The sequence below is a fragment of the Mercenaria mercenaria genome, unplaced genomic scaffold, assembly GCF_021730395.1.
Source record: "Mercenaria mercenaria strain notata unplaced genomic scaffold, MADL_Memer_1 contig_4818, whole genome shotgun sequence".
Classification (NCBI taxonomy): domain Eukaryota; kingdom Metazoa; phylum Mollusca; class Bivalvia; order Venerida; family Veneridae; genus Mercenaria; species Mercenaria mercenaria.
The window spans coordinates 501-72,589 of NW_026463076.1; the positions used below are offsets into that span (position 1 = coordinate 501).

The following is a 72,089-nucleotide window of genomic DNA, read 5'->3' on the forward strand; positions in this document are numbered from 1 at the left end:
CCAAGGACTTTCACAAAGTTAATTTTTTATGATTTTGGTTTATTTTTAAAACCCTAGCTGAGTATACGTTCGGGGTTTCATAATATAACACAAAATTTAAAATTTTTTTTTTTTAAAGTTGGAACATTTTTTTTTAACACACTATTTCCAAAATTAAATTTTTTTCTTTAATTTTTTTTACTGAATTAAAACCATTCATCTGGTATTTTTTAAATTTTTTTTCAGGGGCTAAAGGGTAACAATTTTGAAAGAATGTAATTCTTCTGGATATTCCAATCACACTCAAAAAAAAAATTACTTTTACCCCCTTTCATTAATTTCTCAAATTTTTTTTTTCGGTTGTCCATTTAAAGTTACCTGTGGGTAAAGACGGGGACATGGCCCAACCATATAAATTATTACATCGAGATACTAAATATTTTTTTTCACTTGGGATTATAATTTTTTTTTTAATTTATTATTAGCTTTGCTATGCGATTGGGGTATAAACAATACCCCCTCTAAAACCTTTTTAAAGAATAGATACATATCAAACGTTATCAAACTAATTTATTTTGTCATTTTTAAAAATAGCATCCCAGGCTAATCCAGACACAAAATAAGACCGGGGGTCATTTTGAAATTTGGGGGGGAATTTTCCTAAAAAATTTTAAAAAAATGCAAAATTTGACCATTTTTAAAAATATAAATCCTGGTATTCGCCAAGATTTTTAATTTTATTTTTTTTCCAAAAAACCCAGCGTGTTTATTCTCGGTTGAAATAGTGTTTCATTAATTAGAATAAATTTTTTTCTTGGAAGTAATTTTGATTATTAAATTTATCGAATGAACCAATAATCCAAAGGGAAAAAACCCTTTGTTTTTTAAAAAATTAATTTACTTTTGGGAAATTCTTGGATAAATATTTAAAATTAGGATATTTTTTTCTAAATTATCCAATATTGCGACATAAATGAAACGAATCAATAAATACTAAATCGCTAATCAAAAAAACCAATATTTTTCCATATTATTAGGAAAACATTTTCTTCTTTTTAAATTCCCTATTTTTTGCATAATAAAAGGGGTCTTACCCTTAAATTAAAAAACCAACAGGGAATTTTTTCGTTAGTCTAAAAAAATATTACACTCTGAGGAGCGCTTCCCCGAATTTCCATTATATGACAAGGGCCCACTTTTATTGAATCTTTTTATTTCTTTCTCACAGATATACAAAACTTTTGTTTTTTAAAATTTTTTTTTCGTCTTTTATAAATTCTTAATCTTTATTTAAAAATTTTTTTTAATATTTCTTTACAACGCTTTTTTTTTTTCAAGCTTTTTTTTTTATAAATTTATATACAGCATCATTTCCCCTAAAACCTGGTTTGGTTTTTGGGAATTTATCGCATAGCAAAAGACGACTTTTTACCCAAACCACAACTGTATGTTTTTGGTATTCTTCTGTAAAGGGAAAAATCTGGGTTTGGCTGACTCTAGATCCTTTTTAGTTTAAACTTTTTAAAAAAACATATACCAAAAGGTCCCCTAGCTGTTTTTTAAAATTCCAAAAATTGTATTTTGCTACCAACAGGGGGATCTTAAAGCCTGTGTCCCGTTGATAACAAGAAATTTTCTTTTTGGTTTTTTAAAATTCTTTCATTTTTTAAAAAATTTTCAAGCAAATTTTTCAAAATGTTTTTTTCCATGAATTTTATTTTTTTAAACATTTGTCGTCAAAGTCTTTGATCCGACATAATGGTAACTGGTAAATTACAATCAAATTTGGCTTTCAGAAATTAATTTTAAATCACGTGACTTCAAAACCACTCTTTTATATATAAAATGGGTAGACACCAGAAGTTTTTCATAACCAAAAAACATAAATGAAATTTATTTTGATCTCAAATTTTAGGTATTTTATTTAATGTAACAAAATTTTTTCCCCGTTAATCAACTTTTTCAAAATGTTTCCTTTTAATTAGAAACTCTTCGAATGTTTTTAACAGGAAATTACATGCCAAAATGGGACCACCTGAAAAATCTTATCATTTTTTTTAGTTAAATTTAACCTTTCTTTTGGGTTTTGTAGTGATTTTGGTAACTCAGAAAACTAGAAGCTGCTAAAGGGTCATATTTTTTATCATTTAAATAATAGCTCGACTGACTCTATTCGGCCAGCCCTTCCTTCAAACCATTACCAATTCATTTATTATTTTGTCAAGGGTGTACGCAAATTTTTTTTTTTTTTTGTTTAAATATTTAAAAATTTTCCCAAAACCTTTGTTGGAATAGGCTGTTTATATATTTCTTCATTTTTATCCATTTTTTTTTTTTCAAAAGTTTTTTTAAAACAACGTTTTTTTTTTATACCTTTTAAATTTTTAATTCAATTTAAATATTTCATAAGATCGTTTAAAATTAAAAATAATTGATTCTTGGACTTTTTTATATTCAAATTTTTTTTTCAAAATTTTTATAATTTGTTTTTTTTGATCCTCAATTTCCATCTAAATTATATTTAGAAAAAAATTCTCTAAGAAAAAACGCACAAAAAAAATTAAAAAAAATAAAATTTAAGAAGAAATAAAATTTAAAAAAAAATAAAAATTTAAACTTATATCTTTTTCCATTATTTTTGATATTCCACATTTTTACTCCGTTTTTTCCTTTGCAGCACATTGTTATTAAAACCCCGAATTAATACCAAGGTCTTTAGACGCTGCATAATTGCTTTTATAGTTTTTTCTTCATTAGTATCACAATCGTTTCAAAACTTTTTTAGGATTGTTTCGAAATTATTTTGGGCTGGACAAAACACATAAATTTTTAAAACTAAGGTTTTTACCCAGGGACAGTATTTCTTTTTCAGTTAATAGACAACCACATCCCCTTTAAAAAAATTTTTTTTTAAAAAAATAAGGACTATAACATTTTTTAATTTATCAAAGACAGATTTTTATATTCTCCTAACTATTTGATTAAATTTTTTATTTTAAAAACATTCTTCTTTTTAAGAACTTTCTTTTAAAATTTTTATCGGATTCATTATTTTCTCCTAAAGTGCTAAATAATTTTTGGGATAATCATTTGCTACTTTTCATTAACCATCATTAAATATACTTAAGAAAAAAATCTTTTAAAAAAACACACGTAAAAATTTAAACACCTTCTTTTTTTTTACTTTTATATCCTTAAGTTTTTAAATTCTTTCATATATCTTTCAAAGGGGATTAAATAATTTTTTTCTTTCTATTTCTAACATATTTAAAAAATATCTTGAAAACTTTTTTCTCTTCTTCTTTCTGGATCATTTGGGTTATGAAAAAGCTAAAGCCGCAATCCGTGCTTTTGTTATTAGTTGTTTTTTTTTGTGGTGAGTAATTTTAAAATAGCTTTCTTGTCGTTAAGTTTTTGCTATTAATAAATATGGTAATTTCTGAGAACAACCCAAAGCGCTACAAAATAGGAAACTGGGAAAAAGTGCTAATGCAGCTGAACAACTGAAAGATTTTTGTAAAATATAACCCTACTTACCCCCCCACAAAAAATTTTTAACTTTTTCTGTAAGCACCGCATTTTGTTAGGTGAATAATTAATTGATCTTTTTTCTATTCCAGCGGGAGCGCGGGGGCTACCGATTTCCCCCTTATAGAAAAAAAAATTTTTATTACTCATTTTTATAATAAATTTTCAATTTAAATTTCTTTTCCCAAACCAAAAGGAACCCAGCTATTTTAAATTTTTCATTTTAAACCTTTTCCATTTTACAAAAACTTTTTTTCTTATAGTCTCGTCTGATAACTTTTCTATTCTAAAACTTCTTGTGTATAGTAAAAGTTCTTTTTCTAAAAAAACCTTGAACAATTTCATTATTTTAAAACTTTAATAGAGTATGTTCTTGGATTTTTATTATTTAAATTTTTTAAATTATAAAAATTTCCTCTGTCCAGTTTGTGTATATCCTTTTTCAAAATGTCTTTTTTAATTTGTTAAACGAACTCGATCACCAAATTTTTAAATTTTGCTTTTCTCTTTGGGACCTTTAAATTACCCTATAAGTTAAAGAAACGTACCTTTATTTAAGTTTTTTCTGGCTTTGGTTGTGTCATTTTTAACTAGAATGTTTTGTTTTTATATTTATCAACCATTTCCTCAAAATTATCTAAATAAATTTAAATTTATTTGCTGTAAAATATTTCCCCTTATTTCTTTTAAACTTCTATTAAAATTTTTGATACAAAAGCCTTTCCTTCATTAAATGAGATACATATTAATCTTTTTTTTTTCAAAAATGATTCAAACTTTTTTTTTTATAAAAAATTTTTTTCCTTCATCTACCCAAAATTTACTGGGAAAACGTCCTTCTAAAATTATTTTTTCAAATGCTCAGTAACAGATTCTCCATTTTATTTTTTTAATGGAAAACCCAAGCATATTTACGAATAATCAAACGGTTAAAAATTTTCTTTACAAACCTTTTTTATATTTTGAAAAAGCTTTCATTCAACTAAATCGGCAGACCAAATACATCAATTCATTGACAAACCTCTTCTTTCCTAATTTTCTTTTAATTGGTTTGTGAATTTTTTCTGCTAATTCATCACTCCAAATTTTTTTCGGGGGCAGAGTATACCCCCCTTTTCCCGTTTTTTGACTTTCGTTTTTGTCCAAGACCAAGTTTATATTTCATATTAATTGCTGGTTTCACAACTAAATGTTTTGCAATCTTTTCTCCAAATGTTTTTGATTTAGTGTTATTTAAGTTGGAAAGCATTTGTTTGTCACATATACCCTTTTTTACACCGCTGTCATAGCAAAAGTCGTGGGTCTTACATACTGCGTCCAGTTCGTTGACAGGAGGTCCATTATCTAAAGAATTTCCTGGTCCACAATAGTTATATCCTGGAAGTGTTAACCCTTTCTTAGGTAGTAAAGGTAACATTGCTTTATGTATATCTAAATTACCTGCTTTGATGGTACTTTTAACAAATTTTGCTTTCATTTTCCCACAAGACGAACAAGTAGCTTTTATCATTTTTCTCCCGTTTTTTGTTATAACATAATGGGGGTTTATATTACCAGTAAATCTTCTTTCTTTCAAACAATATATTTTATTTTGTAAACTCATCTATATTATATGTATTTTAATTTAAACCATACAATATCAAGACAAATCAAGTGCGCTCTGTGGTTACTATTGTTTATTTTTCATAAAGATGTTACAAAACAAAGTATCGCTGTACGACATATTGTATAAGGTTTTAAATATTAAGAATGTAAATCAAAACGAACAAACAATTACGAACTATTTTAATAAATAATATGAAAATGTACCTAAAACGACTCCTATACTACTTTCAAAATGTGTGGAAGTAGCGTAGTAACTAAATCTAAAAATAAACGTGAACATCGTACATGGAAGTGGTAATAATACATGGGAATTCTATTAATTCTAAAAATAGACGTGAACATTGTACACGGAAGTGATGTAGTAACTAAATCTAAAAATAAACGTGAACATTGTACACGGAAGTGACGTAATAATACATGGGAATTCTATTAATTCTAAAAATAGACGTGAACATTGTACACGGAAGTGATGTAGTAACTAAATCTAAAAATAAACGTGAACATTGTACACGGAAGTGACGTAATAATACATGGGAATTCTATTAATTCTAAAAATAGACGTGAACATTGTACACGGAAGTGTGTAGTAACTAAATCTAAAAATAAACGTGAACATTGTACACGGAAGTGGTAATATCTAAAAATAAACGTGAACATTGTACACGGAAGTGGTAATAATACATGGGAATTCTATTAATTCTAAAAATAGACGTGAACATTGTACATGGAAGTGCGTAGTAACTAAATCTAAAAATAAACGTGAACATTGTACACGGAAGTGATGTAGTAACTAAATCTAAAAATAAACGTGAACATTGTACACGGAAGTGACGTAATACATAGAAATTTAAATTAAAAAGTTGTTTTTTAAAAAAATATAATTTATAAAAATTGTTGATTTTAAATTAAAAAGTTGTTTTTAAAAAAAATATAATTTTTAAAAATTGTTGATTTTAAATTAAAAAGTTGTTTTTTTTAAAAAATATAATTTATAAAAATTGTTGATTTTAAATTAAAAAGTTGTTTTTAAAAAAATATACGTTTTAATTAAATAATTTATAAAATTTTTTATAAATTATTTTTTTTAATTAAATTTAAAAAGTGGCCCAGACAGCCTATTTACTATACTACTGATCGAGCCTTCTCATAAGACACCAGTGCTGGTTTTTCCAGAAAGCGGACTCGAGAGCGGTTCAAATAAGCTTTCAGCTTTCATCTCAATCGGGCTAAATTACGTTTTAGTGTAAACTAAAATATCAATGTGCTTGTGAACGTGTTTGCAGACTGAAAACTACTGAAGGGGCACCTGGGGTCTTCCTCCACCATTTAAGCTGGAAAGTCGCCATATGCCCTATCATGTGTCGGTGCGACGTTAAATCCAACTTAAAAGAGAAAGAAAACTACTGAAAAGCGCACTCTCAGCAGCAACTACTCTTTCGGTACCTAACAAAGTGTTTGAACGTGAAATTCGAATCAGTTTTGTATGAAAAAGGTCTACTTTCATTCACTTTGTTGGAATGTGTGCACATGCACTTGTTTGGCCATTTGTTGTCACTCTATTGATATCTCTGATTATGCAATCAACTTCAGGGCACATCATCACCATTAAAAAGTAAAGAGTGTGTCTGTGTTTACAGATTTCCTGATATGTCTTCCGTATAGTGGCAGTGTCGGCAGTATCATACTCTGCATAAGGTGTCGACCAAATATCTGCATCTAATGTATGTGTAAATTAATGCGTGGCCACAATAAAAGGGTCATTTGTTTAAAGGATGTTCAGTAAATTTTATATTTATACATTTTCATTACAACTCCGTTACTTCAATAATTTGTAATTTCAGGTATTCTTATATACAAAAACACTTTATGTCAGACACAATGACAAAAAAAGAGAAAAAAATCCAAATGATATTTTAGCACGATGAATTACATTCTTAACATTGAAAAACACATACATACCATAATATTGTTTTAAGAAGCAAACAGAAAATATGGTTAGGACTACGTGTAATGGCGAATTCGCAGTCTTAATGAATATCTCCGAATGCCCTAACACCAGACCCGCGCCCACACCGCCCCCCACCCTCCATAAATGTTATATTGAGATATGGATGTCGAGACATGTATTAACCCCCTATCCCCTAGCTTCCATAGATCTGTGACTATGTCTGATGACTTAGTTGCAAAAACAGATGGCGGCCAAAATATTTCGATCATTTAACATCATCTTATTAATTGAAACTGTCATCTGATACAGATTGGATTTTCCGTTGGGATATCTTAAATATATGATTTTTCTATTTTCTTTGCTCAGCTATGAATTATAGCGTATGTTAAATTCAATATAAATACACTTTGTCTTACAAATTATATGAACTGTATTATAATACGAATAGTTTGCGTTGACAATTATGAAATTAGCGGAAATTCATTAGCAATGAAAGTTTATAAAATAATCGTTACACCATTTTGCCCACAACGATCGTGTAACCAAGATTGATTGGAAATCAATCAATTCTGAAGCTACAGGCAAATTAAAAACTTAATGTAATATCCAAAATGTATCAAACGGGAATGTGAAACTAGAAGTTATAATTATAGAAATCAAAAGAAATACTCGTTTTATAAATACGTTATATTAAAGGTTATAATTACAATATTTTATTTAAAAAACACTGAAATAAAATATACATTCCTAATAGTATGCTAACTCTTTGTAATTTGCCATCTTGCTCGGAATCCTTGGATATTCCTTAACAGAATATACGAAATGTGAAGTGATAAGGGTCATAAAATGACGCTGAAAATAGACTGACCTTTAAGCTAAACTCATTTGTTCGCATTATTGTACAGAGTCAACGTCAAACCATTACACCTATATCTTATTTTTTTATAATTTGCTTGATGGTTCTGTATAATCTAACGGCACTTCCCTTTTTTTCTGAAAATCATACATATTGAATAATACCTCCGAACTGCGTCAAATTAAAAAAGACGAACTTAGTTCTCTTATTTCCAGCACAACTCTAAGACATTCCATATTTGTCATCTACTAAACATTTCTGTAATAATGTAGAGTTTCAAGTCTTAACTTTCGTCTTTTTAAAAAATCGAAAATACAGTTTCAGTCAAGAGCGAGGGCTGTAGGGCCATCGAATATTGTTCTTATTTTAATCAAAGTCATTTGTTTTTAAGATACTAGAAAATGACAATATTACATATTACAAAATGTAGCGGATCAATAACTATACCAGTTACGGATCGACGGGTCGGGAGTTCGATCCATGGGTGAGCCGTATGATTCCAAGACAACTGAGTAAAAACATTGTATGGGAAGTCATTCGTTCTCAACCTTTGATTAATAAGGAGACGCTTGCAGTTACAGAGTCCAGGAATACAGGAGAGGTTAACCAAAAAACATATTGTTGTAATAAGGGGCGACCATTTTGGCAATTCACTAAAACAAGAAAATTATTACAAGTTCCTATGATCTTGTCTGTTTAGCTACTGGCTGCACCAACAATAGAATACCTAGTGGTATGAAATCATTGTGTGAAGTTTGAATGCCTTATGTATGATACTTTCTTGCTTAGCCTTCAAAATGAGACAAGACATATAACAATAAAGCCGGGAATCCATGACCTTGAACTTACAAATACTATATCCAAAATCTATGGAGATGTTTTTCAAGAAGTGTGAAGTGATTTTGTGGAGTCTGAAAGTTGTAAGTAAAATACTTTCTGACTTAAATTCAGGAAACAGAAACAAACTGAAGTCGGAGATCAGTACACCTGACCTTTAAACCACAGACCCAAAGCAGCTATCAAGTGTAATGAAGTATTTATATGAAGTTAGCTAAACCTTACGCGAAATAAGATATTTCCTGAGACTGGAAACGAAACAATATATATAAGTTAAGTCAGACCCATGTGACTTTGGTCTTGTCCCTCTGTTTAAGATTTCGAAACATACACCTCCTGATTCTAGGAATATGATGTAAAATATCTTGAGGTGTAACTCTTTACCTTCATATTCACTAATTCTCAACGAAAGCATTGTAATTTCAAAATTACACGCAAATGTATCTACATCAATCTGACTAAAGTACCTGATCTTCTAAACGAAGATCTGAGAACGACCCATTCACATTCGTCTTCTGTAAATTTTGGATTTCCAGTATTACTATTCTTATTTTCGCAAATCTATTTTTGTTTGAACCAATCAGACAACTTGTTCGAATGTCAAAGAGTAAGAAAAATTTGCAGTTAATCTAGGGCTCGAGCCCGAGACCTCTCGCTTACAGAGTAAGTGCCCTACCGACTGAGCTAACCGGCTATCTGACATCTTTCGACATAAAAATTGTTAATATCAAAAACCAAGGCTTTTTAAAGCTTGCAGAATGTTGTAAGTTATTTTTTGAATGGCTAGCGGAAGGGTTGTCAGAACGAGGCCATCAATAGCTCGTTGTCAGATCCTATGCGTAGCGTAATAGGAGATGTACTTTAGTCAGATTGTATCTACATGTACTCGCACTTCTTTCGCGTGATTTTTTTCAAATTTTATACATGCATTATTAAACCTAGAAAACAGAAATCATTGTTATTTAAAGCTACATATTCTGATTAAAAACTTTAAAGTATCTACAAAATAACATTTAGAGCAATTAAATGAATATAATATAAAGCACGAAGCGTATGCAACAGCACACACATACATTTCAAACGATATAACGTAGATTCGGAAAGTCGTAGTAGTCTCATCGAGTCTTCCATGAATCAATTAAATACGGTAACTCGTCTAGGACGGTCATTCTGCTGTAAGCTGGAATAATTGAACTGTATATTTTCATAAAGATAAACAAAAGAAAATAATAACTATCCATGGAAATTGGTTATAGTCCCTCTTCTTCAATCATTTGCTGTTAATATAATAGCAGCTAGTCATGCTACTAGATAAGTTAGTTAAAAGTCTACTTTTGCATTCATTTCTTTGACATTCTATCGATTTGATATATTTTCAATTCCTATGCTTTCGATTCCAGCAAACTGACCTGCAATGTCCCGTAACTGTAACTGTCCAAACTTACTTGTTACAGTTTTTGTGTTGCTACAGAATGTCTTCATTTTGACTCTACTTGTGCAACTGTAGTGCATTGTTATTTCAATTTTATATGGTGAAGCATTCTTTGTCAATGTCAAAGGCTCTTTTAAGTCAATTCTTCTATATGGAACATCTGAAGACTGAAAATCTTGTTCAAAGATCAGTTCATCCTCCTCTTCACTAGAAACTGCACCACGTGTATTTTTGTCTTCTTTTTGTTCAATATCTTCTTCTTCTTTGTTTTCTTCTTCAGAGACTTGATCCTGTTTTCCATCAGTTAGAGCTGTGTCTTCTTCCTTTAGTTTAAGCCCTCTGTTACTCTCACCCATTGGGAATATTTGAGTTTTTTTACATTTAATTTTTAAATTACCCGACACAGCAATGTTAAGCATGTTAAGCCTATCTGAAAGATCTTCTCCATTAGTAGCTTTAAGCGTCTGTGCTTTTCTCTCTGTATAGCTCACATATGTTGTATAATATGATCCATTACGTCTGTGTCTCTTTACTCTATGACTGTCTGTGGTATATGTTAGTTTCAAAACGTTTTTATTGTTCTGTCTCAAAAAATCATCTAGGTCAGATTGACTGATACTCTCAGCTGGGCAGTTTTTGTCTGTATAATGCTCACTATCGTATTGTAAATGATGCTGTATTTCTGGAACGGTTAAATTTGTCAGTTTAACATCTCTTGATACAGATATTTGAAAGAATGTACTAATACCGTCACATATATTTGGTTCTCCATCTGAATTATTTATAATCAGTATTTCTTCTTTTGGAAGTCTTGCTTCACACGAATTGCACGTCATTGAATGAAAGGAAGCATCAGCAGTATGTCCGTTAGCAAAATCAACAATGTCTTCATATTCCTCAACGGAATAGTAACCTTTCTTGCGAATACACTTCATCAGTGTCTGGGGTGTCATTGTTGGAAGTCTCAGATAATAAAACGATGGACCTAGTGTTTTTCGTATATTTGGGCCAGTCTTTTCAAGACCAACTTCTCCAATCTTTCTCCTTGCCCAGTCTTCAGCTTTAATGAATATGTTATTTTCATCTGCGTAGAACGTGTCACCTTTCAATATATATGTGAGGCAATCATCTGGCAATTCTAAGAAACCTTCGGAGTTCAAAATTTCGTCTGCATTTCTGTCAATAAAGGTGCAACATGCATCACGGAGAGTTGTTACTTTATAAAACATAGCCAGTGTTAAAATTCCACAAGCATTTTCTGGTGTTATAATTGTAGCGAGATAATCAGCGCAGAACTGTACTAGGTTTGTAACTTGGTAGTAATGAGCCATTTCCAGCACAGCAGAAGCATTCTCCTTGGTCAGGGTGACAGTGTCGCTGTAGATATATCTGCAAAAAGTAAAACATAGTTCTACTCATTTCTTTATTTCGTAATTTAGATATATTTGGTCCAGGATTCCGAGGTCCAGCTGCTAAGTATGCTGGATTCGAAAAAATTAATTATTAAGGGCATTTGTTACATCGGTAGGTACCGAAATTATGATTACATTTGTGATTGCAGACCACTAGTTAGTTTTAGTTGACATTTACATTAATAATAGCTGGTTTGGTTTCAATTATGTATTGAATACTGTTATAGTTAATTAGTTATTACAATACCGCAGAACTATATCAAGGGTGGCCCCGACTGCATTAGTCAGATCTACTTCGTCTTTTCCATCGGCACACGGACCGAAAAACATCGCCTGAAATACGGGACTTCTTGCAGCTAGAACTACTTTGTGCGCACTAATTCTTTCGCCTTCGTCATGATCTTTGCACCTGAATTTGACATCTGTCCAAAGCCTATTTTTGTACAGCTCTATCATGCAGTTACCTAGATCTTTATTGTGTTGCCAGTGTAACAATGGTTCTTGATCCGAACCTTCCATTTTGCGATAACTATCAACCTGAAGAACATAAATCATTAAGTTCATGGAAGATTTTGAAGACAAATAAATAGAATTGGTCGCTTGTTTTTAAACAAAGGCGGATATTTCGAAGGCATAAACGTCTAACCTATCCATAATGTATAATTGAAACACTTTGGGTTCAATGATTTTGTTTTAATTATCTCTGTATAAGAAGAGAATAAATGATTTTATGAAGCTTGCCTATCTACGTATCTGTTGATGCAAAATGCTAGTATATGATACAGAACATGTATGCACTAAATAATTATCACATACAAGATAAGCGAGACCAAGTTGTTTATATAAGACCCAAACATTTGTGTTAAAAAGCAGTTTTATTTATTTATTTATTTATCTATTATTTTATTTATTTATTTATTTGCAGAAAGAAAATTAGAGGTTCTTAGACAAAATAGCCGATTTATCATTTTTGCTTCCTTTCACCTAATACCTAAAGACATAGAAAAAAGACATAAAGGCCACGTGTTACTCAATAAAGTATAATACTACTGGTGATCTTTTTTCAGATACCTTTGGTATAGATGTACAAACACGCTAAAGTCTTTACATATATGTTAAAAGCAAATTCGATAAAGTGATCATTTGGGCAACCGTTTTTCCCATACATGTAGGCGCAGTTTTACTGATGATATCGATGAACATCAGCCAAGAGCCAACAAAGAGTAAGTGTGTCGACACTTATGCTACACCGTCCCAGAAGCGGGTCCGCAGGATGATAAGCATACACTTGTTGTAGCCAGTTTCATACGCATTCGGATGTCTGGCACATTCCACACATGTCTCTCTTTCTTTCCCTGCCTTTGACTCACAGGTTCCAGACCCATTTCCGTAGGAATGGGCAAAATCCTTTGTTGTAATCTCCATCGTCAACATCCGCAATTCTCGCTGGTGGCACAGTTTTAGATTTTCAGTTCACTCGGCATTTTGGGCTCAAAAGCTTTCTCACACCTAGTTTTATAAGACATGGTACGATCTCTTCTAGGCAAGTTCCAACAAGACGTTGCGACACTTCCATCTGTAACACCCTTTTGTCAGTGAATCTTGCAAGACGACAGAATATGCTCCATCTTGCCCCTTTTATTACATGGATCGTCCAGTAATCTCCATTGGTAACGATTGACTGGCGATGGCAGGAGATCCTGAGCTAACCGCAACAGAAAACTTAGTTTCATTGATTCGTACTACCAAATATGTCCGCAAATGAAACGTTCTTTTTTTGCACATCATGCCTATGCACCCCGTAGCGCCAATTCGACTGCTCTAGCTTTCGGCCATTCTGAATACACCCTGGAGCAACTCTGTCTTCCCCTACTGCCTGTAGTTGTTCGTCTGCGTATTTCTGTTATCTCCAAACCTTGACGACCAACATTTGTGCTAGTGTGTCCTTACGTCTAAGTCTACGCTCAAGTTGTCTGACCGGTACGTGTCTCAATGCCTATCGACATTCTGACCATAACACCATCGTAACCAGGCTGGTATTGGAGATTTTCAACTTCTCCATAACAGACAAAATTGGGAGCTGTACTTGTTTGGTTCTACCGTATAGTCCAATACTCGCGGAATCCGTAATTATCAACGCTAGTACCTGTTGACCTTCCAATTAATGAAGATAGCGGTGGATTTCGTGTTAATAAATTGCAATTATAAGTTTAAAAAATCATTGTCTTTTGTGACATATAATATTAGATATCTGTCTCAGTTATCTGATAGATTAAAATATTTTTTGAATTTGGGAATTCGAGGGCATGATGTGTTACAAACCTTACATCGTAATATATTTTCATATTGTACCTAAATGTGTGCATGATACGATGATGAATAAAAAACGAACGCTGAAATATGCTTTATTATTTATTTTCAAACATGACATAGATACGGAAAAAAACACATATAAAACACTGATATGATTATAAGAATTTAGTGAAGACAACATCAAATGAAAAGCAAACCTTTATGAATCATAGTCCAGTATAAATATTATCAAATAATTATATTGCTTTCAAGTAGCCGACTTAGATATGCCCCCGTTTCCGGGTCCTTTTCTAAGTTGTTCAGCCATGCTAAAGCAGTATGAAAGTTGACATCGGATCTCCCGTTCTTATGCAGAAAAAATAAAGACAGTCATTGCTCAATTATTTTAAATAATTCTATTCGTATAAATCAAAGCCCATTGAAGAATTGCAGTGAACGAAAGTCACTTTATTTAATTTGTTTGTCGTATACCGACGCTAATTACATAAGCGTGTGAAAATTACGCACGCACCGGTTAAAGGGGAAGCTTGGCGAATGTCAGGCAGAGGTGTGAACAACTTTGTAAACACAGCCATTCCGGCGACAAATTGTCTGTTCGACTGAGTAGGTGTAATTATCACTGTAATTAAGCCGAGGGGACCACCAAATGAGTTCGAGAGTTCGAATTTTCGAAGTTCGAGCGATCCGAGGTAGAACTATATAGAATAAAGAAGGAATAAATTCGGGACCGGGAGAAGAGTTCGAGCGATCCCAGGTGTTCGAAAGATCCGAGTTCGAGCCGTTGAAGTTCAACTGTATTAGTATGTCTGTCCATTAAGACCTTAAACTCATTTCATACAGTTCGAAAACACAACATTCATACATATACATAATGTATACTAGCCGTGAAAACTGGCCAAGCGCGTAGCTGCATTTAGACAGATACGCTGCTGCGTAATGAAAATCTGGTAAGCATACACAATTAAACTGGCTAATTTATTTGGTTGCACCAAGAAATCTATATCATGCAACGAAGATTGCTTAATACGCAATCATTGCTTACTTCATATTTTGTTTGAAGTACAGTAAACTGAAGTAATAGCAAACTGGTTTATATAATTAATTCATTTAACGTGCATTTAAAATAACCAATAATTGTCTTTGTAGTTTTATAACAATTTAGGTACAGTCATAGTCCTACTATTTGATTGCTTATTTTATAATCATCCTGACCATGTAAAATATTACATTCATACGCCGTCTATACGAGTCAAATTTCTATAATAAAGTTATAATGCAATGTCAAAATTTAAACTGTTGGTTGAGAAATCAGCAAAGAGACATTTCCAAAGCTAGGACAATTTGTAGATGTAATTTGTCACGCATAATAATTATTACGTTATTTTCAGATATCATAGATATATTTTATAATTGTACTTATCTGTTTGAAATTATCAATTATTCCATGGTCAAAGTGTTGTAGAAAATAAAATATTATAGAAATCAAATAATTACACCTAGTTAAATCCTACGCGTATTGCTAAAGTTTGACACCGGTACAAGTCATACAATATTACAGTATCTGACAACCAATTCACAGTGAAATAGATATGTTCTTTCTTTATAATCGCGGTGATTTCAGTTTTCTCAATGGCCTTATAGGTAACTGAATTATATGTATTATATTTCAGAAGACCTTAAACATTCTAAAAAAATATCCAATCAAGATTTCAGTGTAATACTTGGTTTTAGATGTCATTGAGGTATATCAACAATCACGCTATGTTTTTAACATTTTTATGATTCAATATTGTTGGTTAAATTTCTACTGAATGCTAATGTAAAAGCCTGAACTTTTCGTTTCTTCGCACTTCGCAATTTTAATATCGCGCTTCTCCATCATGAGCTGGAGATAATCAAAGCGCAGGATCGTGATTGCAAAGCACGAGATTACGATGACGAAGCATGAAATCGAGAATATTCACATGCGCGAAATCACGATGGCAAAGCGCGAAAATGTTAAAGTTTCGCAATCTCCCATTCGCCATCGTTATCGAGCGCTTCGCATATCGTTAGAGAAAGCGATGCATAAAGCGCGAAGCACGAGATCACGATGGCGAAACCGCGAAATAATTAAAAAGGTGTAAGAAACATTTTGCACAATATTGTTTTAGTTTAAAAAAGAGATACTAGTAAGGGAAGCCATTATTATACTGAGTTGGTAAATTGGTTGTTTTCTATAAACCTAACGAAGTTAACATAATAAAGACGCCGCTATACCGGAATGTACGGTGTTCCGTTTGGACAATCGTGACTTTTTATTTAATACTAAACCGCGATGCGCGATGGTACGATGACGAAAACGCGATGGCACGATGATGAAACAACGATGGTACGATGATAAAAACGCGATGGCACGATGACGAAATCGCGATGGTGCGATGGTACGATGGTGAAATGTCGATGTAATATCGCGTTTTCATCATCGTACCATCGCGTTTTCACCATCATATCATCGTACCATCGCGTTTTCATCATCGTGTTATCGCGTTTTCATCATCGTGCCATCGCGTTATCACCATCGTGCCATTGCGTTATCACCATCATACCATCGCGTTTTCACCATCGTACCATCGCGTTTTCACCATCGCACCATTGCCTTCCGGTGGTCATGCGCAGCGGTACAGTATATGTCTCAGTATAATAATGGCTTGATACAATCTCATTTTTACCTTCTACATCCTAACAAGAATAAGCTAAGTTTGAATAATACCATGTGACTATTACACCCAGCTTCTTATTTACTTTCATGCATACATAAAATACAAAGGACGTGGCCTTGAAGATTTTACAGTTTTAATGAACTAAGCACTGAACATTTTGTAAAACATTTTGCGAAAGAGCATAATCTAAATGGTAAATTTCTTTTCACAGTACACATTGAGATACATTCATCTATTCATCTAAAATACAAGTGTACGGAACTACGCATTTCTAATCGGAAGGCGATGGTACGATGATGAAAACGCGATGGCACGATGGTGAAACTACGATGGTACGATGACGATAACGCGATGGCACGATGGTGAAAACGCGATGGTACGATGGTGAAAACGCGATGGTACGATGGTGAAACCACGATGGTACGATGATGATAATGCGATGGTACGATGGTGAAAACGCGACGGTACGACGGTGAAAACGCGATGACACGATGGTACGATGATGAAAACGCGATGGTGCGACGGTGAAAACGTGATGGTACGATGATGAAAACGCGATATTACATCGACATTTCACCATCGTACCATCGCGATTTTATCATCGTGTCATCGCGTTTTCACCATCGTACCATCGTTGTTTCATCATCGTGCCATCATGCCATCGCGTTTTCGTCATCGTACCATCGTGCATCGCGGTCTAGTATTAAATAAAAAGTCACGATTGTTCAAACGGAACACCGTAGGAATGCTATCCCTATGCAAGGTATCAGTTTCAGATTTGGTACATTTGTATCATGAAACTTAGCATGTCTTTGTTGACTAGTCTAGTATTCCCGCTTAGCTCTATAGGGAGAGCGTTGGTCTACGGATCGCGGGGTCGTGAGTTCGATTCCCGGGAGGGGCGTATGTTCTCCGTGACGATTTGATGAAAGACATTGTGTCTGACATTCATAAATTACAAAATAAAGTATTGATTAAACTTCGATCCTTTTCTGGTTAGTTTTATACCTATAACAGAAGGACTGATTTTATATATACATAATAAATATGGCTACAAATAAGAAGTAGGCAATTATTTTCTGATTTTACAGACCAATGGTCAATATGTTGATCAATAAAATCATCGTTTATAAGCTACCATGTTCATATGTAGTTGTAATATATTATAATTTTTTGAAGCTTTCAAAATTATTCTAAAATTATTTCAAACCTTATTAACATATCATTTAAATATTTATTGTGTTCAACAAACAGAAAAAAACTCACAATACCTTCCTCTTGAGAGATAAATAATCTATAAAATTACCTTCTTTCGTTACTTAAATATTCCCTTTGAATGCCTTTCTATTGAATTTTTATACCTCAATACCTATGCATTCATTTATGATGGTTTGAACATATTGTATACCCCTTACAAATAAACCTACGTACTAAATATTACCTTGATAATGTTCTCTGCTAATTGGTTGTTTTCTATAAACCTTGTCACGTATTTTCTGAAAACGGTTTTCTTCTTTCATATCTGTATGTATTAAAGCGTAAATTTATGCAATACCCAACGATGAAGCGTGTTATTTATAAAGATATATGTTTGTATACTGTGTTCATATACCCGCACAAATTTCCCAATCTTTAACCCGCGAACCCTCATCGGTAATTAGCAAGTGATTAAAAATCAGGGACCTTAACCACTCGGCTACGGAGGTCCATACAAATATATACGGTACCTAAAGAATTTAATTTTAAAAAATACGGACATCAACTGTAAACGCTTATAACTCTGATCATGATATTAAAACATTCCTGGAACGTCCTATCTAATTTCTACGTAGTTTACCATACAAACAGTCCATCTATCAAGCCATTTCAGTATATGTAATCACCCACTATAATTTAGTTATTGCTGGAATTGACGTTTAAGGTACGTTTCAAATATATGTATAATATATAACGCAAGGGAAAAAAGTCTATCTAAAAAAACTCCACCATTTAAGCTGACATTTAGATGTAAAATATTACACATTATGTAAAGAAACGTAAAAAGTGATAGTGCATTCTCATTTGATTCAAACAGAATAATGATAAAATTTACAAATGCAAGCAAAGTATTTCAAATGAACACATTTAAACAGAAATCTGCTTAGATAAAAACTACTTTTACTTTTTAAAACGAACATTCAAATACAAGATGCTTAAATGTGTTGTACAAAAAATATAGATACAAATAACCAATTTAAACAATTTGGCATATATCGTACAAAACTGTCAGATTTATTCTGTGCATTTTTAAAGGTATATCATTTCTAAAATAATATAGTTATAAGTTTATAAAGTTTTCAAAAATTTTGCTTTCAACACGCTCAGTGATTCTAGCTATGCCGAAAAACGCTCCTACAAGCAGTCTGGACAGCAAAATCGCAGGGGGAAATTGTCACCAAGCATGTCCACCCTGTTTATATATTCTGGTCTAGCTATACCCGCTTATATTTATTAGCATTTATTTAAACCCTTTCGCTGCCTACGAGACGGCTTATTTGCCTACAAGACGGGTATACCCGTCTTGGGATTTCCCAACATTCCAGTCTATAAACAATGCAAATGACGTCACATGAATTTGTCCCAGAGCAAGCAATCATATCAAAAGAATGTTTCCCATCGTTGTTTGCTGCAGTATTTTTAGAATACTGTACATAGAAAAGCCCATAATGACCTTAGTGACTTGTAAATTTTCACATTTTCAAAATGGCGGACAGCGATTCAACTGCTGGGTAAAGTAGAGAAAACAGCTCCAATATTTCCTCTGAAGGTCGAGGATTCGATAAGGAAATTCGGTACTTCATATTGCTTTGTTTTCTAAATATTGGTTTACAAACTAAGCAGATTTTTCAATTTTTTTAGCTGTTTACAGTGATTCTTCCCCATCTAGCCCCTTCGCTGTCTACATGTAGGACGGGTATATCCGTCCCACATTTACGTCAGCATATTTCAAAGTAAAACAAGACTTTTTGTAGATTTTTTTTCATTTGTATGCATTTATTATTTTTCTTTCTAAAAATTATAGGTTTTGTATACATTTGTGAACAATAAAGCCTCTTAACTATTCTTTCAAAACCAAGGTGATTTCCAGGAAAGTGCCTTGGCAAATAAGTGTACATAACGTTATTGGTTCCTTGATGAGGTGATCGTTTGACCCAAGTTTGATGAAAATCCTTCAAGGGGTTTAGAAGATATAGAGCGGACACGAAATGGAAGGCTCAAACCTTTGACCTTCAGTTGTGACCTTGACCTTGAGCCGGCATTACTGACTCATGGGTTCTGCACATCGTCTTGATAAGGTGATCATTTGACCCAAGTTTTATAAAATTCCTTCAAGGGGTTTAAGAGATATAGAGCGGACACAAAATGGAAGGCTCAAACCTTTGACCTTGAGTTGTGACCTTGACCTTGAGCCGGCATGGCTGACTTATGAGTTCTGCATATCGTCTTGATGAGGTGATCATTTGACCCAAGTTTTATAAAATTCCTTCAAGGAGTTTAGGAGATATAAAGCGGACACAAAATGGCAGACTCAAACCTTTGACCTTGAGTTGTGACCTTGACCTTGAACCGACAAGGCTGACTCATGGGTTCTGCACATTGTCTTGATGAGGTGATTATTTGACCCAAGTTTCATGAAAATCCTTCAAGGGGTTTAGGAGATATGGACCGGACACGATTTTGTTACGGACGGAAGGACGGACGCAGACCATTCCTATAATTAAGTGACATAGAGGTAAAATAAAGCAGTGCTTACTTTATTTAGAAACTTCTCCCTTTTTCACAAAAAAAAACCTTCTTCTTCCTTACATTCCACAAACAACTATTAAATATCTTCATTTATATCATCATGAAAAACATAATCATTAAAATATAATATTACCTTCTTACCTTGCTTAAATATTCTCTTTGTCTGCATTATTATTAAATATTCAATACATTTTTGCAAGCAGTCATGCCGTTAGAAAGCAAACAATAGCTTAAATTTTAAACACACCCGTTGCTATTTGTTACTTGACCGTATTTGCCCGGTAATTTTCGAAAAATCGTATTTAGTTTTAAATATCTTATTGAAATTTTAGCACAGGTTATTTGAATAATTGATTTGACTTTCATTGCTGCAAGGAGCTTCGTCAAAACAGCGATCATACACCTGAAAAGCTTGCGCAGTTGTAAATACTATACGGCTGGTCTATTTTTTCTCACTTGTTAGGAAGTTGAATCTCATTTGCGAAGTTGTTTGCCATATATCATAACTACATGCTAGAAAGTTAATGTTTTCTGACACATGTTTGGAAGTTGTGTCTGAATTATGTGAGGAAGTTGTACCTCATACATTTTAGGAAGTTCTATTTTCTCAAACATTAGTGAAAGTGTATTATTTCAAGCAAGCGAGGAAGCTGAATCACATGTGAGGAAGTTGTATTAAGTACTGGTAATGGTACAGAATGGAGACAAATGGCAGCCAATACATCTGTAAAATACTGTATTTACTGATCAAATACACAGTCAAATGTTTTACAATATTTATTTACATACGCTTTCAGTTTTCATGGTTCCCCACATATAAATTTAATGGAGGTAGAATTTTGTGACAAACAGTTACAAACATGTTATATACATTTCTAATAAATTAAACTAAATGGATAATTATATTTGTAAAATAAATATGCTGTTATTTACTGAAACCTTATAACTCAACAATGCAAATTCTGATAATAAAAACAATTATATATCTCTCTCTATTCTACTGTCCTTTTAGAAAAACTATTTAAACCTTTCTCATAAAACTTTAGACCTGAATACATGTTAATCCAAAAATAGAAAATATATTTTTAAAAAAATGTGAAATACATTCTTATGGAATGATATTTAGGTAAATATTACACAATGCCTGCTGACTGTTACAATTTACTTACTGACACTCCCATTGTGCTTACTGGTATAGTAATCATGCATGCTGGCACCTTTATCACGCTTGTTGACAATGATACCACACTTGTTGACAATGATACCATGCTTGCTGACAATGATACCATGCGTGCTGGAAGTTACAACTTCTTTGCTGCTTAGACCCTAATGTCTATATCATAATTTTATTTGGCAAAATGACAGTGCCGTGTACCGTATTGGAATATTTCAACATGCCGGGACTGTATATAAGCAACATTGCACAGTTACAATGCTCACAGAAGAAAATACACGATGTGACCACACAATTTGAAAGATGCAATCAGCCACTAAGCAAGTTGAAAGTAAGCATAATGCAAAGTGCAACATTGCACGTCACATTTTGATACCAGGGGGCGCAAGTTTGTAGTTTTCACGAAAGGTAACGGGAATATCCGGCCTATAACGGATTTTAATTAGCTCTTGGCTAAGTGTCAAAACAGTCGTCACTGACTCAAGTTCATATTCTACATGTTCAAAATGACAGTTTGACACATTATTAGCAATCTGCAAAATTCTGTCCTTAACAGCCAGTTTAATTTGTGAAATCTCAGGAATTTCAAACTGTAAGTCTTCCATTTATATAACACGTCACTTGTAAATAAACGCAACATTAAAAATACACAAGCAAATTCGATGAATTGGTATCCCCCGCCGAAAGGGCTTGAGGTGAGGAATGGCAAAAAAATATTTCTGGCAAAAAGTTAAGGATGTTACTAAGAAGCAAATAATTTCGTCAAAATCATTTTAACAGAAAAATGAAGGGTTTTTTTTTTTGGGGGGGGGGGTGGGAGGGGCTGCGGGGGTGACCGGGTGAGGGTGCAAAATTTCACCTGTTGATTATAAATATTGATGGAAAATTAAAAATGAAAAAAAACAAAAAACAAAAAACTGGGTAGGGGATGGGGACGTATGATCGGGGTGGTGGGCAAGACCGAGTGGAGAGTGAGGTTGGGGAATGGTACAACTCTGCATGCTAATAAATATTCATGGATGGTTCGAAAAAAAATAAAATAAAAAGGAACGATTTTTGGGGGGGGGGGGGGGGGGGTGAGGGGGAGGGTGTGTGACCAAGACAAGGTGGTGACCAGGTGTGGGTACACAACTTCACATGTATATACTAAATGTTCATGGAAAAGAATGAAAGAAGTTTAATGAAATACTACCAATGGGTTGGTTTGTTATGTACAAATCTGTAGATTTTTAAACATTTAAAGGGCAATAACTCTAAGTAAAATTAGGAAAATTGACCAATTGAAAAAAAAATGAACGGCATCATCGAAGTATGTTGGTTCATATTTATTTCAAGTTTCATGAAATTCTACCAGCTTGTTACTGAGAAATGGCTGCAGATGTAGATTTTTCATTAAATCAAGGGCAATAACTCTAAGGAAAATTGACCAATCCGATAAAAAATTTGACGGGCATCATCGCAGTATGCTGGTGTATGTTTATGTCAAGTTTTATGAAATTCTACCTGATAGTTACTGAGAAATGGCTGCGGACGGACATTTTTGGGCATTTTTCATTAAACCAAGGGCAATAACTCTAAGGGAAATTGACCAATCTAAAAAAAAACTTGACGGGCATCATCGCAGTATGTTTGTTCATGTTTATTTCAAGTTTCATGAAATTCTACCCTCTAGTTACTGAGAAATGGCTGCGGACGGACGGACGGACGCACGGACGCACGGACGGACAGACAGATTTCATCGGCGGGGGATAATAAAGTTAAGACAAATGGCGATTTGCAAAAAGGGGAAGTAACTATTGTTAGATCTCTATATATATTCGGATATCCTCGATAATCTTTCCGGCAAATAATTATTCAAAGTACGGAAAAACACGACCACTTGAACATAGCGCCCCCTGTTATCAAAATGTGACATATACTTTTGAAATGACATTATGCTTACTCCTATTTTGCCTAGTGCCTGATTACATTTTCCTTACTGGTTGATCACTTCGTGAATTTTGTTCTTGGATGCATTACAGATTAATCAGTATAACCATAACATGTTGAAATATTCGAATACGGTACACGGGACTGTCATTTTGCCAAATGAAATTATGATATAGACATCAGGGTCTAAGCAGCAAAGAAGTTGTAACTTCAAGCACGCATGGTATCATTGTCAGCAAGCATGGTATCATTGTCAACAAGTGTGGTATCATTGTCAACAAGCGTGTTAAAGGTACCAGCATGCATGATTACTATACCAGTAAGCACAATGGGAGTGTCAGTGAGTAAATTGTAACAGTCAGCAGGCATTGTGTAATATTTACCTAAATATCATTCCATACATTCTCCTACCACTAAATTCCTAAACCTAAAAAAATGTCTGATATCTCAGAACTTTTGATATTTGGACATAAAATTTTACGTAGCCTATGCATACAAGTATACAGTTACTCCGATGATCAAACATTTATGTAGAGGGATTTCAGCCATATGTTTATCCATAATCAACAATGCTTTAAAATGCAAAAATGATACTAAAATATAGTGCAGTAGTCATCCATTTATCAAACAATTGTTTCCCAGACATGTTTTTACAACAACACATTTTGTTATTCAGATAAATAGCAGAGATAATTCACTCAAGAGATAGAGTTCTCTTTGCCTTCTTGCATGCTGCACAATGCCATTTTTCTTTCGGTGTCCTTTTTACTCTAACACAACTTTTGTGGTACCATCCCACATCACAAGACTCACTGTCACACCCTATTGCACGTTCATCGTTTTTCTTACCGTTACACATACACGTAACTTCATCTTCCTGCACGGAGAGTATTTGTTTTCTTGAAGACTCCACACGCCTTGTCAGTACTTCTGGGCCTATAACATGCTTATAAGCAAGCAGTAGCTTCACAAGAAGTTGTTCAATAAACAAGGTGTCTTTTTCACGTCTTGTATGAACATCACTTTAGGTGTCCACACTATAAAAACACACTCTTCAGTTCCGTACACGTGCATTTGAAGTTGAATTTGATCATAATATCTATGTTCCTTTTGTATCTGTAGATTTTCATCTAAGAATTCACAATAGTGAAGTTCTTCCTGTGAGTCTATGTCTCTTAATTTATAGGGACATTTCACTTCAACAGTTCTCATGTCGTGACATTCACAAGTCACTAATCCATCTGCTGACGCCCCAATAAAATGGTGATTTTTTGACAGTCTCAATCCTGGCGTTAAAACACTAAATCCTTCATGATTGTCTTTTACAAGTTCAGTAAATTCCTGTAGAGCAATGCTCTCGTGGTCATTTCCCCACTTAACTGAAGGGACATTGGAAATGTCTTTCCCTGCAGTTGTTACTTTTAGAATGGTTGATGCAGCCGGTTTGTCAAGGGACAGATTTCCTACTTCTTTAGCTATACTCGCAGTTATTCTGCCTTGCCTCAATTGCTTCCAGTTCACTGATGCGGACTGGGCTCTCGTACTCTTCTCAATAAGGTTAATTGTTTCTGCACTGTATTTTATGTTCATTAGACTTGTGACTTCACTTTCTACATCAGTTATATCCTGTTTATAAAAATTCCTTAACGAATTGGGAAGCATCACTTTTTCCGGAACTACAGCCTTATAATGAAACTTATCATGATATTTGTTGAACAGACTAAGACCTATTGGCACCTTTTCACACGTTGTTAACATGTCTAATAAACTCGCCTGCTCTGCATCTGTGGCTGGCTCCCATGACAATGGTGGTCGACGTTGTTTCTTCTGTGCATTTTCCTTTGTTTTTTCCTTGTAGAAAGGGATTTCAGAAATGGGACTTGGTGTCACCTTTTTCACAAAGTCATTGTTCCACCGGCAAGGTTCATCTGTGCATGCTCTATCGCATAAGCCTAGTCTAACAGCAGCTTCTACTTTGAAGAGCAGAGCAGCTACATGAGAACAGGATTCTCCTAATCTGAAATTGTGGAAAGAAAAAATTTATAGGTTTAAGTTTCATAGTTTCAGGTCAAATATTTCCTAAGTTATGAAACAGAAATTTGAGCCGTGCCATGAGAAAACCAACATAGTGGGGTTGCGACCAGCACGGATCCAGACCAGCCTGCGCATCCACGCAGTCTGGTCTGGATCCTTGCTGGTCGCAAACCCACTACGTTGATTTTCTCATGGCACGGCTCATTTAAATATTTATGTAGTAACCTATAGTTACAATTAAAACTAGGACTAAGACCATTACTTAGTTAATCGTATCCAATTCGATTACTCGGTGTCAAAAGCAGAAACTGCTCATTGCTCTTAAAGTTAAATTATTAATATCATGATTCGTACTTTAACTTTTGTATATTTCTAAATGTTACATACTATGAACTATATTCAAGCAAAATACAAAGGAAACTTGGTAGATGTCTCATAGTCAAACACATTTTGTTAAAGTTTGGTGAAGATCGAATGAGAAATGTTCGACTTAAAAGAGTGCGGACAAGAGTAAAAAGGCAGATTTTTGATAATTCAAGGGCCATAACTCCAATACACCTGCACCGATTTGGCTAGTTATTGAACCTGGCTGAGGTATTATGGACAAACATATTTTGTCTAAGTTTGGTGAAAATTGGATGAGAAATGTTCGACTTACAGTGCGTACAAGCTTTGTGACAGACAGACAGACGCACAGAGACTGGGGTAAATAAATATGTCTCCCACACCACTGTGTGGTGGTAGACATAATTATGGTTCATTATTATCTATACTTGTAGCAGTAAATCGCATGTTTTTAGCACTGATTTTTTGTCAGTCGATCCTGATGACAATTTTTGCAAATTGACTACCATATATTTAACTGAAAATGTTCAGGAATAAATCTTTACCCTGCCATGCAGTCACAGTGTGCTGTACAAACAAGAGCATCTGGAGTCAATGCAACCCATGGGTTGTGTGCATTGTCATTGGTCCTCTGTGACGGCATCACCTCTGCGCGAAGGATCACACACTTTGATGTAGCATGAAATAATACTGTTCGAACCCATCCGGACTGAAACTGATTTGTCGCCTCGAGAGCTTTACGGTTACGCATGGCTTCTTTTGTGTGAACACCTGAAAATATAAATATCAAAAATTTGTTAAGAGGTTGAAAATCTCTAAAAATTACACCTTTTCCTGCTTTTTCTTGAAAGTTCACTTTAACCTCGCTAATGTTTGAAAAATGTTACTGTCTGATTTCTATCAATATACATGTAAAGAATTGAGTCCATTCCTCATTCAATAAAAAAAAATATATATAATTGAGCCGTGCCATGAGAAAACCAACATAGTGGGTTTGCGACCAGCATGGTCCAGACCAACCTGCGAAGTCTAGTCAGGATCCATCCTGTTCGCTTACAGTTTCTCTAATTCCAATAGGCTTTAAAAGCGAACAGCATGGATCCTGACCAGACTGCCCGGATGCGCAGACTGGTCTGGATCCATGCTGGTAGCAAACCCACTATGTTGGCTTTCTCATGGCACGGCTCATATATAATTTTCAAGTTGTGCTTTGGACAATTTTTTTTTTTTAAACATAATGGGAGGTGATTCCAAAATGTAGTCAGCAAGAGTTATGGTTTTTTGACTCTGCAACTTTTATAACTGACTTCTATCAATGTGTGAAATATCAAGTCAATCCATTTCATACTTTAGGACTTATCGATGCTCCGAAAATTTTTTTTTAAACCTTTAGCCAGCTACATTTCTAAAATAGACTGGTCCATCATTTAATTTGAGCAGTACCACTTATTATTCAAAGGGGTGTTCACTGAAATAACTGACTTGATAGCAAACAGTGCAGACCATGATCAGACTGCATGGATCATCTATGGGACCATCTAGTCTTGATTCCAGGACCTGGAACTTCCTTATCACTGCAATTCCTCTCACGGAGGTATACTAATGTGTGAACTGATAACTTAGTACATTCAACAGATATGCTCCGCACAGGAAGTGTAAGGAACAGATGGACATACAGAAATGTGTTGACAATATGCACCCCCCCCCCCCCTCCCCCCATCATGTACTTTAAAAATGTAAAACTTTTCTACTTAACATAAGAGCAGAAAATGAAATAGAAAATTCTTTCTGAAAAATGAAATAGAAAATTTTTTCTGAAACGGGGAACAGACATTACCTATACATAAAAAAAAAATTCATTAGCATTTGAAACTGTTTTAAAACAAAATTTAATGTACTTATTTTATTATAAGTATAAGCAATTTTCTTAACAAAGATTTGAGCCATTTCAATATGTAGCTTATACTAAGTCAATGATAGAAATCATTACATTCTTCTGTAATTGAAGGGCTGAGAAGAATGAAATAAAATTTATAAATTTATATGAATTTTCCAAAAACTTTAAAATCAATCATTCAAAACTGGCAAGATAGATGATATATCCTTAATAGGGTTTAATTAGTTACAGTACACAGAATTATGCAACTGACATCAAAGGGTGTTTTTGTAGGTAAACATTTAATGATCAATTAAGATCCAATTAGAGGGATTTATGGTCTCCTTGTATATTGGCACCCTGGTGAGTGTGATTTTGTGGTCTTGTGACAACATGCAAATTGTAGGGGTGTTTTATGGCATGTTGTTGACACTTCAATAAATCACTAATTACTGTGTTGTTTTAGGGAAGGCTTTGATGTCTTTCATTTTGCAGATGAAAGCACAAGAAAATATACAACAATAGGGCTTCAGGTCTGTTGAATATGCTCCAGATTTATAGGTGTAACAAGAGTTAAGCACTTTAATGGCTGTAATGTTAAAATGTAGATTGAAGACTTTAATTTTTAAAAAGAGATAAAATTCACTTTTTTCCCTATTTGTTCATATTCTAAAAACGAAATGTCCCTCTCCTGGAATTTTAAATGAGTTCACTGATAATGTAATTGCAACTAGCATTTACATTAAATTGAAATTCATTTTTTGTAAATGATTTAAAAAAAAATACATGTAACGAAAAAATGCCACAACATCAGCTTAATCTGGCAAATAACAAAAGATATATACAACAAAATTAGCTATAAGGGATATGCAATGTGGGGACAGTTATTACAGACAACCTGTACATTTTGTATAATTTCAGAAAAGTGTGTCATAGACTTCTAAAGATTTGCAATCTCACAGCCGTGTTATCATTTGCAATAAAAACATTGCAAATTTGAAGTTAAATTACCATTGTTCAAATTCATGCACCCCCTTTTTTATAACTTTTCCAAGCTTTGTAGCATGTTCTGGCAGCAAAATGCAGGGGCAACAAATTCAATTGTCCGTATTACCCAGGTTGTCCCAAAGCTTGTACAGACAAGTGAAATTTAGTCAGAATTTACCATATAACTATCATAAAAAATATCAAATGACAAAAACTGACAAGCAAGTCAAAATCAGATTTTGCCGCCCCTGAAAAAGTATTACTTTTTGCTACACAAGTAGCTTTTAAAAATTACTTCGTCATTACATGCATCTGTTGAACAACAACGATCCAATAAAGTTTGTAAATAGAAAAAAAAAATATGTTATTAAGATTAAATGAAAGCTAAGGTATTTTTTACCATCATTAAGACATTCAAAAGTTTTGAGACGACTTGCAAAAATGATGAAACAGTAGATGCTAATATGTTGCATGCCAAAAAAGCTAATTTTGGCTACTAACACCTGCGGGACCACCTAAATTCAGAAATTTCATCAAGAAATTTTTGTATCTTTCATCATGGAATTTCTACCTTTTTTCAGATATTACTTAAGTTTTTCATAGTTTGAAAATGTTTCTTGTTTGTAATTTTTATGTTTCACAGCTAAACTGGGCACTTTACCCACTATTCATAATTGTAAATGATTGTAGTAGAACATAACAATTTATACTTTCACTGTAAATCAGGCCTAAAACAGACCAAATTTGGATATAGACATAGTGGTACCACCTGGGAAAATTGTAATTCAATCAGGCAGCTAACATGAGTAAGACATTTGGGATATTACCTAGTTGAACTGAATGTAGGACGTTTTGGCCAGCGGATGTTTTGGCCTAGGATCTTTCGGCCTAGGACGTTTTGGCCAGGCATTTTTTGGGGGTAGGACGTTTCGGCCGAAAATAAATGTGTGTGTGTGTGTGTGTGGGCGTACGCGTGTGTGTGTGTGAAAATATCACAATCACAATTTTTCTTTAAAAAATGATCAATTATACTATAACAGATGATAAAATATTAATATCAAAATCATAATTTGCATATTTTGAAAAAAAAAAAAAAATTTGGCCAAAACATCCTATCTCAACAATTTTCTTGGCCAAAACGTCCTAGGCCGAAAGATCCTAGGCCGAAACGTCCGGGCCAAAACGTCCGTGGCCAAAACGTCCGTCCTCCAGTTGAACTAATCCGATGTATACAGTTAGTTTTATATTGTCATTATAGTGTATTGTCATTATAGTGACTGTCAAACTGTAACAGTCAGAAATTAAAAAACCAGCTGCTCAGGGACAGAAAGCTTGACTACTTCTGAATCTTGCACCATCCTCCTACTTGAACTTCCTAATTAGCCATACTCATTCTTTATCTGGCTCTTATTTTTATGATCTGATATTTTACAGTTGTTATCTATCCGGGGATACATACACTGACAAAATACAGAAATCCTGTAGATCTGAATAATCAAGCCGCAGATTTTCATAAAGCATCGAATGATGGCTAAACTTTATGTCTGACATCATCATAAATGATAAGAGATTGTATAAAATCTCATCTAGAATAATGAAATAGATTCAAAAAGGCAGAACTTATTACCTGGTGTGTTGATCAGATATTCGTAAACATCAGGATACTCTAATTTCGGCCATCTTGCCGGATTGTTCACCCAACAATCACCGGGTAAACGATACGGGCACTGATCAAGTCCTGCTGCACCAATTTTAGCCTTATATCGCACTTTCTGCTCATCATTCAGTTTGTCATAGTAATCATAAGACATTGTTCCAATGATTTGAACTAGAAACTTAAATACAAAATGTCAATTCACGCTAATAAATCAAAACTTGTGATAAAATGTCGATGTTTACTCTGCAAGCTGTGTGCATTCAATACCCAACTGTCATGGCGGACTGTTGCTACAAGCACCTGTTGCTAAGCGGATATGACGTCAGTGTAAAATTATGAATTAAACTCTCCCATAGTCTAAATTGAAAAATGCCTTAAAATGGGCATGTGCAGTGTAAATGTCTAGTGTATCACTTGCTTCGCAGAAAGTATTAAATGTGGAAAGAAAATAAGTTTGTTTTAACGGCGGCTAATGCAAGGTAAAATCTTGACAAAATAGTGACGATACTTAGAATTTATTTGTCACATTAACTATGAAAACAATGCGTTCTTATTACCTGCGTTATTAAAAGCGTTGAACGAATGATTGGCGAAAAAGCGCAATCCTATAGTCTCCAAAACTGGTTTTCAACCAGTAGGGGTCTAATAATATTTGGACATGTAACCCCCGATAGTATGTATACGTGTACGTCTACTTTTGATGTTGATGATGTGTATACATTTCATTTGAGCTGAACATAAACCATATGAGGAGTTAAGTACACAGGGTATAAATGTAGTTGTAATATTGTCAAGTCCAAAACAGGGCTAATTAGAGATGAACCCAACAACATATGCATGTCCACTTCATAATAATGATGTATACCAACGGTGCAAAGTGTACGAGGAGTTGAGTACTACACAAGGTACACAAATACATGTAGTTGTAATATTTCAAGTCAAAAAGGGTGACGTGCTGCGGACACACGATAATCAGACACGAAAGTCCTAAAAACAGGTGCTTGTTCACTTGATGTTTATAATGTATACGAAGTTTCTTTCTGAACAAGATAGAGGGTAGAAGTTTAGTTCACGAGATACACTGGCACCAGATCAGAAAGTAAATGCTTCCGTACGTGTTATACCCTACCCCTAGGTATTCTATAAGAACCATGGTCATGAACGGGAAAATATACTAACCCGTTCAATCGCGCATTTCATACCTAAAACACGCAGTGCGGTAAATGTATACTATGGATATCAAACAAGTGGTAATTTATCTTCCATTGTGTACCGGTCACATTTATTCAATACATCTTATCTTAGAAAAACAATGCGTAGTTTATAGTTATTTCAACGTTACACAAAAAACTTGCTTGAACTTCCCTGATGAAGTTCCGTTCTAGATTACAAAACCATTCTGATTGGCTGTTGTGAAAATGTATGTCAATCGTCATTTTACTACACGTGTTCGCTAAAATGTGAAAATGCAGCATAAATGTGCAAAATGAATAAAATAAACAGAATAGATGAGACCAATGTACGATTTCAAATTAAAGATCATATACAAAATGAATTTCATTCATCATTTCGAGTTTTAGTGTAAAATTGTGATTTTTTTAAATTTTGTTTTTGTTTGTTTACGTTTCGCCAAACATGTGCACACTGCCGTGACCTCTAGACCGGATGTTCATTAGGGAAGGTCAAGCAAGTTTTTTCTGTAACGTTGACGAAAGCATAAAATATGTTGATAACCTCAGCAATATGGAATATTGACACAATGTGACTGGTGCACGATGAAAAATAAATTATCGCTTGTTCAATATACTAGGTACCCATTTATCTTACTGCTCGTTTAAGTTGAGAAATGTACGATTGAAACGAGTTTGTGCACTTTCCCGTTCATGACCATGGTTCTTATAGAACACCTAGGGGTAGGGTATAACACGTACGGAGGCATTTTCTTTCTGATCTGGTGCCAGTGACGAGATACTAATGTATACTAAATCGTTTTAAAAACGCACTTCTTTTTGACGTTCAGCCATAAACAATGTGATTTTTTGAAACTATTTTTTCGATGACAAAGTAAGTATAAACATATTACAAATAATTTAATGTTTGATTTTGAAATCATCCATGCGTGACAACGGAGTAAATAATTTAGGGTTGATATCACAATTAATTCGATGTGATATATATAAGGTCAATCATGATGAAAATCTCTACTCTATTAACTGTTGGTACTAAAAGCATTTTTCTTTAAAAGATGTAGACATGCGTTCTGTGGACATGTTTAAATGTCAATGCTCATACTGGGTGATTTTACGAGGATTGTTCAAATATGAATGCATCTAAGCACATACAAATGTATCCTTGATAGATTTCAATGAAAATTTTATTTGGTCCCCTCGAAGTATTCACCTCCAACAGATATGCAAAGTTTCAGTCTTCTAATCCAATCTTTGAAGGCATTTTCATAGTCTTTTCTAGGTATACTATGAAGACACTGGAATATTGCAGAACTGAGGTGTTTGCGCTGCACAAATTTTCGACCAGAAATGTATTTGTTGAGTCTTGGGAACAAAATGAAGTCACACGGGGCAAGGTCAGGCGAATAAGGAGGGTGAGAGAGCACAACAACCGTTTCATGCTTCAGAAAGTCTTGTACAATAGACGCCTCGTGCGATGACGCATTGTCATGTAGCAATCTGACATTGGCCAAACCACTTGCGGGTCTTCGATTTTTGAAATATTTCTTCAGTTTTCGAAGAACTTTAGTCTTGTAAAACTTCGCATTTACGGATTTGCCTTTAGGTACAGCAACCTGAATGGCAGGACCCTGAGTTGTAAAGAATATGGCATACATTACCTTCTTGACACTCATGGTCCGCTTTGCAATGTATGGTCTTTTGTCAGACTTTGTTGCCCATATTTTGTTCTGAATCTTTCATTTTGGCTCAAAAAAGTGAACCCATTTCTCGTCACCAGTGACGACATTTGCAAAAGACCGTGCATTGTAATTTGGAAATTGTTTAAGCAACAATTTTGCACATTGCACGCGTGCCTTTTTCTGCTCATCTGTCAACAGATGGGGAATCCATCTAGCACAGATCTTTCTCATTTTCAAATTACGTTTCAGAATTTTACGAGCTGCTCCTAATGAGATGCCAACCATACTAGCTATTTGTCTAGCGGTGTATCTTGCATCAGTAGCAACTATTTCTTTCACTCTAGCAATCATACTTCACGAATTCACGATTTCCACTTCACGAATTCACGATTTCACAATTTCCACTTCATGAATTCACGATTTTACGATTTCCACTTCACGAATTCATGATTTCCACTTCACGAATTCACGATTTCACAATTTCAACTTCATGAATTCACGATTTCATCATTGTGAAATCGTGAATTTGTGAAGTGGAAATCGTGAAATCGTGAATTCATGAAGTGGAAATTGTGAAATCGAGAATTCGTGAAGTGGAAATCGTGAATTCATGAAGTGGAAATCGTGAAATCGTGAATTTGTGAAGTGGAAATCGTGAAGTCAGGAAGCAGAAATCGTGAAATCGTGAATTCATGAAGTGGAAATCGTGAAATCAAGAAATCGTGAAATCAAGAAATCGTGAAGTTTTTTCGTGAAATCGTGAATTCGTGAAATCGTGAATTCATGAAGTGGAAATCGTGAATTCATGAAGTGGAAATCGTGAAATCAGGAAGCAGAAATCGTGAAATAATGAAGTTGAAATGTCACCACGGGTCTTTCGTAAGTAACGGTACATTATGGGTTAATTTCTTGACGTCATTTTCACTGTTTTTCACAGATTTTCAGCATGTCCCTGTTTTAGTTTGAAGCGGACACGTATGAAATTAATATACACTTGAAACACCGTGCAAATAAGCATGCGTACTAAAGACTGTTCTGATCTTAATAATGTTCAACTTTCATTGCAATATGCTGCCAACAAATCCAATCCTGCTCATAAAATTATATTTAAACCAAAGTACTGTGATTCATATGAGAAAAAAAACAAAACAAATCAAACCGTTTGGATTTCGCATAAAATTTACTATGAATGAAACTGACTTTGAATTCGATGGCATTAAAGAAAATTCAATTCCAGATACACCATCATGGACCCTTCATGTCCCTACAGTTCTTTTCGACTTGAAAACTGCCTTTAGAAAGTCTGAAACAAACTCTGAAATAAGTTCAAATATCATGAAATCAAGTTAACTTACTTGTAAGGGCTATTTTGTAATGTGTGAAGTGATCGATATGTCACGATTTTTTGAGATCTGTAATTTCATAGCTTTCTGTGTTAAAACCTTGGATCTAATTGTTAAAGTTTATATGGAGTTGTAGAGAAACAGATGCTATACACCATTCTTGTAAAACGATATAGTAAAGACAAAGGATAAAACCGTAATAAATAGTTTTGTAGAAAACAAAGGATTTTCAGTCGGACGTAAGTGATTTTCGCTCATGACACATAGCCGGAGGTCTATTGTGTTTTATTGTGGATATTAACTTTGAAAATAAAAATGGACGTTTTACGTTGTGAAGAAAGAATAGGTGAGCTAGAACCTGTACCTTTGGATGAGAATACTGATGTAAAAGTCCCAGTAAATACTAACTGTTATTCCCAACAAGCTGTCCAAACAGAGGTAGTTTCGCCTGACGATATAGTTTTAGATTTGTCTCAGCAGCCAAACGACAATAGTACTAGTGACCGACTTAATAGAATACAACCGACTAATTCAGTTTTACCGAGATTACCCAAAAGAAATATTTGTTCAGATGCTTATACGGACTTACGCTTCGTGTGAGCCTGACTTAGAACGTGTTCGTGCCCAGTATTTCGAGGTGATTAAGGTGATGTCACTTTTTAGGTCGACTATTCGAAGAATAAGTAGAGCTATCCTACTCACCACGGCGTCGGCGTCACACCTTGGTTAAGTTTTACGTACCAGTCCACTTTTTGAAAAAGTATTTTGAGATAAAGCTTCGAAACTTTCAACACTTGTTTATCATCACCATGGCTAGTTGTAGGCAAGAGCACACAACTCTATCAAGGATTTTGGCTGAATTATGGCCCCTTTTGACTTAGAAATCATGATTAAGTTTTTCGTACCAGTTCATATTTTGGCAAAGTCTTTGAGATAAAGCTTTGAAACTTTCAACTCTTGTTTAGCATCACCGTGTCTAGTTATAGGCAAGAGTACATAACTCCATCAAGGATTTTGGCTGAATTATGGCCCCTTTTGACTTTGAAATCTTGGTTAAGTTTTTCGTACCATTTCATATTTTGACAAAGTCTTTTGAGATAAAGCTTTGAAACTTTCAACACTTGTTTACCATCACCATGTCCATTTATAGGCGAGAGCACATAACTCCATCAAGAATTTTGGCTGAATTATGGCCCTTTTTGACTTAGAAATCTTGGTTAAGTTTTTCGTACCAGTTCATATTTTGGCAAAGTCTTTTGAGATAAAGCTTTGAAACTTTCAACACTTGTTTACCATCACCATGACCAGTTATAGGCAAATGTTCATAACTCCATCAAGGATTTTGGCTGAATTATGGCCCCTTTCTACTTAGAAATCTTGGTTAAGTTTTTCGTACCAGTTCATATTTTGTGTAAAGTGTTTGACATATGGCTTTGAAACTTTTATCACTTATTCAGTATAATAGTCTATATCTGTATGAAAGAGTACATAACTCTATCATCTATTTTGGCTGAATTACGGCCCTTTTTGGACTTGGAAATCTGTTCTGTTTCCATACAAGTCCATGTTTTGTCAAAACTATTTGACATATAGCTTTTAAACTTTGAACACTTGTTTATCATTATGATTTCCATCTGTAGGCAAAAGTACATAACTCTGACAACTATTTTGGCTGAATTATGGCCGTTTTTGGACTTTGAAATTGGTTCACACATTGCCATTTAGTGCAAGACTTAATAGTCTGCCTATATATCCAAAAAAGAGGCCTAGAAAATGGCTTTGATGGCATTTTTTGTTAATGCCCGACAGCCATGTTCATTGTTAACTTTATAAAAATTGAAAACCTTTCAGGGGGGCTGTCGCCTTCTAAGGATCATAGTAAGGTCACAGCTAAAGGTCAAAGGTCAGTAAGTGCATTTTTTGTTATAAACTTAAGATTTTTGCAATTTTTGCTACATTCTAATACAAACTTGTAATTTTTCGGTGATAATTATGAATCTCAGAAGTAAAATAAATTACTTCAAATAGATTTATTGCATCTGAGACTGGCAAAATTCAAAGCGACTAAAGTTATTTCTATAGAATGAGCTTAAATTTTCGTACGCTATAATATTTTGTTCATTTATGGAAGTTTTCTTTATCATGCTTCTAAAAATTTCCGTTTTATGGCTAACAGTTTCCATAATGGCTGTTTGGTTACCTGTATGATTGTCCGTATGAACAGTACAGGTAGAAAAAATCTATGGCGCGTATTTTATAAAGACTTCGTTTGCTCGAATTCGGATTATCCAATTACTACTTTTGCTTGCTCGAACTTGGTGTCAGGTCTATATAATGTATACTTCACGTTGACTTGTACTACTGATATCTCGAACACATGTTGCTTGTCCTATCAAGCTCTAGCGAAAATAGTTTAACTGTACTAACTGTTGACAGATCTAAAGATTCCTTCGGAGGCATAGAACTCAAGAACGTAAAAATAGCAAACTCGGTTTGATTACGTCTGTTTGTGAGATAAAATGAAAATGTGAAAATTCTCTCAAGCATTATCTAAAGCTGTCCATGCTGTCAATCAAATTTCTACTCCATTGGTTTACGTATATGTATCAGCATGAAAAATTGTCCTTTTCATATTTTTGAATCAGCTAAACAATTATTCCTTGCACATTGACATCAGGCTATTATAAGAATTTGTAACCGCTCTTCAAGTGTTTCAATATCTACAATTTTGTAAATATTTTTGTTTATGTTGGTTCTTTAGATGTCATAACTTCAAAAAGGCTTGATAATTGTCAGTGAATTTGATAGTATATCGAATGTTATTAGTATGATCTTTATGACTGTGAATATAGGGGCAAAGCATGTTTGTTTTCCTGTAACAACACCTTTAGATTTCCCAGCGATTGGTTGGTGATAGAACCGTGTGGAGCAAACTTACCAATGTATCACGAAAGAATCTACTGATGTTATAATATAAACAATTGTGAGCTAATGCTATTGTAGCCTTAAACGTGTAAAAATGAATATATTGTCAATTAAATTCAGTGCGGAATGTTAGAATGAACTACCCTTATGTAGAAATAACTTCTTACCCTTATATAAAACAATGAATAAACTCCATAGCACTTCACAAGCTATAGATGGGTTAGTCTGACATAATTTATCAATCGGCAATATTTGTTTATTATAAATCGATCATTTTGAATTTCAGATCTCTTCTTCATGCTCTTCGCATCCTGCAGGAAGTTATTTTTACGCATTTTATATCTCTTGGTAACTAAAATATATGAATGACTAATGTTTCAGTGTCAAGACACAAGCTTTGTTTTCACAATCTTATCAAGGACATCCTGTCTGAAACCATGTGTCAGATCTGTAAATTGTTACGATCTGATTCGTTTTTCAACTTTGGTTTGAATAGGAAGTGAGAGTGTAGAAGCAAAGCCAAAGATAAAAAAGATCGAAACAGAAATAGCGTGGTGAATTTTTAGAATAAAATGATGCAAATATCGCATTAAGACCTTCGGTGATAGAAAATCTAGTTCTTTAAATGTGCTACTTAATTTGAAATACCTAAAATATGATGACAAGTGCCTGACTTATAGTAACAAAAGAATTATATTACAGTAAATCAAGGGAATATTGTATAGATTAACTAGTTGAAATCCTACATATCTATTCTGATTAGTTAATTATCGTACATGTACTGTGTAAACCGATCCTCTGACCAATATTTCAGTTATTCTTCTAAAATGGTCCTATTTAACCATCGTCACGTGGACAAATTAACATAAACATATATCATTTAATGAATCATCACCAGATTTGAAATCATTTCTTTAGGGGCTGGAGAAGGATTCCATATAATATTATAAATGTTACTTTCAACATTATTTCAGTCATGTAACGGCGGTCAATTAACTTAATCAGTGTTTCTGGAGTCTCTACAAGTAGTAGATTTTTCGTGCAAGTAACTGCCATTTTCTCCAAATGATTCAGAAAGTGGAGGACAAAATCACTCCTGACAATGTCTATTATCAAATCGTCATGGAGAGCACCTCTCCCGGGGATTGAACTCACGACCCATAGATCTGCAACCTGACTAAAGTACATCTCCTATTACGCTACGCATAGGATCTGAGAACGACCTATTCATAGCCTCGTTCTGACGACCCTTTCGCTAGCCAATCAGAGCTTAACTTACAAAATTTAGCAAATTACCTGTAGCCTAGTCTTTTGATATTTACAATTCTTATGTCGGAATATGTCAGACAGCCGGTTAGCTCAGTCGGTAGGTCACTTGCTTAGTAATCGAGGGGTCCCGAGTTCGAGCCCTGGAATAACTGCACATTTTTCTTACTCTTTGACATTCTAACAAGTCGTCTCATTGGTTAAAATAAAAATAGCAATGCTGGAAATCCAAAATATACAGAAGACGTATGTGAATGGGTCGTTCTCAGATCTTCGTTTAGAAGATCGTACTTCAGTCAGATTGCATAGATCTGCGCTCTACTGATTGAGCTAAAAATACTTGTTTGTATACATGAAAGTAAAGTGATTTTAACTATTTACGTGAGAATTTTATACATTTATATGTAATTCATTTTCCGCTTTAGTCTTCTTCCTCAAAACCTATCATATTTTCTTTCGCACACATTTCTCAAAAGGTGTACAATATGTAAATATTCTTTTTATAGTTAGTTCAAAGCTTAAATTCAAGTTTTATTGCTGCCTGAAATGCAAGAAATGCATTTGCAGTGTCATTTTGTAATCATTTGCTCAACAATTTTTCTAACTGCACACCTGACTTTTGTTTTTATCTCTGCCAATGTTGACAGATTTGAATGAAAATTGGACACATTGTTTAATGACCAGTTGAATTAAATAAACATAACAACGATATCAATTTTTCGTACATTCGTTGTGCCATGACAGTTTAAATAAGGTACCCCCCGCCCACCTACCAAAAAAAAAATGTCACTGAATGAATGCAACTTGGTGCTGGTCTGTATGCGGCAAGTACTGTCATCTGCGGGATTAAACAATTTTGCCATTAATTTGGTGTTATTAATGACGTCACAAACCTGATAAAAAATTAATATGTACATATTGAAAATATTAACAGATGTTCCATTACAACTAAACAGAGTTGAACATTCAGAATATAATATTTTTGATATCATTGAATTAATAGGATCAAAGTGTACTACTGTGATTTGGAATTTACTAATATGACTTTTAATTTCAGGGTTACCTTATTGTTACCTTTACAGTTAACTGAATTTCCACCAGGCTATGATCGTTTTTGTGTTATATTATAATAGAATAATCATTTAACATTGTGTAAAACATTCATTCAAATCTGTCAAAATTTGGCAATAAAGGGAAAAAACAGGTGTGGAGTCAGAAAAGTTCTTGAGTATATTGTTAATATATGCACCATTTTGCTACCGTTAATAACTTAGAAGTTATTTTTAAAAGTTCAGTTTTGACCTTGACATGTCTGTGACCTTGAAATTACATTGAAATAACCCTTGGATAAAACATTTCCAAAAATATTTCTCTAGTTCATCCACATATAAAGATTAGCAAACATGTCAAGTAAAACACACTTTGCCATCGTATGCCACTTTCCCCAGATATATATTATTCTATATAATATTATATATATATTAGATATACAATTTATATATTATCATCAGTTTCATTTACAAAATAGTAAAGGGCATCGAGACACACGTTTTAAACCAATTTAGATGGTAAATGAAAATAAAATGAGTGCACAGCGGCATAGTTTATTTGTAAATGTACTCATTTGACCTTTGACCCCATTGTACTGTAATGAGGAATCCTAGAAGGCGACAGCCCCTTTTAAATTTCATGTTCGATTCTAAGGAACACTTTAATACCAATATCCGAGCATTAACAAAAATGCCATCAGAAGTCACATTTTCCCAAGATATTGGCAGACTATAACGAAATCCACAAATACTGGAACATTGTTTGTCGAATCTATTTTTTTCTTTTGTCTGAATATATCTATGTTAATATTTTGACCCCATTCTTCAATCAATTCTTCGAATAGTCAAGCGCGCTGTCATCAGACAGCTCTTGTTGAATTTCCGGTTAATAACAAAAAAAAACCCCCAAAAAATATTCAGTTCTTTCCAAAAACCGTTATATTATAATTCAACCAAATAGTTTCCTTTGTCTACCAGAAAGGAACAATTCTTATATCTTAATATTGAGATTTGGTATAACAGACAATAAACTAAAACAATAGAAATTCGTATGTGTCTACGTAGAGCTCAACAAAGCAAGTTCAAGCATAAATATTATGTGGAATGTAAAGTAAGTTACACACTACAATATCCGACCAAGATACTTTCAAAAACAATGCATTTGCAGAATAGAGAGATAAAAATAAATTTGACAGCTCGTGAAAACTAATGACAAATTTTGACAGGTATATGATGACTCATTACCTAATTAAAAAGTTTCTGTTATTTCTAACTTCCAGTTTGATTTTTATAAAATGGGTATTTTATATTGTAGCTTACAACTCATACATTAAAACAGTCAAAGAATATATTGTTACCTCACTGTCGTTTTGTGTATCCATCTCTCGTACGAATTCCTATTGTTTCAGTCATTTGTCAGTAATTAGAGCAACTCACAGTGTTGCAATCATACAAAACACATCCCTTATTTTCACATAGATATTGAGGATTTATCTAATGAGCACATGTATTGGAAACACAACTTCAATAGCGACTGTGTATTGTAATAATGCTAAACTATCTCAGCCGTGACGTGTCCTTAAGCAAGAAAACGACAATTTCCCATATGGTTTACATGCAGAACTGAAACGAAGGGTGTTTACTCGTAAAGGGGACCCTGTTGTTGTTAAGTTAGCTACTGACATACATAACATTATCGCTGATGCAGAACGTAAAGATGAGGAAATACTACGAGAAATGATAAGCACTTCCAAAAACCACAGGCCGTCCGTAGTAGCACCAAGTGCTGCGTCAGATAGACAGGTTCCATCTGATCGGATATCCGGACCCGGGACTTGTCACTGTGCCGGTGAACTAGCAATTCTAAAGGACACCGTTTCTTAATTACAGACAGGAATTTTTCTGCTTAAACAGTCTCTTCACGCAAGCGATAATTTGAGGACTGAACAAATGAATTATGTTAAGTCTGTCCTCGGTAGTATTAAAGTTGACATACTTGAGAGCGATCAAAATATCTGCAAGTGTATGCTGAACGCTGATGTATATATGAAAGAATGTGGAAGCCAAGTACAAGAACATATCCAAGACATTGATAATCGCGTATCTAGCCTCGAAACATTTATAGATTCGAATAATCTAGTTACAGTTTCTCTTGCATCACACGAGGCGACGACTCAGGATAGGAATTATGATATACAAAACGTTGGCGGTGAATTGTTGAGCGAGTACGGTGACATGCAAAATGCTCAAAGTGAGATACACAATGAGCACATTACTGTACAAAATGTGCAAAATGAGGCAGAAGTTAAAACCACGTTGTAACACAAAAAGAAGGCATACAGCCAGACTCAGTAGTCGATGAACCGTATGACACATTCAGTAACTTTCAAATCCCACCTATTGACTCAAATAACTTGATGTATACAAATATTTCGGAAGTTGTTAATTTTGTTTCATCTAAGAATCTTTCAATACCGCAGAATAACAATCAGAGTGATATGTATAAAACTACCGAAATTGCCAGCGCTGTTCAAATGGGAACTTGTGGAACGGTACATGATAATTTTCATCCGCATGAGGAAGGCATTTCAAGCCCAATAATGTGCGGTAATCTGAATAATCAGGCAAAAAAGAATGTAACTCCTGCAGTGTCGGTGATAGATTCACAGGAACCAATTTCAGTGCATCTTACAAACAGAAATAGTGAGAGGTCTCACCGACCAATCCCTGTGCATATAACCTTAAGAAATAGTAAAGAGTTCAGGTGATAATGAATTATTTCAAGTCCCGAAACGGAGACATACGAAACATTTTTGTGTTCTTGGATTTAAAAAAAAACGCCTGATATTGATAGATTAAGCATGTTTATTTCGAAAGGTGGGTTTAATTTTCGTGATACTAGTCCTGGAAGGGGACCTAAGGTATTCACGATAAGGAAGTTTCCTTTACGTAACTCCCCGAATACAGTTCTCGTCCGTCTGAATGTAGCAGCAGACGAGAATGCCGACCTCGTTTTGAAGGATGGGTTCTGGCCTGGTCACGTGAAATGTGTACCGTGGATGTCACGTGATGCGCACCGGAGATCACAACAGTGGTGAGAAACGTCAACGATCAATAAATATAGGTCAATACGACAACAATGACAGGCGTTTTCAAAGGAAACCGTATGATAATCCTTTCAATAGTCTTATTGAACAAGTTGACTAATACTGTTTATCTGCGTAACCGCAGTTTTCAGATTAAGTTCATCATGATGGATTTAAATATAATTGGCCAGTTTTTCAACTCTAGCTCTAAGAAAGGCTCAAACCGGTATTAGTTAAGCCACCGCTCAACCTTGTTTTCTAACGGATTCTCGGCGGATATATTTGCGATGTATTAGCTAAGCCTTCGTCACATACTATGAACATGTAGATACAGTCATCAGACCGTTTCGCTGTATTTTTACATATATAAAACGTGTTACTTTGGTGATTTACTACTTTCGAAAAAGAAATTCTCATAGAAATCATAGAAAAATACAAAGACACATTAAAACACAAAAGCACTAGCGCCCGTCTAATGATGAAAAAAAAATTGCTGGGAAAAGGTGAATTTAATTCAAGGTAAGACTACAAGCATTTCTATGTTTGCTCATTGTCTTATTGTTTTTATTATTCCTGAATATTCCACCTTTCATGTACAAAACACGTGCAATATGCACTTGTAATTAGGAATGCATTTGTAAATTTAAATTAACAGTATAGGTACTCAAACTGCACTTGTAAATGCATGAATTTCAAAATCCACACATTGAAAGGAGACGTATATATCATGTATATGTAGACGTGCGTTTCCATATATATATGTTCAACTACATATTTTTGCGTTACATGTAATTATAATTAATTACATGCACTTATATATTTACGCTTGCACGTATATTTTGAAACGTGTACAAACGTAGCGAATTTAGTAAAGTTAGAATTGAACAGTTGAATCTGTTACATTTTTAGCTCGACTTTTCGAATAAAAAATAGAGGTTTTGCACTCGCCCCAGCGTCAGCGTCGGCGTCGGCCTCGACGTTGGTTTAAGTTTTTTTTATAAAGTAAAACATCTCTAATACTAGCTTTACTGAGACGAAATCTATCCAAAAGTCCAAATCGTCGTACATAACGAAAGGGTTTGCTCAGTCCCGTATCATTCCCTCCCTCCTCAACATTTCTGCTTTAACTTCATGCTGGAAATTTAAATCCATGTCTAAATATTCCGCCGCCATCTTTTCTTAAACCACCTATGCCCCAGGTTTTAAATAACAATAGAAAGATAAGCCATTGCTGACACCGCTCAAAGTAGAAAAATCCAATCGAAGGTTTAACTTTTGTTGAGCCCCGTTATTCACGTGCTGACTTAAGCGTTGTAAATATATCCGACACGGTTTAAGTCGGAGCTTAAGTCTTTACTAAATAGTTGAAAAACTGGCCAAATGACCTGGAATGCGACAGGATTGATGTCTAGTGGCTCATATCTAGAACATATCTTGAAAGAAAGAAATATAGATATATATGGTATATCTGAACATTGGTTATTTCCACACAACTTGCATTTTCTTGAGAGTATCATAAGTGATTACAACTTTAATGCAGTCTGTGATTCCGACTTGCAAATTTATAGTAAAAGAAAACTGGGAAAAGGTGGTGTTGCCATAATAATGGCATACAAAATACGACAGTTGTGTACTTCCGTTAGACATTGACGATGATCGTATAGTAGGCATTCAGCTTCAAATTGCACCAGATCAGTACATATTTATTTTTCAAGTGTATTTCCCATGTACAAATCATCCCACTGCTTTATTTGTAAACTATATCAGCAAGTTATACGATCTATATAATGTGTACTCAGCCTGTGGTGTGACTGTATTTATTGACGATTTTAACTGCAAATGTGAAACATATGGTTTAAGTCTACGTGATACGTATTTTGTAAATTTTTTATCAGACTGTAATTTAAAAGCTGTAAATACACTTTCTACATGTAATGGTGCCAAATATTCATATGTGTCATTGTTATAGTACATTGATATACTTTATATGTATACCTGTTGAAATGTTGGACTTGGTTTTATCTTGTTTAACTGTAGATGACCATTGTTTAAATGTCTCCAGGCACAGACCTGTCATGTTATATTTTCGGTTATACATAGAGCCTATAATTTAAAATGACAATACAAAAATGTACTAGTTTTAGTTACGGTGTAAACTGGTAAAAGGTAACTAATGATGAGTTTGAGCAGTATCGTTCAACGTTATTATGCGATAATGAGTTTAGAGGTATTGAATGGCGATGTTTTTAGATAATCGAAGTACTGAAAGTACAGAAAGGCTGGCTACCACAAAACACTTCAATTAAAACTGTGCGGGAAAGATGTTTGCAAAATCTTAGATATTATGGGTTCTCCATATCAAACTAAGGCGAGCATAGGGCATTGTTGTGATGAACCATCTTGGTTAACTTGTGAATGTAGTGTAAGGATATTACAGACTATAGATGGTGAAAAAATACATTGTGTTTGCTACATAAGTGATACAAACGGCACATAGTTCTCACTTGGGAATCTGAAACCGCAAAAATTAAAATCTTACACAAAAAGTCAGGTTCCGAGAACGCAATCCAATCAAACCACATAAGATAACGAGCGAAATTCATTGTTTATTCGAGAAACCTATTTTTTTTCAAATGTTAACCATGGTGTACGGTCTATATATTAGAATTAAAAAATCAGCTATGGTTTACGGCCGTGATCCTTTATTTACGAGTTTACGAACATGAACCCCTGTTTACGACCGTGGGCCTAAGTTCATGATCGTGAACCATAGTTTACGGACGTGACATGTATGGGAATTGTCCAATAATAAAATGAACCCAGCTGCACAGTCGAAAAACTAGGTTTAACGATGGATTAACTAGGTTTTTGTGTTAGTATTCGATTATCCTGGTTTTTCGACCAAGAATGTAATTATTAGATAATTTGATTGCCGAGAACCATTGTTTACGGACGTGAACCTATGTTTACGACCATGACCTCGGGTTTACGAGCGTTAACCATAGTTTACGAACGTGAACCTAGGTTTACGTTCGATAAACTTGGTTTCTCGAACGAAACTATGATTGTTGGTCATTATCTTATGTTCACGAGCGTCAACCTATGTTTACGGTCGTAAACCCATGTTCACGGTCGTTAACCTAAGTTCTCGATCGTTAACATATGTTCACGTTCGTAAACTATGTTTTACACTCGTGAACCCTGGTTTACTCCCGTAAACATAGGTTCACGCCCGTGAATTTTGAATAACGGCCGAAATTCAAAGTTCAATTGAAAAACGTAGTTGAAACCTGAGCGTATTTTCGCTCGAAAATATGGGAAAGTATTATAAAATTCTGGTTTTACGTTCGAAAAACCTAGTTTTTGTCGATTGTTAAGCCTAGGTTTTCGACCGTGAACCTGGGTTCACGTTATTATTGGACAATTCGCGTGCCATAACCGTTTATATAGGTATCTAAAGAAGCGATAATAAACATTGAGGGACATAATATCAGATAAAATATAAAGGTATCAAACACAACATCTATATTTCGATATGCAATCCTCACTCACCTCCACGACACACATCATGTATGAATGTATGAACACTGATCAGATGGGGCGATTTTCTTGTCGGTATGAGGGAAATTCTGGGCTCGAATACCGCTACATACCGGACTGTTAAATGATTATTGTCTAGTCATGTTTCTTCCCTAATACGATGGTTAGGAAAACTGACGTACCCGTAATAATGTACTCCTTTTTTGAAGAGTATTCAATTCCTACCATGAGATTACTTTAACTAATTTTTCAGGAGGGCGTAGGTTTAGGCCCCACTAGGACCAAACTTTGTTCATTATATTTCTTTTTTCAAGTAAGATAAACTTTTTTCAATACTTATTATCATTGATCTGTCGTACAAAAGCGGAAATGTTTTATTTGACTAGCCATTTCTTGCTGTTTAAAATGAATTTAACCTGAAGGGTGAATGTTTAGACATCTTTGAAAATACTTAGTTACATTTGTAACAGTCCTTAATTTTACATTTATTCTTTAGTTTACAAAGTTTGGAAGAAATGTAGGTAGGTAGGTTTTACTTCTGCCCTATGGTTCTTTCTGAATGCAGAGAGCAAGGCCATCATTTTTAAGAGTTGGAGCTTAATTTCTGTCCGATTAAATCCTTTTACTCGAGGCTCCCTAGAAAAATTGTTATCGACAATTTTATTTTGTGTCTTATAATTGTTACGCAATACTTTGAGGTTTTATTTAGAAAAATATTTGTTAAAATGAATTCTCTGCGATCGTTTTGCGCAATGGCTATCACTTTGAAATTTGCCTCTGTTTCAGCTGGAGGAAAAAAAAACAACAATTATTTATGTAAAATTAACAAATGAAAAAAAAAAATAAAAAAAAACAAAAAAAAAACGACACGGTAAAAGTCGTTTAAAGATGAATCACAGTGCGAAAATATGTTAACTTCAGGACTGTATCAAGTTAATGCAATACTTAAACATACCAATACGAGTCCACTATCTTAGTCTAACCTGAAAACAGTTGAAAATGTGTTTTTAAACAAAACTCGCTTACATCTACGCCCCCATCCTCTCTGTGTCAGTTACACAATACTGAGGTTTCATTTAGAAAAAATATTTGGTTAAATGAATTCTCTGCGGTCGTTTTGCGCAATGGCTATCACTTTGAAATTTGTCTCTGTTTCACCTTGAGGAAAAACGACATAATTTATACAAAATTAACAAATAATAAAAAAAAAAACAAACAAACAAACAAAAGTCGTTTAAAGATGAATCACAGTGCAAAAATATGTTACCTTCAGGACTGTATCGAGTTAATGCAATAGTTTAACATTACCAATACGGGTCCACTATCTTAATATAACCTGAAAACAGCTAAAAACGCGTGTTTAAACAAAACTCGCTTACATTTACGCCCTCATCCTTAAGCAGCAAATTGGTGATAAAGTACTTTTTACATTATATCTTTCAGTATTCGTCAGAATGTTTAAAACAAATTTAGTATAAAAATAGCCTTAAAAACCTGCTGTTAAATTAAGTAATGTTATAGTTTCTATTGTAAATGTAAACATTATTTCTGTAGCAAAATATAGCATGTATGCTGTTAAGGTATATAACACGTAGAACAGGGTTGGTATAGTACGTCATCAACAGGTGCACGCAACACTTCCCGATGCGGCTTTTTTTGTGTCAAAACATCTCGATTCGGTGGGTAAACTTGCGATTATTACATTGATAACTAATAGATTCGGAAATGACATATAGTCTAAAGTACCCGCACATGCGTCTAGTTCATCATTTTTCAAGAAAGCCTTCCGTTTAAGAGAACATTCGTGCACAATGCACTTCATTGAAACACTTCCCTATTCGCCACACCATATTATGTCGCATAACAAGAGTTTACATGCATTTCTGATAAATCCAAGCATTGACGGGTGTTCTTTTATGGTAAACCGATGTCAGCGATACCTTGATTAGTCACTGGAATCTAAACTTTCCGAAAAATCAGTAAACTAAAATTTCGCCTTCCCGGTTCACCAACTGAATTTATGTCCTCCCGGCTCGCCAATTTCCAGCATGACTAACATCGAGCTGGCGCTCATGTAAATGTGATCACGCTTGCCTGGAAGTTCTATTAATTGGAATAACTAATTGTTAGAGTGCTTGCACTAGATGGTCCGTGAACTTCATTTAAGCATTTGAAGATAACATTGAAGGAACGAGGCGTATCTTGAACATATGTTGTATACTATAAACGTGCATATGTATGATATATGTTCTATCATGTCCTTATATTTGTTATTTTAGGTACATGAAAGATGAAAAAGGAAACAAAACTTCTAGTCTGCATCAATGGAATTGTCATTATATGTTTAAAAGGACTGCTGAGTGATTGGCATGCAAGACACAGTTGACGTATTATATTTTCCAAAAGCTGTACGACATAATATTTGAGAAGTGGAGAACATCCTCTAACGGAATTACCCCAGACAAGGATTTCAACATTCAACTAGGTCTCCGTACCAAACACGACTATGTCGGTTGCTGTTTGAAGGTATGGATATAAATAACTGATTTAATTTCAATAATTTTACAGTAGATAAACCTTAATCAGGGCTATATTTAGATAGGCACTTCAACACATGATAATATAAACAGAAAGTATTTTGGAAACCATTAGTTAACTTGTTACTCTAATTATTTTTTTCATGATAACTATACATGGCGTGTCATCGAAAATAGTCGAGTATGATGACTTTGATTCCGAACTTGAGTTCAAGGCAAGACTCGATGAGACAAATAAGAATAAGCATTAAAATTGATAATATGTTAAGTAAAGCAAAATTATATGGTGAAATTATTATCATGTGCTGTTTTTAAAGGGGATATCTTTTAATATATTTTTAAAGGTATAAAGTCGCACCAATGCAGTAGTAGTTTAGAAATTACAGGAATTAGCGCAGCTTGGCCTTATTTAACCTATAGCCCTTGGTCAGGACTGGTCAATGCCGGACAATTTAAAACCAACAGGTTTTAAACCCAATAAAAAGTTTTAAATACATTTGATATAGATGAGATTACAGAATAAAATATATTGTTTGAAAGAAAGAAAATTTACTGATAATATAAATCCTCATTATGCTACAACAAAAAACGGGAGAAAAATGATAATGGCTACCTGTTCATCTTGTGGAAAATGAAATCAAAGTTTGTTAAAAGTACTATCACAGCAGGTAATTTAGATATTCATAAAGCAATGTTACCTTTATTACCTAAAAAAGGTTTAACACTTCCAGGATATAACTATTGTGGGCCAGGAAATCCTTTAGATAACGGACCCCCTGTTCACGAACTAGACGCAGTATGCAAAACTCATGACTTTTGCTATAATGATACTAGTACAAATAAAAGCGAATGCGATAAGCAAATGCTTTCCAACTTAAATAACACCAAATCAAAAACATTTGGAGAAAAGATTGCAAAACATTTAGTTGTAAAACCAGCAATTAAAACAAAATACAAACTTGGTCTTGGACAGGAACAACAGTTCCCTATGGGCTTAACGCCCAGACAAAAACGAAAGTCAAAAAACGGGAAAAGGGGGTAGAGTATACCCCCGAAATAACTGCACCAAGCTACCGCTGGAGCGATGAATTAGCAGAAGAATTACACAAACCAATTAAAAGAAAATTTAGGAAATGAAGAGTGGTTGTCCATGACACTGATGATACTTGGTCTGCTGATTTAGTTGATATGCAAGCCTTTTCAAAATATAATAAAGGAGTAAAGTACATGTTAACCGTTATTGATATATTCAGTAAATATGCTTGGGTTATTCCATTAAAGAATAAAACTGGAGAATCTGTTACTGAAGCATTTGAAAAAATAATTTTAAAAGGTAGAACACCAACAAATTTATGGGTAAATGAAGGAAAAGAATTTTATAATAAAAAGTTTGAATCATTTTTGAATGAATATAAGATTAACATGTACCATACATTTAATGAAGGAAAAGCTGTAGATATTGAAAGATTTAATAGAAGTTTAAAAAGAATAATGTGGAAATATTTTACAGCAAATAATACTTATACTTATTTAGATAATTTGCAGGAAATGGTTGATAAATATAACAAAACAAAACATTCTAGTATAAAAATGACACCAACCGAAGCCAGTAAAAACTTAAATAAAGGTACTGTTTACTTTAATTTATACGGTAATTTAAAGATACCAAAGAGTAAACCAAAATTTAAAATTGGTGATCGAGTTCGCTTAAGCAAACCGAAAAGTCATTTTGAAAAAGGATGTACACCAAACTGGACAGAGGAAATATTTATAATTTATAAAATTAATAATACAAATCTCAGAACATACACTATAAAAGATTTAAATGATGAAATAATTCAGGGTTCATTTTATGAACAAGAACTTTTACCTACTACACAAGAAGTTTTTAGAATAGAAAAAGTTATTAGACGAGACTATAAGAAAAACAAGCTTTAGTAAAATGGAAAGGTTACAATGAAAAATTTAATATTTGGGTATCATTTAGTGAATTGGAAGAAATTTAAATTGAAAATATATTATATAAATGAGTAATAAAAATCTAATTTCTAATAATGGAATAGGAACAATAGATCAATTAATTATTCACTTAACTAAACTAGCTGCTGCTTACAGAAAAAGTTATAAGTTTTGTGGAAGAGTAAATACAGGATTACAGATTACAGCAGGTATCTTTGGTTGCTCAGCTGCATTTAGCACTTGTTCCAGCTATTCCTATATTTGTAGCAGTTGCTGGCGCTGTTCCATCAATAATGACTTTTTTATTAATAGACTAAAAGTTGAAGACAAAAAAGCTTTTTTAAAATTGCATCACCAGAAAATAAAACGAAAATAAAACAACTAATAACAAAAGCATATATCGGAAAGGTAAATAAAGAAGAAGAGAAAAAAGTTATTCAAGATATAAATACAATACTGTTAGAAATGCAGAAAGAAAAAACTATTCAATGCCTTTTGAAACGTATATGAAGGAATTTAACGGATATAAAAGTAAAAAAGAAGAAGAGTAGTATTAAATTTTACGTGTGTTTTTTAGAGATTTTTTTCTATAAGTATATTATATATAGATGGTTAATAGAAAGGTAGATATAATGATTATGCCAAAATTATCTAGTATTTTAGGAGAAATAATGAATCCAGACAATAATTCATATAAAAAAGTTCTTAAAAGAAGAAATGTTATTAAATCAAAACTTGATCAAATAGTCAGCGATGAATATAAAAATCATGTCATTGATAAATTACAAAATGTTATAGATCCTTATCTATTAGAAAGGAATTTATTTGAATGGGAATGTGGTTGTTTAATGTTAGAAGAAGAAAATGTCGAAAGGTTATGTGATTGTCCCAGACCAAATAATCATCGAAACAACCCTAAAAGAGTTATTGCAACCGATTGTGACACTAATGAAAAAAAAAAAAGAAATATAGAAGCACTTACGCAGCATTTAAAGACCTTGATATTAATTCTGGATTAATAAAAATGTGCTGCGAAGGGAAAAAACAGAGTAAAAACTGGAATATCAAAAACTAATGGAAAAAGATATAAATTTAAATATTTTATTTCTTCTTAAACTTTATTTATTTTATTATTTTTTTAATCCCTTTTTGCTTAACGAATTTTAGTTTCTAAATATAATATATAGATGGAAATTGAGAGATCAAAAAATCAATATATTAAGAAATTTGAAATTAAAGTTGAATATAGACAAGATCCAAAGAATCAATTATATTTAACTGTTAACGACTCTTATGAAATACTTAAATTTGAACTTAAAACTTTAAAAGGTATAAAAATAAACGTTGTTTTAAAAATAACTTTTGTAAAAATGGATAAAACTGTATATAAACAATATATAAATCAGCTTATTTTCAATCAAAGGCTTTAGAAATTATTAACACAAACGAAATAAAAAACACTTTACGTCAAGCCTTTGATGAAATAATAAATAGAATTGTCAACTGGATTTTAGAAGGAAGTGGTTGGAGAATAGAGTCAGTTGATGTTCATTATATAGATAGATATAAATATACACCACTAGCTGCTTCAAGTTACTTAGAGTTACCAAAGAAATTACAACATCCGATGAAAGGATTGATAAATATAAAGAATGATGATAATGAATATTTTAGATGGTGTCATTTAGCCTACAAATTTCCTACAACAAAAGATCCCCAAAGAGTTTCAAAATATAAAAGAAAACATATAGAAAAACTTAATAATAAAGGAATAAAGTTTCCTGTTACATTAAATCAGATACCTAAAATAGAAGTTTTAAATGATATTTCATTTAATATATTCGGTTATGAAGAACCTACGGGCGTTTATCCATTGTACATATCAAAATATCAATACGAAGAACACTGTGACATGTTGCTAATTAATAATAACGAAATAACACAGCGACAACATTATGTTTGGATAAAAGACTTTAATAGATTAATGTGTAACGTAACCAAAGATCGGCATAAAAAACATTTTTTGTAAATGCTGCCTGCAACATTTTTCTCAAGAAAGAATATTAAATGAACACATACCAAACTGTTTAGCTATTATTGGTACCCAAGGCGTAAAAATGCCAAAAGAGGGAAGTAAAGTACAATTTAAAAATTATCATAAAGGTTTAGCAGTACCTTTTGTAATTTATGCTGATTTTGAATCAATAACTAAGAAAGTTTTAACTGCTTTACCGTCACCTGGATCTTCATTTACTGAACCATATCAAAATCATATAGACTGTGGTTACGGCTATAAAGTTGTTTGTTGTTATGATAACAGTTATACTAAACCAACCCAGATTTATAGAGGCCCTAATGCAGTTTATAAATTTATTGAAAAAATGCTTGAGGAAGAGGAATATTGTAAAGAAATATTTAAAGAGCACTTTAACAAAGAACTAAGAATGTCTAAAAAGGATGAAAGTGAATTTAAAAAACAAAAGTTTTGTCATATCTGTGAAAAAGAATATAAGGAAAATGAAAATCCTGTACGTGACCACTGTCATAATACAGGAAAATTCAGAGGAATTGCTCACTCAGAATGTAATATTAATTTTAGACTAACACACACAGTTCCTGTTATTTTTCATAATTTAAGAGGTTATGACGGCCATTTTATTATGCAACAAATAGGGAAATTCAAAAAAGAAATTAATGTTATTCCTAACAATATGGAAAGATATATGGCATTTATGATTTCCGACTTGGTCTTTATTGATTCATTCCAATTTATGTCTCAATCATTGGATAACTTAGTAAAAAATATTCCAGAATTTAAATATTTATCTCAAGAATTTGATAAAAATATAGAATTATTAAAAACAAAAGGTGTTTATCCATATGATTACATGGATTCATTTAAAAAATTCAAAGAAACAAAATTACCTCCTAAAAAAGAGTTTTATTCAATTTTAAATGAAACACACATATCTAATGAAGAATATGAACATGCTAAAAATGTTTGGAATAAATTTAAAATTAAAACAATGGGAGAATATCATGATCTATATTTAAAAACTGACGTATTACTTTTAGCTGATGTATTCGAAAATTTTAGAAAACTATGTTTAGAGTACTACAAATTAGACCCTTGTCATTATTTTAGTAGTCCTGGTTTAGCTTGGGATGCAATGTTTAAAATGACTGGAATTCAGTTAGATTTAATAACTGATATTGATATGTAATCTATTTATTGAAAAGGGACTGAGAGGAAGAATAAGTTATATTTCAAACAGATACAGTAAAGCAAACAATAAATATATGAAAGGTTATGATCCTGAATTAGAATCTAAATACATTATGTACCTTGACGCCAATAATCTTTATGGTTGGACCATGTGTCGACCTTTGCCCTCTGGAAACTTTAAATTTATATCCGAAAAACAATTCAAGAAATTAATTGCAAAAGGTAAAACTAACTTTATAGTTGAATGTGATCTTGAATATCCGAAAGAATTACATACTGTTCACAATGATTATCCTTTGGCTCCTGAAAAAATCAAAATACCAGACGAATGGCTTTCAAATTATAGTAAAAATATTTAAAAAGAATTTGAAATAGGAAAAGTAATGTAAAAAAATTAGTTTCAACTTTAATGAAAAAACAAAATTATGCTGTTCATTATAAAAATCTTGAACTATATACACAGTTAGGGTTAAAAGTAACAAAAATACATAGAATATTAACTTTTGACGAAAGTCCTTGGTTAAAAAAATATATTGATTTTAATACTCAAAAAAGATCTAAAGCAAAACATTCATTTGAAAAGGACTTTTTTAAGTTAATGAACAACTCTGTATTCGGTAAGACGATGGAGAATTTACACAAGAGGGTTAATATTAAATTAACTCATGATGAAAACCTTTTATTAAAATATATTGCCAAACCTTCATTTGTTAGTTCAACGATGTTTAACAAGAATTTGTTTGGTATTCATAAAAGAAAGCTTGTTATTAAACAGACCTTGTTATGTTGGAATGTGCATTCTAGATTTATCAAAATATTTAATGTATGATTTTCATTATAATTACATTAAGGAAAAGGATGAAAACTCAGCAAAGCTTTTATTCACTGACACTGATTCATTATGTTATGAAATAACAACCAAAGATGCATATGAGGATTTTTATAAGGACAAATATTTATTTGATAATAGTGATTACGATAGTAATTCAAAATTTTATTTCGACAATAATAAAAAAGTAATTGGAAAATTCAAAGATGAAGCTGCCGGCATTCCCATTGTTGAATTTGTTGGATTAAGAAGTAAAATGTATTCATATTTATTACAAAATGAAGTTAATGTTAAAAAATGTAAAGGAATTAAAAAAACATGTTAAAAAAACAATAGTTCATAAAACTTACAAAGATACTTTGCTTAATTCAACCCAAAGTAATCACACCTTTAAAGTTATTCGTTCTGATAAGCATAATCTTTCCAGTTATGTTATAAATAAAACATCTTTATCATGTTATGACGATAAAAGATATATTCTTGATAATGGTATTGATACATTAGCTTATTCTTTTATTATAGAACCATAAATTGTTAACTGAATATTTATAACGTTTAAAGAATTAATATAAATAACATCATTCATTTTAAATTCATTTGCATAATTAATAGAAATAGATTCATTTTTTCTGTTATTTTTTACATTGTAACTTTGAAGAATTACATTTTCTTTATTTTTTAGTTGTAATTTAGCTTCTCCTTTATCTAATTTAATTGCATCAACAAGAATAATTAAAATGCAATTAAAATTAATTGTTACATTATTACCATTTTGAACTAAACCAGGACTAGCATTATCAACTTTCCATTGAAATAATCCAGCAACATCTTCTGTTGCAGATGTTAAAAACAATGGAGGTTTTCTTATTAATTGTCTTTCTATTTTATTTACTTTTTCATTTATATTATTGAATATTCCCATTATATTAGTTATTCCAGTTAAATAAAAACACAATAATTAATTAAAACTTTAAATAATGTTTTAATTCAAAAGTTTACTTTCTTTATAATTTATATATTCCTCCAATATGTAGAATTTGACATAACTACCTGGCAAAAGAAAAAATCCTGTATCGAAGGATGTTGGATCGCCGTTATAAGGATTAATGTCAAACATTGTCTTTTCTGTTAGATAAATTTTGATTTTTTTTCTCATACACAGATACTGACGGATTGTTGCCGAACATATATACTATATCAGCGTCACTGAGGTCACTGATGTTACTGATGTCACTAACCACGGGTGTTATATTTACACTCCCGGAGGGAAATTCACCGATAAAACCCTCTCGCCACCACGTAAAAACTAAATGTGATATTGGGCATGTTGCTTCCCCCCTTTCATTTGGCCTTAAATAAAACCTAGTATCTATTACATAAATTCCGGCTTTTTGACTGAAAACACATTTTTCAAAGGTACATCCGGTACAGCTAGTTTATATTCTTGGTTTATGTTTATAAAATCTTTATAATCTACGATATTTCCAGATTCCAAATTAAATAAATCAAAATAGCCCACATTAACCAGGCCTTTCCCTTCAATATAATCCAAATCCAACAAAGTATATAACGATAATATCCAGACACCATGGCTATCATGATACTTTCTCATTAATATTGTTATGCGAGAATATCTTTTAAGACCGTCGCGTGATATTTTATAATCATCTTTACTTTTGTATTCAAAAAGAAACACTTCGCGTCTTACTTTTTTCCAGTTCAGATTTATATTCTGCAAATTTATTTTCATGTTCGAGAATTACTTCAGCTAAATCATCAACTCGTTTTGTTGTAGCAACTTCAGAAGCAGACAAATTGTCAACAACACCCTTTCTTCTGGCTAATTGTGTTTCTTGTTTTAAGAAAACATTTTTTACTTTTGTAATTTCTTCTGCATTAGTGGTAATTACTTGGGTATTAGCAGTAATTGATTCTCCTTGTTTAGCTGATATTTCAACTACAGAGTCCAGATCATTTATTATTTTCATAATTTTATCATTAAATTCATTAATATCTTTTTGTAATAAACCTGTAAGTTTACTTAAGTCTGCGTACTTTAAATTGTGACGTGTGTCAACAGTACTAATCAAGATCCGAAGTTGTTTCTTAAAATTTTCTAGCTGATCATTAATTGTGTTAATTGCTTTAGCATTAGCGGTAATTTATTCTCCTTGTTTAACTGATTTTTCAACTACAAAGTCCAGTTCATTTTTATGTTCTTCAACTTTAGCATTAAGCTGCGTTGTATCTTTTTGTAACAGATTTGTAAGTTTACTTAAGTCTGCGTACTTTATATCGTGACGTACATCAACATTACTAATCATGTCTACAAGTTGTTTCTTCAAATTTTCTAAGTTAGAACTGAAGTTTTTTCTAAGGTTATCTAATGCTGTGTCATGGTCATCACCTCTTTGTGAAGCTGCCTTTTCCAGTTCAGATTTATATTCTGCAAATTTATTTGAAAGTGTATCGAGTAAATCTTGGTTATTTTTTACCATTTTAGTATTTAGTTTATTTATTTGTGTTCTAATTTCTAACTGATACATATTTTTTAACTTTTTCTCAGCTTCATTAATCTTGTCTTTTAGTTCTTCATGTTTAATCATACTATCTTTTAATTCTTGAACTTGATTGTATAACTTTTCAAAATTGGTTCTAAATACTTTCTTTATGTTGTCATCTGTCAAATCAGATTTTTCTTCAAGTTCTTTAATAGAATCAACAATAGCTTTCATTTTTTTTTCGAGTTTACCTTGTAATTGAATTATTAATAATTTACTCTTTTTTAAGTCTTTTGTTATTTCTTCAATATTCTTTACTTTTGCTTCTAATGTCTGTTTTATAGATTTGATGTCTGCAAGATTATAGTCATCTATTACACTTTGAACTTTTTTTTAAACACAAATCGTCTTGAAACTGCATCGTTGGGTTTATCTGGATCTCCTAGATTGTTTATTTCATTACCTCCAATATCTAATGCTCTATTCATTGTGTTATCAAGTTCCTTATTTCTGTGAAGATATGATTCCGATTCCTTTTTAAGTTTTTTAAATTGTTTTTTTTTAGTTGCATAATCACTTAAATCAATATCAAATTTAACTTTACTTATACTGTCAGGTTCACTTATTTGTTTTACATCATTAAAAACTCCCATTATATAATTATTATATAATTCCTGTAAAGTTTTTTCTTAAAAATTTCCTTGGTTTGTCAATATATAAGAAATCATATTTTTGTTTTGTTGCATTAGCAAAAGAGTTAGGATTAATATTTTGTTCGTTACAAATCATATCATTTTCCCATTTACTTGGACTTTCAAATAAAATATAATGTGAACAGTTAATTCGAATATCTTTTGGTGCTTTATAGTAAGACTGACTTAAATAAATAACACAACAGTTTTTGTGACGCCCTTGAATAAAGTATTTTGTTATTTCATTTTGAACCTTTTTATCTTCACATACAAAATCATCAAATATTACTACTTTTTGTTTTTCTGATTCAAGATTCTCACAAGGTTCAATTTAGTTGGGATCAGCCGAATATTCAAGTATTTCATTTGGATCTACTTTAATTTTTCTTTTTGCCATTTGACTTAAGTCATTTATTAAATCCTGATATTTAGATTGTTCTAAGTTTTTAGCATATAGGTATAATTTATCATAATATATAAGAGGTTTTCGTATCATATGCATTAATGTATTTGTTTTTCCAGATCCAGAAGATCCACATATTAACATTCTAAAACATGAATCCGGCATATAAGGATAAAATTGTTTGAAGTTATTGTGCTTGACATTACCTTTTGTATCATAATTTGGAATTTCCATTATATAATAATATTACATTATCTTACATTATTTTACATTATCTTACATTATCTTACATTATTATATAAATGCAATCAAAACTTAATGAAATGAGAATAAGAAAAAACTTAGTCGGGCAAAAGATGAGAGCTCTTAGAGAAGAAATAATGAGAAAAAAATTAAGAAAGCTACAAATCGGGATATGTATAATGAATGTTATAAGCCAATTACTGATGGAATAGAAAGCCAAAAAGAAAAATTATCAAGTCAATTAAAAGCATTACCTGGAATTAAGGAGCAATTAGCGTTACTAGGTGATAAAATGAAAGACATACAAACATACCAGGGTTTACCACAGCTATTCCAAGAACCGCTACCGTTATTACCGCCGAAAGATCATATGGGTTTGGATGATGAAGATGATGAGTTTGAAGACACTAAAGAATTTCCTGAAGAATTTCCTGAAGGATTTGAGGCAAATTTAGATATAAATATCGATAAAGATGTATTATCAGCTTGGAACTTACCTGTATTATCAGAGTTAGCAAAAAACAAAGATAAAGATGATTGGATAAAAACAAGAAAAGAGGTTACCGAAAGTTTAAAGAAATGTACTCGTAAAATAAATAAACATGGTAAAGAAAACCCAGATAAAAAAAATTGAATTTACAGATGCAGAACCTATGGCTGCAGGTGAGTATGTTTCGGAGTTAGAATTAGACAGAGAAAATCTTAGAAAATACGGTGAACGCTTATCAAAAATGATAAAAGACTCAGAGGTATTTGGAAAGGGATAAGATATCATAATTCATATAAAGTTTCACCAAATGGTCAATATGGAAATTTAATTATTGATCTTAATAAACTTTATAGTCAAAACAAATTGATTGCTAAGGATCAAAGAACTGGAAAAGAAGTTATTAACACCGAAGTAGATAATGATTTAATTGATTTGATTAATAAAAGATATAACAATAATAAAAAACATTCAATTCATTCTAGAAAAAATATTTAAAGAATTAACAGAAAAATCAGGATTACCTATCAATAAAAGATCTATGAAATTTAAAAAAAGTAATTAGGGGACAAGGTTATGACGTTTGTCCATGTAATCCAGAAGAATTGGTTAATGACTTGGAGTTAATTTGTGGTTCAATTGATGCTGGAAATAATAATGAAGAACTAAAAAATGAAGGTATTAGGGTAGTAGACCAATTATTAAAAATGAATGAATTGTTACCAAAAGAACATGAAATGTTATATAAAAAATATTTTTCTTGGATGTAAATGGAACAAAAAATAGTATTAAGTTCTGAAACAGTTAAAGATGATAATAAAACTACTTCAAGTGATTTTACAATCAGATTTAGTCGTTCTTTAATTTTAGACAAAAATAAAACTTATGTTGTTGGTTTGGATAGTATTAACACTATGACTTATTCTTGAAATAATATTAGTGATGAATATGATAATACAAAAATTCGTTATAATAAAGGTAAAGAATGGAAAGATATTATATTTACAAATGGTTCTTACAGTTATACAGACATTAATAATTATATCAAAGAAACATTAATAAGTAAAGGTGATTATGAATTTGATAAATCAGACATTGCTCCAATAAGTTTGGAATTTGATTTAAGTAGTTTTAAGATTTTGATTTCAATTCATGATAATTTTAAGTTGGATTTGGAAATATCAAATTTTCATACATTGCTTGGATTTGAGAAAAAAAATTAAACAATACCGAATGGGGAACTACAACACCAAATATAACTAACTCTGTGGATACAATTTATATTCATTGTGATTTTATTGATAATTCACTTGTTGATGGTAATTTTAGTGATATTATCTATGCTTTAAGTACTGCAGATTTAACAAGAGCTTATCCATTTACAAAAGAACCACAAAGAGTTGGACATTCTGAAATTTATAAATATATTATAAATTCAATAAGAATATATATTACAGACGTATTTGGTAGAATAATTAATTACAATGAAGTTGAAACAAGTTTTACACTAATTTTAAAAGAAATATGAAATTATAAAATTTTAGTTTTATATAATGTACAAGAAAGTTTATGATAAAAATAAAGGAATATTTATTTATGTTGATACTCAAACGGGAGAAGAAATCATACACGGCACAGGTATCTTTGACACTTTAACGAAATTGTTTTCAAGTGGAGTTGCATCTTCAATTAGTACAGCTGGAAAAAAAGCTCTGGAAACTGCAGGAAAATCTGCACTTGAAAGTGGAACAAAAAAGATTGGGGCGGAAGTTGGAAATTTAGCTGCTAATAAAATTGTTGAAAAATTAAAAAAAAAAACCTGCTCCGGCAGCTGGTAATTTAATTGCTAAGGAATTACAAGAAAAGAATAACAGTAAACATAATGAGGAGGAGGATATTAATATGTGAATATATAGATTATTGTCAGGATCGGGGACGCGTAAACGTATTAACAGATTAATTTATAAAAAATAAAATAATATATAATATATACATGTTTAGAACAAAACAATATTGTGAAAGATACGAACTAACTCCTATTCAATTAGATACAGCTTTAACATCTGTCTTGGGAAATAATGTTAAGCAACAAAAAAAAACGGATATCACTTTACAATTAATGATAGAAGCTCATATTTTGATTGGTTTAATGGTTATTTTGAAGTAAGTTTTAAAGTAAATAAGCCTGCTAACAGTAATAATTATGCTGATGGAGATCAACTTGCTTTAATTAATAATGCAGCTTCATTAATTGATCAGTTAGTGGTTAAACAAAATGGAAAAATTGTATATGATTGTAATAATTTATATAAGGTAGTAAATGTAAAGAATCTGGTTGAATTGTCTAAAGATTATGCAGACTCAACTGGAACAAATGAATTTATTTATTTAGATACTACTGCTGTTGCTGAAAATAGAAAAGATAATGCCGATTATAATTCGGGGTTTGAAATTAGAAAAAAATTAATCCAAGGTGGTAATGAGATAAATGCTAAGATTCCGTTAAATAATTATTCATTTTTTCAGGGTTTAGAATCTAATATTTTACCTCCAAGTCAAATTCAAATAACACTGCAACTGACGGATGATGATGAATTAATTTTTAGAGCTAATGCTGCTGATGCTGGTAGAGTAATTGTAACAAAATTAATTCTATGGGTTCCACGTTTGATTTTTAATGAATTTGGACTTAATCTAATTTCTGAAAGATTTACAAAAGCAAGATGGTCATACCTTCGGGAAATGGTAACACAATCAACTGATACAGATCAGACTAGCATAACTTTTAGAATAACGGCTGGTGTAACAAAACCACAACATGTATTTGTTTATTTACAACGACCTGATAAAAGTAATTCAAAAGAACATAATCCACATTTATTAGATACATTTAAAATTAATGCAGCAGATAGTAATTGCACTTTGAGCTCCTGTCGTCTTGAAGTTGGTAATGGTGTTTTTTATCCAGAAACAGAATATACAAGTATATCAAGAATATATGATGATGTAATTAATTATTATTATAAACAAAATAATAAGACTACTGGAAGTCTGCTAAATAGATCAAACTTTTATGATTTATTTGGATTTGTTCATTTTAACTTGGAATGTAAAAAGGAAATAATAACAAAAGATCCTAAGCATATTACATTAACAGCTAAATTAAATATTCCACCGACAGCTAATATTCGTGTTTACGCAGTTGTATTGTATGAAGAAACAATTGTTATAAATACTATTGGAAATGAACTTGTTATTGTTTAAATAAAATTAAATTAAATAAAGTAAAAATTAAAATAAATTTTAAATATATAATGACATCAAATTATATTGACTATAAAGTTAACCTAACAGATGGGCAAAAGAAACATTTAGCACAGGCTTATAATAATAAAATTCCACATACGTTTAGATTAAAACATGAACAATTACGTGGAAACTTCCCTTTACTTTTAACAAAAACACAAATTAATCAAATTGAAAAATCTATTAGAAATAATAAGGGATTAGAAATTACAATTTCAAAAAAACAAATGTCCAGTCAAGGTCAAAATGGTGGATTTTTAGGAGCTTTGGCTGGTTTGTTAGGAAAAACAATTCTTCCAATGGCAGCAAAAATAGCTCCAAAAATATTAGCTCCTCTAGGCATCGGTGCTTTGTCTGGGCTTGCCAGTACTGGTGTAAGTAAAATACTTGGAAATGGTATGATTTCAGTAGCTAATAATAAGCGAAACATGATATCACCATACCTTACACCTAATCAAAGAAAGCAACTAGTGGGATCTGGAGTGATTAAATTAACACAAAAACAAAAACAAGACGGTGGGTTTTTAGGCATGTTGGCTGCTAGTCTAGGGATACCTTTGATTACATCTTTGTTAAGTGGTAAGGGACATGGTCAGGGTAAACAGATTGATTCTCAACGGAGGCCTTACAGAAGAATTCCTATAGTAAAAAAAAAATAAAATTTATAAACAAACCAATATCTAACTTTGAAATTGAACAATGGGTAAAACAACTCGGTATAACAAACTTTAGGGGTGTATTTAGTAGAAATAATTTACCAAAAACAAAAGCAACGGACGAGTGCGGAATTATAAATTTGGACGACTCTGTTGGACCTGGAACACATTGGGTTTGTTACTTGAATACTTTGTACTTCGATCCATTTGGACTTCCTCCGCCGAAAGAAGTATTTAGATATATACCTGGGGTTAAGTATAACAACATACAATATCAAGACAAAACAAGTACACTCTGTGGTTATTATTGTTTATTTTTCATTAAAATGTTACAAGATGGTATAAACATTTATGATTTATTGTATAGAATATTAAAAGTTAACAATCAAAGAGTAAATGAACAAACAATTATAAATTATTTTAATAAAATGAGTTAAAATGTATCAAGAACATAATATTCTTTACTACTAACAAAATGTACCATAAACGTTATATTCCATACTACTCCCAAAAGCGTATACGGAAGTGACGTGCGTTTACAGTGTAAACGTTGCTATAAATAAAAGTATAAATATATAGAAATTCCACTAATGTTAAAAATAAACTTGAACGGAAGTGACGTGCGTTTACAATGTAAACGTTACTATAAATAAAAGTATTGATATATAGAAATTCCTTTAATGTTAAAAATAAACTTGAACGGAAGTGACGTGCGTTTACAATGTAAACGTTACTATAAATAAAAGTATTGATATATAAAAATAAAATTGAACGGAAGTGACGTGCGTTTACAATGTAAACGTTACTATTAATAATAATAAATAAAAGTATTGATATATAAAAATAAAATTGAACGGAAGTGACGTGCGTTTACAATGTAAACGTTACTATAAATAACCGTGAACATTATACATGGAATCCATACACAGATTTCTACTGTTAAAATCTGATTTTGTTACCAATTCAAGTCTGTACATATTTCTTCGATTAATTTCCTGTTTTTGATTAAAGTTCCAATACTTAAAGCACACTTCAGTAAATTTTTATCTTCTGAGTACGATTTTTCAACATTTGTTTTTATTTCCTGATATCTGTGTGTTTTCATCGTTGTGCTTGAAAGTACATTATCAATTTGGCAGCTGTAAAATAAAGTTCTGCGGTTTTAACTACGTAATAATTTGTTTAACGTTTTTAAAGTTTCATTCCTTCAATTCTGTCGTTGTATGGTTTTTATACTAGCAAAGAAAGTCCTAGTGTGTCGTCTGATACAATATTACACCGCCGGTGAATGTCCTGGGTGTGTACGGTACTAAATCCTTTCTTTTCATTTCTGAATAATATTTTCACATATCCCTTGTTATTAGAGTCTAAAATCAAATCCTTTTTATTCGATTTTATTAATTGATCAATTGTTTTTCAAGTTTGGTATATTTGTAGACAGTTAGCATCCAAATTCCAACCATGTTGTTTAGTACGTTCGTAATATTTGTCACAGTATTACGAATTCCATTCTTGCATCATACGGTTGTATCCGTCCTCTCTAAATATACAGTTAAAACTAAAGGTATCTTTGTAGAAATCTCGAATAATCATATCTTTGTAGTGTTCTTATAAGTCCTTTCTTTAATTATTTAACTTTATAAGACATATCCTTTGTTATATCTGTTTAAAATAGCATTCCTAAGTTGATAAATATTCGACGTAATAACACAACGGCCATATTGAAAAGAACAATCTAGCAATGCGGAAGCTCTCTCGATTGGATAAATATGTGTCTTTACTTCCTGATTTAAGCGTGGTAACTGATGTGTTTACATTGTATTATTAGGTTATAAAATAGGCTACTTGTTTTTTCAGTATGGGTTTTAAAGTTTCGTATGACTTTTAAATGAAATATATTTTATATAAAATATATGGGTTTTTTTTGTTTGTTAATACCTGTGGAAGTTAAATCAGAGGTTTTTACAAAGTTTAGTAAAACCTGTGGTTTTTTAATTGTCCGGCATTGACCAGTCCTGACCAAGGGCTACAGGTTAAATAAGGCCAAGCTGCGCTAATTCCTGTAATTTCTAAACTACTTGCAGTTTAGTTTTTAATGATATCCTACTATTTAATTTTGTTTAACATTTCAGGGCCACGTCTTCATCACAATTGCTTGGGAAAAATAAGAAATTACTGTATCTCGCCAACAAAATGTTCTTATTAAGGGGTTTTCGATGTGCGCAGGGAGAGAATAAGAGAGAGCACCCAATTACATGTTAAAACTCGAAGTGGGCTTGAACAGTGGTACAACAATTTTACTTGCAATGTAAATTATTTTACTTTTCTTAAACTGTTTAGTTGTTGAAAATGTTGTTGTATAAAAAGATTATCTAAAATAGGAAATTTTACTGATTTTTTTATTCAAACCCTTACACAGTGGAAGCCGTTGTGATATAAACATACGCACATACACTTTCAAGATATAGCAACATTTTCCTATTACTTGATTGTAGCAATTCTAAATTTTATACACACTTATACGAGTATAATGAAAACGTTTCATTAACTTTGGACGTAATTCTTTATATCTCAACATTTAAAAAAATGAAATTCACCTTAAGTTTCATTAAGACCGCATATCTGACAAATTCGTTCCACATTGTATGCCTTAATTTTCTTCGATCAAGAAGTAGTGTACATCTCTATGTCACATATTCTCAACAATTGGTGATATTCAGACACGAAATAAAATAATTACAAAACTTTTGTGGTAATTTTAGTGTAAAAAAACGATAAGAGACTATAAATGGTAATTTATGATCACATATTCTAAAACGCACAATACTCTCAACAACATGGTTATTATGAAATTAAAGGTGTTTTATTTTAAATGGCCGTTTGTGTTCATCCACATTCTGAATAGACGACAGCAGCTTTCGGTTGAAAAAAATGTCAAAGAATATGTCAACATCTATAGAGGAAGGAATTACACGGAAAAGAAAGCTCTGAATGTTATTGATAAGTTACCGTTAAAACTAATTATTGCCATGATATACACCATGTACATGTTTTTGTAATTATGAAAATTATAAAAAGGTTGAACTCTTGAAACCATTAAACTGGAAAATGTTGAGGTTTTGCGCAACTACATTAATTATAACTCAGAAAATTCATTAAAAACACGCAAAAATTGATAAAGTGGCAATGTAGTATTATCTGTGGACGTTTATTGACAGAAACATAGAGCTAACAAGAATATTTACATTGTTGTGTTACCCATTATGAGCATTAGTGTCAACTACATTTCATACAAAGTTTAATACTGCTGTGGCCTTTCATCAAACTCTGTCAAATGTTATTTAGAAGAAAGGAGAGGCACTGACAAGACTCTGTTACTTCAACACAGACATACAAAACAAAAAAAAAAAAAATGTTTCAATAAAAATTGTTTGAAGGGCACCATAGTCACGCAAAATCACATTCATTTAAAGTCCGTCTACAAAAGCTGTTCATGGCTAAATATTGTACGGTAGTGGTCACACGTAACAGTGAGCTGTTTTAAACGGTGTCTGCACATATTGCCAGTGAGTGAACCTCAAACAACGACTACTTTTGTGGTCTTCATTTCTGACTTTTTCACAAACATCAACAACAAGCGGGTATAATTGTTCTTTCTACAATTCTGATTTTTTGACGTGTTATTTTATTCCCCAGAAATGCATCAATTACTGTATGCAGTTTATGCTCATCTGTCTACGGATATCATACTGCGGAACCCCAAGTGTTTAGCTTCATAATTTAATTCTGATAAGCAGAATATCTCAGGTGTTTCTGTTGTGATCTGAAAAAGAAAGAGTAAATCTGTCATAATATAGCCCTTGAAGGTAAATTAAGCACTGTTTTACTGACATGAACGTTCATTGCTAAATACTAGTTTTGCTGGTATGGCAACCGAAGTACCATGCGTCAAAATAAATTGAAAGGCTACATATAGTTAAGTCAAACACGATGCCATACGGGCGGTGAGCCGGGAAGTGCATCGTTTTACCTGGTGAACCAGGAAGGCGAAATTTTATATTACTGACTTCTTTGTAACTATAGATTCCAATAATTAATTAAGGTATCACTGACCTCTGTTTGCCATAAAAGAACACCCGTCAAGGCATTTAGTCATTAGAAATGCATGAAAACTCTTTTTATGCGATATAATATGGTGCGGTGAATAGGGAGGTGTTTCCATGAAGTGCATTGTGCTCGAATGTTCTCTTAAACGTAAGACTTTCTTGAAAAATGCAAACGTCAGTGATAAACTAGAGACTCATGCGGGTACTTTTATTAGATTATATGTTATTTCCAAATATATTCGTTACCAATGAAATAATCGCAAGTTTACTCACCGAATCAAGGTGTTTTGACATAAAAGCCGCATCGGGAAGTGTTGCGCGCACCATTTGATGACGTACTATACCACCCCTTAATTACGCAGTGCATGGTGCCGCGAGGGGAGACCACGTGATGAATCGAACACTATAGCTATATAAACTATAAAAATGCAAAGCGTGTCTTTAGGCGACTGCATAGAACTTGGCGTACAATTATTTGATTTTGCAGAACCAAGAGATTGATGGGACTGCAGAAGTGGATTCTGCTAGTTTTTGGAAAATACTTAATTCAAGAAAAAGGAGTACGCAGTCTAAGATGAGCTCAGGTATCAGGTTTAAAGACGATATAGTTAAGAGATCGTAAACAGTACGCTATTGAATGGGGGTCATTTTCGGTCTTTATATTCTCCGCCAGAGTCAGAATCCTTCGATGAGAACTGGAAACAAACTGTAACGAGAACAGTAAATGAGACATTCAGTAATCTTACCACCGACCGTCATGTTAGGGTCCTATCGAAAGTTGTTAGCGACGTTATTAAAACACTACCGACAGGAACTACCGACAGGAAAAGCCAGCGGAGAAGACTATATAACTTATGAATATTTGATTCATGTCAAAGATGTAGTCTCCGGTATATTAGCCAACATTTTCAAGGTTTCCAGATAAATTAAAAAGAGCTAGGAATGAATTATTCTTACTTTACATAAAGGAGGTAAAAAGAGGAAAGATTATCCAAACAATTATCGAGCTGTAACATTATCGTCTGTTATACTCAAAGTATTTGAAATGATACTTTTATCGCGGTGTAAGGACAGGTTGATCGACATCTTAAGCATATAACAAGGTGGGTTTCAAGTAAAGCTTGGATGCATTATGACGTCATTTGTCTTGCGCGAAAGTGTTTATTTTTCAAGAGAAAACTCTTCTAACCTTTATGTGTGATTTTTTTGGATGGCAAACAAGCATTTGATAATATCTAGCACGCTGGTTTGTTTTATAAACTGACTAATGCGAAAATTGATGCCACAACATTAATTAATTGCATTTAAAGAACTGTACATTAACGTTACAAGTTGCGTGAAATACCAAGGACTACAATCAGACGACTTCCCAGTCCTGCAAGGCACGCGTCAGGGAGGGAAAAGTTCGCCACTACTTTACTTAATATTCATAAACGGCCTCATAGGGGAATTAGAAAATAGTGGATACGGCCTATGTCTATATAATATGGATATTTGTTGCCCGACAGTGGCTGACGATATGGTTTTGGCATCGTTTTCTAAATACGGAATGGACAGAATGTTAAATATATGTAACAACTATTCAAAGCGTTGGAGATTACGTTATAACGCTAATGAATGTGCTGTTGTAATCTTTAATGAAAATGAAAGCTCAAAGTCAAACGGAATATTTAAAATGGGGGACGAGCAGATAAAAGAAGCTGATGACTACACATCTCGGCTATATATGTGATAAATTCATGTCAACAAATAAACCAATGCGGGAACATTTTAAGTATTTGTAATACAAGGATAAACATATTGTCACTGAATCCTATCACTTTTAGAACTGTTTATAATTCAGTCGTATTACCGAAAGCTTTGTACGGCTGTGAACTTTGGAGTGTATACTCAGAGCATAATATCTTAGCCTTGGAGAGAGCACACATATTTTGTGTAAAAGTCATGCAACGCTTTAGGGCAAATACTAATACAGACTTTTGCTTAAGTGCCATGTGTCTGAATTCCATGGAGACAATTATTGATTATAAAAAAGCTCTTGTTCTTTGGGCAGCTATGTCGTCTCTGTACTAAATATTTAGCTAAGCAGACTTTTTTACATAGGCTGACACGATTTTTAAATTATGACAAGCAAAGTTATGGTTTTATGCCGGATATATATAGACTATTTCAAAAATACGAGTTGGAAGCTTTCTAAATAGAATTTATTTTGTCCACTCATTTTCCGCCGAAATATGTCTGGAAATCTATTTTGAACAAGAGCTGTCTCCATAGGATGACACATGCCCCCGATGGCACTTTGAATGAATAGTTATGGCCGATGTTAGAGTTTAGGACCTTTGACCTACGGAGCTGGGTCTTGCGCGCGACATGTCGTCTTACTGTGTCACACATTCATGCGTAGTTATTTTAAAATCCATGCATGAATGACAAAGATATGGACCGGACACGCCCATCAATGCACTATCATGAAAAATGACCTTTAACGTGACCTTGACCTTTGAGCTACGGACCTGGGCCTTGCGCGCGACACGTCGTCTTACTGTGGTACACATTCATGCAAAGTTATTTGAAAATCCATCCATGGATGACAAAGATATGGACCGGACTCGCCCATCAATGCACTATCTTTTAACGTCTAAGTGTGACCTTGACCTTTGAGCTACGGACCTGGGTCTTGCGCGCGACACGTCGTCTTACTGAGGTACACATTCATGCCAATTTATTTGAAAATCCATCCATTGATGACAAAAATATGGACCGGACACGCCCATCAATGCACTATCATTTAACGTCTAAGTGTGACCTTGACCTTTGAGCTACGGACCTGGGTCTTGCGCGCGACACGTCGTGTTACTGTGGTACACATTCATGCCAAGTTATTTGAAAATCCATCCATCGATGACAAAGATATGGACCGGACACGAAAATTGCGGACAGACTGACAGATCGACAGACCGACAGGCGGTTCAAAAACTATATGCCTCCTTTCGGGGGCATAAAAAGGCGGCCATGCATACAGAGACAGCTCAGCGTGTGATTCGAATTCACGAGACCAGACCTGATTTGCGCGATATAATAACTGTTAAACGTCCGTGCATACTGTGGTCGATTCCCAAAGTAAATCTGAAGTTTCTGTCAATGTGCACATTTATAATGTGTATAATGAATTGTATTGCTCAGGCTATATCTACGAGTTTTAATCAGAGATGTGACAAATGTGGTTATTTAACAGACGACAAAACTATGCACTTGATTTGCTTTTGTACGGAGAATTACTTAATTCAGCTTCAGTTATGGGACGCTATGATAAAAGAGCGTTGTATTATGGAGTTCATACAAATACTTTCCTTGTCTCCATAGGAGCTATGTTGGTACTTCATAAGAATGGCTGCAGAAACGAATGGATACTGCTTGAAACATTATAACATTGTCAAACTATTGCGGCGTATATGTTGCAATTTACACTAAGGTATTGAATGACTGTTTAGTTTCAGTTAATAGCTGATATTTTCTGTTTTTGTTTATAAATATTTATATTTTTATTGCAGACTTTGTGGTGTTGTAAGAAGTTTTTCTGAAAACACATGAATCGTCTCATAAACCCAGTTTTCTAGGTACCGCAGTAAGGTTTTTCGTCTGGTCAAGCAAACATTAGTTTGGCTGTTTTCGTTTTTGCTTTTGTACGTACACATGCATTCACTTAGACATTTTCTTGGTATTATGTAACCTGTTTGATATTGTAATACAGTAGGTTGTTGATAGTGCACTGAACGTATTTATGCATATAATTGAATATGTATTCAATACTCTCGTATATAGAATGCGAAAATACGTATAATAATGATACCTTAATAATCTGTCTGTGTCTAGATATTTTGCTTTCGCATTTAGACTGAGATTAAGGTTATTAATTGGTATTGTCGTTTTCGTAAGCTCAGTACCTTGGATTCGAGTTAAGTCCCGGTGCATTTGATGCTTAGATAATTAGTCTTTATTATATCTGCACTTCTAAAATAAAAATGACTTAAATTTACATGTATACCATTATTTACAATGTGCTTGTATATATGGGCAGAGGTACATGCATATATTGTGCTTTTGTTTTACATTTACTATGTATATATATATTATGCTTTTCAGAATTTTGTTGCTTTTGTTTTACATTTATGTTATGCTTTTCAGAATTGGATGAAATAAAAGATATTATTATAATTATAATCATTTACACAAGACGGTTCAAAAGATGGATCAAAGGTTAGCTGTGCTGCTGTCAGCCTCCTTCATCAATCAAAATTACGTTTGCCAAATAATGCAACAATATTTTCAGCCGAGGCCAAAGCTATTGATTTAGCTCTAAATTTTATATAAAAAAATAGTGAAGAAAAATTTATTATCTTTTCCGACTCGCTTTGTTTTACAGTCAATTCATAACCGAAATATTGAAAATCAATTCATTCAAAATATTATCCTCGCGGTTAATGAACTATCTTTAAAAATGTCTATCATATTTTGTTGGATTCCCAGTCATGTTGGTATTCATGGAAACAAGGATGCTGATATTGCAGCAAAGAAATCCCTTTCATTATCACAATCTAATTTGAAATTACCACATACCGATTTTAGGCCCAATATAAATATAAATAAATACATTTTATCTAAATGG

General features: G+C 32.8%; 2 protein-coding genes across 3 annotated transcripts; both read right to left on the reverse strand.

The window, feature by feature from the left end:
- Positions 1 to 5,166: 5,166 nt before the first annotated feature.
- LOC128554196 (kelch-like protein 11) lies at positions 5,167 to 18,014 on the reverse strand. Of its 2 annotated transcripts, XM_053535445.1 has the most exons (3): positions 17,919 to 18,014; positions 11,845 to 12,134; positions 5,167 to 11,574 (listed from the first exon to the last, which is right to left on the reverse strand). In XM_053535445.1, the coding sequence occupies exons 2-3, from the start codon at positions 12,114 to 12,116 to the stop codon at positions 10,110 to 10,112; spliced, it is 1,737 nt and encodes a 578-aa protein (XP_053391420.1). In that variant the 5' UTR covers positions 12,117 to 12,134; positions 17,919 to 18,014; the 3' UTR covers positions 5,167 to 10,109. The 2 variants fall into 2 exon arrangements, with proteins under 2 accessions (XP_053391420.1, XP_053391419.1); XM_053535444.1 differs by lacking the exon at positions 17,919 to 18,014 and having other exon boundaries at positions 11,845 to 16,032.
- A 5,890-nt stretch (positions 18,015 to 23,904) lies between these two features.
- LOC128554195 (uncharacterized) lies at positions 23,905 to 30,735 on the reverse strand. The gene is made up of 3 exons (XM_053535443.1): positions 30,371 to 30,735; positions 26,426 to 26,651; positions 23,905 to 25,518 (listed from the first exon to the last, which is right to left on the reverse strand). The coding sequence occupies exons 1-3, from the start codon at positions 30,552 to 30,554 to the stop codon at positions 24,468 to 24,470; spliced, it is 1,461 nt and encodes a 486-aa protein (XP_053391418.1). The 5' UTR covers positions 30,555 to 30,735; the 3' UTR covers positions 23,905 to 24,467.
- Between the last annotated feature and the right edge of the window lie 41,354 nt (positions 30,736 to 72,089).

Excerpts from the sequence above, each read along its gene's own strand:
- LOC128554196 (XM_053535444.1), bottom strand. The coding sequence starts at position 12,161 with ATGAACTTAATGATTTATGTTCTTCAGGTTGATAGTTATCGCAAAATG. Across the intron at positions 11,575-11,844 it reads ACCCTTGATATAGTTCTGCG|ATATATCTACAGCGACACTG; the intron begins GTATTGTAATAA and ends TACTTTTTGCAG.
- LOC128554195 (XM_053535443.1), bottom strand. The coding sequence starts at position 30,554 with ATGTCTTATGATTACTATGACAAACTGAATGATGAGCAGAAAGTGCGA. Across the intron at positions 26,652-30,370 it reads ATATCTGATCAACACACCAG|GTGTTCACACAAAAGAAGCC; the intron begins GTAATAAGTTCT and ends TTATATTTTCAG. Across the intron at positions 25,519-26,425 it reads CACTGTGACTGCATGGCAGG|ATTAGGAGAATCCTGTTCTC; the intron begins GTAAAGATTTAT and ends CCACAATTTCAG.